Consider the following 71,200-nt stretch of genomic DNA (forward strand, 5'->3'; position numbering starts at 1 on the left):
CGGGGGGGGGGACACCGCGGGGAGGGGCAGGGGAGGGGCAGGGAGGGGTCAGGGAGGGACCTCCAGCAGAGCCAGAGGCCACAGTCAGGAGGAACAGGGGAGGGGGCTGTGGCACCGACCCTCCCCAGGGCGCAGGCGACGTCAGGCATGGAGGGAAACGGTGAGGGGCACGAGCCCCGAGGGGCAGGACAGCCAGCTCCAGGCGAGTGGGACAGTCAGAACAGCCCACGGAAGTGGGTGTTCGGGGGCGAGCACCGCCCCCTCCCACCTCACCAAGGGTCCGTCTTCAGGGACCTCATGCGGCAAAGCACGGACCTTGCCCTCCCATCGTCCACACAACTGACATATGCGCACAGACCAGGGAGCCAGCTCCGTGCTACCACCAGGGCCATCACCCCCTGCCAGCCCCCACCCAGCCCCTCCCCCACCAGCCCCCGCGCTGCTTCCACAGCCGCCCCTGAGGGACAACATCTCCGCAGAAAACCCCCCTCAGCTCGGCCACTCGAGGCCAGACACCACCTGTGAAAGGGAGGGAAGTGTCCACGCAAATACCTTTGGGGGAGCCCAACCCTGCCACACCCAAAGTCAGGCCTGCCCCTTAGCGGGGACAGAGAGCGCAGGCGCGGACCCAGCCTCTGTGGGCCTCTAGGGTCCTCGCTGCTGATGGACGCTTCGAACGGCTTCATTGGCTTCCTCTGGCCCAGAGTCAGGCTGCTCCTGCCCCAGTGCTCTCTCGCTCAGCCTAAGGGACCTTCCAGCCCCCACTGAAGCGCATCTCACTCCCACCCTCAACCATGAAGCCACCAATGACTCCCCCACGCTGCGTGTCCACTCGGAGGCCACAATCTTGTGTGTCGTACCTTGGGTGATGTGATGGGTTGTGTGCTGGCCTCAAAAGATGTGTCCACACCCTGGTGCCCAGAACCTAGGAATGTGACCTCATCTGGAAATAGGGTCCTCAGAGATGTAAGGTAAGGACCTCGTCCTGGATTATCCAGGTGGTCCTTAAATCCAGTAAAAGTGTCCTTTGCAGGGACGGAAAGGAAGACACGGAGAGGACGTCCACGTGAGGTTGGAGGCAGAGACTGAGGGGAAGAGGCAGGAAGGACCCCCAGAGCCTCCAGAGGGAGTGCGGCCCTGCCCCACCTTGATGTCAGACTTCTGGCCTCCAGAACGCGTGAGGATCAGTCCCAGTTGGCCAGTGTGGGTCACTCGCTGCAGCCGCCCCGGGACAGCTCATACAGTTAGCACGCGGTGTGCCCGTGGGGGAGCGAAGAGCTGATGTCCTACTCCGCCCTGACAAGCACGTCTGGGGAAGGAGATACACAGGAGACAGTAGGGGAAACTCTCTGTACGGAGCCACCAGGGAAATATTAGCGGTTCCTAGAGCAGCCCTCGGGCAAGTCAGGGAAAAGAAGGGATCCCGGTAAAAGCAAAGGAATCTAAACACTCAGCCCCTGGAGGGCAAGGACCGGAGCCTCGTTCGGAAATTCCGGCACCGAGAATTCAGAACTGCTTGTCCTGGAGTGGGGGTTTCCGTAGCACCAGGACGGGGTGTGCAGAGCAGCAAGCATCTGGCAGACAACCCGAAATCACCAAGTGTGGCCGAGGCCTGTTCTGGGGACTCCAAAAGGGGCAAGGGGAGGAGACATAGGGGTCCTACGGCGCACGGGCTGTGGTCCCTGGAGCGGCCACTCGCCGGCCAGAGACCGGGGTTCAGCTCAACATCTGTGACGCTGGGCGGCACCTGGACCTGAACGCTCCCCCGGGAAACACGAGGTCTGGGACTCCGGCTGGTCTCCGGTTCTTTTGCCTTTTCACAGCAACACGCTTCTGTTTTCGTTTTTGTTTTTGTTTTTAACTTTGAGTGATTTCAAACAAAAGCAGTGATGAAATATACATGAACTTACCACGCGTGGCTTTTTAGCTAGAAACATTTCCTCACGGTTAGAGAACCTGCTTCGGAGGGTGCAGAGCTCGGAGCCATTTGATTAGGTTAACACGGGAGAAACAACATTTGCAGGAAGCACAAAGCCGATAACCACGTCTGGACCAGGAAAAGCAAAGTATTAATCAACACGAATGAGACACTGAGCTCCTGGACGCCTACCTGAGCTCACAGAAGCGTCCGCAAGATGCGGGCGCCACAGCCGCGGGTGCCGAGAAGCACGGCCAGAGCCAGGCCCTGGGCCCCGGGCCCGGTTGACCACAGCTGCCCTGCCCCGGGGGACATAGGTCGCCTGCCTCCCTGAAGACAATTCTGAGGGCCATCAGAGCTCCAGGGCTCCCTGGGGCTGCTCTGTCGGCCGCCCCGCTGTGCTCAGCGCCTCTCTTTGCTCTGTCCTGCCCTCAGGCCCCTGCAGACGTAGCTCCAAGAGCCCTTGGGGAAATTCCTCGCACGAAAGCCTTTGCCTCAGAGTCCGCTTCCCGGGAACTGGACCTGTCCCGGTTGAACACCCTCCTGTCCCCACTTCAAGAACCCTGTCCCCTCTTCAATCTCCTGGAGGGCCCGAACCCCCCGTGCCCCAGCTGTTTTCCTCGGGTCTGCATTTTCCCTTGTGGGTTCTTCTCTCTTTCTCGGGGCCGTGAGTTTTGTTTTGTGTTGTTTAAAAGATTTCATTTCTAAGTAATTCCTATGCCCAACGTGGGGCTCGATCCCACAACCTGGAGATCAAGAGTCACGCGCGGCACCGACTGAGCCCGCCAGGCGCCCCTGGGCTACATGTTTCTTACTGTGCTTTGTCGTTCTGTTTGCAACTTTTCCCGTGGATATTTTCCCTTTTATCTGATTTTTAAATTGCCTCAGCCTGGCCCTACAGCCTGTAGGGCTAAAGCAGATTTTACAACAAGCATTTGGGGCTGGACAAGCCTGGTTTTCTCCACTCCTCTGGCCCCCACCTTTTCCGGACCCACTTCGGTCTCTGTTCACCCCGTCCTTTCCTCCAGTCCTGGGCCTGGGGGTTTTCCTCCTGAATGTGGTTTCTTCTAGTTATGTACTTACGCATTTCAGTTTGCTTATCGCTGGCGCCAGGACCCGGGGAGGGAGGCCCCACTCCCACCCCGGCTTCGCGGTCCCGCCGGGCTCTTCAGACAAATGTGCGTGCTCCAAGGCCTTTCTGCATCCTGAGCCTCGATCTGCCCCTCCCTGCTGTCTTTACGGGTCTGTATCCACCCTGGGAAGCCACCCAGGAAAGGCAGCTTCTTCTGACGTCCTGCCAATAGGTGCCTGACGGTGGTTCCAACACCTTTTCCGGCTAAGCATCCCTGTGCTGCCTAAAACACAGTTCTGGGGACTTTTACTCCCTAGAAATCCTCCCCTGGATACATTCCCATGTGTCCACTAATATTTAATTCTCTTAATAAAATTTTAACATAATTCTCACCATTTCATTTTGCCACTGACAAGTCTACTTAGACTCCTACTTTCACTGCTGGAATCCTTCTGCGTGCACAGAAGTGTGCACCCACGGCTCAGCGATCCCCCCAGGACACCCCGATAGGCGGCCAGCCTCCCCCCCTGGGATATTCTGGACACAGAGAACACAAGAGTCACCAGCCAGTTCTCAGACCACTGGGCAGACACTGGACATGCTGGTTCTTTCACTGAGTCCACATCTTCCTTCAAAAAGATGAAAGCGCGAGGACACCAGCTGCAGCAGCCCTTCTCACGGAAAGCTGGGGTGGGGGGGTGCAGGCCAGACACCCAAGCACCCGTGAAGTAAGGGAGGGATTAAGCAAACTGAGGTAAACCATGCCCAGGGAGAGACGACATCTGTAAATGCTGACATCGTGTTTCTAAAGCCACCAACTGTCCAGCACACACCGTTGTGGTGGGTGTGGGGGAGGGGTCCGGTCTGCGCCAACGGTTCCAGCAGAGCTGCTAGGCCAGGGGGGTTCTATCTAGAAGCTTCCTCTTGTTCCTAAACACCTGCCATGTCTGCTCTGCCCGTCCACCTCCCCCGGGGGAGCCCCCGCCTCCGTGCCGCAGCCCCAGGGCCCTCCGGAGGGCCAGGCGCAGGCAGCGGACATGGGGCCCTTCAGAGCCGCCTCGCAAAGCCAGTCGCACGCCGCCCGGCTCCCAGGGAGGCCCCCCTCAGGGGAACGGGTTTCTGCAGAATATTCCAGAGGACGCTCACAAACGCTGGCCAGCTGAGCTAATTAACAGAAGGAACATCATGGTGAGAACAGCGGGAGCTCCTGCCGCCCCCCACGGCAGCGGCAAGAGGCAAACACAGGCCGCACGAACCCCAAGAGCAAGCAGGCTACTTCTCAGCGCCCGACTAACACCCCCTTCCATTGGGAGATAAGTTCCCACAATTCTTTCCTCGACTAAACCAATAAGCTGCTACTTAAGTGTTTTTGTTTGCTTGTTTTTTGCTTAAAAGCTTTCTTCATCCCTCACCTCAGCTCTGAAACCAAACGCCCACGTCTAGAAGCTTCGAGAGCCCGGGAGGAAGGTTTTAACTCCTTGGTCCTCTGCCCTTCCCGGTCTCTCTCCATCCGGCGCCTCGCCCCGTCCTCTGTCCTTGGTGCTGGACGAGGAAACCCGACGGCGCAAGTCCTGGGGTGAGGCCACGCTCCCCCTCTGACCAGCTGGTGGCCAGAGGCAGCCCTGGAACGTGAGGGAGTCCCCCCTGGGAAGACGGGGCTGCCTTCTCACCAGCACACGTGCTGCCTCCCCGCCAACCAGCGGGCCCCCCAGATTCACGGAGACCCACGGTTGAGGGGGAAAAGTTGGGGCTTTGGGCTCAGACCCACAGACCTGGGCTCAAATCCTGCCCTGCACCCTGTCCCCATCCTCACCTCTCTGGACCTGTTTCCGGCCTCCAAAATGGAGTCTCAGTCACTGTTCGGCTCTGCTGCGAGGCTCCAGTGTGAGTAGGGCACCGGCTCACTAGGCACTAAACACCCCAGCCTGACGCGGTCCCTCTACCTCGTCTGTGTGCAGCCCGGCGCTGCAGAAGAGGCAGGGTCCCCCATGCAGACCTGAGCCCCATCCGGGATGCTCGCAACAGAGAGAAATGCGTTAACCTGTGTTTGATGAGGAAGCTTTCTAGCTTGCCAACCGTGATGCATCTTCTCAATATACTAACGGCCCTAACGAAGATGTGTACAAGATTAACACGCGCAATTAGAAAGAGGGCCTTTCTGTCTCATTCGATACAGAATCAGCTTTTTATTGCACAATTTATAATATCTCCACATTTTCAAAGTCAAGGAACACGGAAAGGGGAACTCGGCGTGCCAGAGTGTATCACGTACAATGACCTTTGGAGGAAAATGTGAACAAGCGCATGAGATAAATCTCAGTGCTCACTGAATAGTGAAAACCCACAAGAAACAGTTTGTGTGCACAACAAGCACCCTTTAAATTGGCTGGATACACCCTTTGTGACCTTCAAGAATGTGGTGAAGTGACCTGGCCAGCATTTTTGACCTGAAATAAAAGCATTTAAGAATCACAATATCAGATTCTCAGTGGGTTTTCATAGCCTTGCCTGCCAAGGTCAGGAAGACCGGCGCCAGGAGCACTGTGCTGGGCCACACTCACCTGCAGGCAGGGTGGGAGCAGGTCCTGGTGCGTGTCTACCTGGGGGCTAGAAGGCACAGGGCACTGGCCAAGAGCCCCGAGCTACCCAACAGGCTCTGCCCATGGCCACCCAGCTTCACAGAAAGGACACCTCCTCCCCTGTGCCTTGCCCACGGTGGTCGGAGGCGAGGAGGGCACTGCCTCCCTGAACATGAAGGAGGCAATCATCCAGAAAATCACCTGACCCACGGGCCGTGCCAGCAACACTGGGCTTTCTGGCCCCCACGGTTAGACAGAGATCCTCTTCCAGCCAGTGCCTCTGAGATGGCAAGCTGAGAGTGGCCGCCAAGGCACAGGTGTGCCCCTGGGCATTGTGGGGGGCACAGAAGGCAGAGCACCCACCAGCCAACTCGAGGATCACAGTGGGCATTTACTGACCCTCTGCCCCTCAGAGCTCCAGGCACAGGACACAGGACCACACCTGGAAGAGTTACCGTGTTGTCACCTGACACCTGCAAGCCCCCCAGCCACCTAACAGGGAAGGGGGGTGGCACGGGGAGGGAAGTGGGGAGGGGACATGAGAGGAGGGAGGGTGTGAGGGGGAGACGTGAAGGAAGAGGGTGTGGGGGGGGAAGAGGGCAGGAGAGGGTAGAGGAGAGGGAGGAGGGATGGGAGGAAGGGGAGAGGGAGGGGAGGAAAAGAATGGGAGAGGAGGGAGAGGGAGAGAGGCTTGAGGAGGGAGGGAGGAGGAGGGAGAGGAGGGAAGAAGGCAAGGGAGGGAAGAAGGGAGAGGGAGGGAGGGGGGAAGAGGGGAGGGAGGGAGCCAGAGGGAAGTCTGAGGAGGGAGGCCTCAGGAGGAAGGCGGGAGGGAGGGCAGGCAGGGCCTCCGCAGATCCACGGCAGCCAAAGCTCGTGGAAAGAAACTACTTCTTGTGCAATCGTATAACAAGAGCATTAAAAATGCCCTGTGGGAACTACTTTGACTTTCAAGAATCGCTCTTAAAAGGCTACTTCCTCTCTGGAGGGTAAGGCGCTTTCTGATGTTACAGACCCAGGAAGACAGGAAAGAGCAGTCTGGGGGCTCCCGGGGGGAAAGCGGGTTGTAGAGACGCAGAGACGCCAGGAGGTCGGGCTGTTCTCCGGACCATCAGCCACCCGCCAAGTGGGATCATCTGTTCGTTCCCAGGAAAAACCGGCTCTGGGGGCTGCAGGGGCTGCCGGCAGGGGCAGGGCCCCCGACAATGGGGACGCACGTAGCACCAGCCGACTGGACACTTAAAACGGAGACAGGGGTGAGTCTCACGTTGTGTTGACTTTGCATAATCATGTAGACGAACAGGTTTTCGAAAGCTTTAGGAATAGGCACTGGGGACCCGGACCTCCTGGCCGTCCTGGGCGCTCCCTGGTGGGGACCCCTCCTGACTCACCAGAACTTTCCGGGTCTCTGCTCCCTCGGGCTGGGCCCTGGCACCTCCACGGTCCTCTCCCGGCTCCCAGGGCCCCCAGCTAGAAGGCAAAGCTGGCCGGTCCTCTCCCCAGGGACTGCACGTGGCCTACAGCCAGACACAGCTCCGGGACGCTAGCACCGCAGCTCAGCACGGGGGCTCGGGGCTCCATCCTGCGGGTGGCAGCCCTTTGTCAGGGAGACCTGCCCCCACCCCCCCAGACCTGCATGTGCTGAGGCCACATGGTGCCAGCCTCCCCCACCCCATCCTTCCTCCAGGACACCAGGCTTCCCTCAGTCAGGGGTTGGGGGGTGGGGGGGAGTGACTCAGGCCCTGGCAATGTGGCCAGGCTGTGCCCTGCCCCGGGCGGCCCCCCAGCCTCTAGACCCCCCTCTCCGGCTGTCCCTGCTGACAGCCTCCTGCATCGGACACCTCCACAGCGCTCCAGGGCGGCGCCCCTCCAGCTGCTCACTGCCGGACCGGGCCTCCCTCTGCAACAACCCCCCGGCCCCTGCTGTGTGGGGACCCCTCCTGCCCCTGGGAGGGAGGCCCCCGGGGAGCTCCTCAGGAGTGCCGGAGCCCTGCACGGCTGTGCTCCCCGACCTGCAGGCTCTCCCAAGGGACACACCCCGGGAGGACGGGGGCTTCCAGCATGGCTCCCCCAGAGTCTGCCTCTAGGGGCCACCACTCCCCGGGGTCCTGCTAGCTCGTCCATATCCCAGGCCACACGTCCCCTTCTCTACCCTGCTGTGCTACAGCTGAGGGTCAGCCCTGACGTGGGAAACAAAGGCAGAAGGAAATGGGAGGTCAATCAAAGTTCCTTCCACCTGAGGGGCCCCGTCGGTGAAGGGCCCGCTCAGGTCGGGACCCCGGGACCCGCATCATCGCGCCCCCTGCTCAGCGGGGCGTCTGCTTCTCCCTCTCCCTCCACCCCAGGTCATGCTCTTGATCTCAAATAAAATCTTTTATAAAGAATTAAGTGTCCTTATAACCTGCAGCCCACAGACAAGTACTGGAGGCGGGCAGAGAGTAAGGCTCTGTCCAGGAAGCTCCCAGAGTCCTGATGTCAGGGCCTCGCTGGGGGGAAACCCGCCTCCTTTGACAACAGCCAGGCCTCGGCTGGCCCGAGAGTCTCCCTCAGCAGATGAAGGTCCTTTGGGAGTTTCCCTTCGCTTTACTTCCCCAACCGCAGCCGGAGACAAGGATCTCGATAGGGCTGAGCCACGGGCAGGCCCAAACTGGGCCGAGGTAGTGTCCTGGGGCCCGCAGGGGAGGCTTGGGCCAGCGTGGCAGAGGTCTGCACTGTCGTCAAGCTCGGGGGAGCAGGGAGCTCCAGTTCAGCGGGAGGACAGGCCCCTTCTGATCCCAGACCCTCGCGGACCCCATCCCACATCTCAGGTCCTTTTGCTTCCCCTGCCAAGGCTGAGCTCTGCTCGGGTGAAGCTTCGGCTGCCCCCATGGCCGGGGTGGGGGCTCTAGCTGCTGCCAAGGGCCCTCCCTCTGGAACATCCACTGTCCCGGAGTGCCGTCCCCCTGCCCTCCTTGCCATGACGAGCCCCACGTTCCCCCAGCGCCACGGGCTGCCCCTTCCCCAGCCACCAGGCCAGCTCCCCACTGCAGCTCACAGTTCTCAGAAGTGACCCTGGGTCAGGCCGGCCCCCCCACCCGCCCCCCCGCCCTCCCACCCCCCCCCAGGCCGGTCCTCACTACCCACTCCCAAATCTCACTGCAGTGTCTGCTCTCAGAGCCCCCCACCCCCTGGAGGGGACCCGCCCTGCCCCGGAGGCCAGTGTGCAGGAGGTTTCCCAGGGGCCCTCTGAGCAGGACCCTCCAGGCGAGGGGCGCCGCAGGGGGTGGGGGGCGAGGTGGGCTTCCTTTGGTCCCCACAAGGGCTTCAGCCCACCCCCAGGGAGCTCTGCCACTGGGACGCCCTCCAGAGGGCTGACACCCCGGGAAGGGGCAGGACCTCGGGCCTGCGGACGGCAGCCCCCCCGCAGCTGGGGGCAGGACGCTTTCCACCAGAACAGCAGCTGGGCATGTGGCACAGCGTCTTCCACGAACGAGGGCCCTACGAGGAGACGCCATGGAGAATGGACAGAGCGCCCGGGGAATGGTGCCGGGCATGAAATGCGGGAGCGGCCGCGCAAGGACACGCGGGCACCCTAGGTGTGGAGAACTCACCCTGGGCCTCAGAACAACCACCCTCTCTTGAAGCCACCACACTTGCCGCTCAGAGCCGTTCCTCAGGACCCATCGCGGTCCTCTGGCTGCCTCAGCTGCTACGATGCTGAGGGCGCCGTCCCCACTCACGGAAAGAGGAACAAGGGGCAAAGGGTCACGGACAGCCAAATTCACAGACAGCCAGCACCCAGGATGCGTCTGCCCCGTGCGCCCCCCCACCGCCCTGCGCACATGGCCGGCAGCCCGACCCTGTCTCCGGCCCTGGCGATCCGGGTTCACAGAGGAGTCAAGGGTCTTGGTTAATGCAAAGCTGACCGGGGCCCCCGAATTATGGTAAAACACACAGAACATAGACGTCACCATTTTCTAAGTGCACAGTCGAGCAGCACAAAATCCATCACCCTGTGGTAGGGCCGTCCCCACCGTCCATCTCCAGGACGGTCTCGTCTTCCCGACGGAAGCTCTGTCCCCATGACACATGAACTCCCCTCATGCCCCGGACCCTCGGACACCACCGTCTGCTTCCCGTCTACACTGGCTGTTTCAGCCACTTGGGAGTGGAACCCTGCCGCACGCACCCGGTGACCAGCTGAGCTCCGCAGGGTCCCAGGTGCACCTGCGGCCGGTGTCCGCACTCCCCTCCTTCTAAGGTTAATTAATACCTCACCGCGGGTGGGCACAGGGGGGTCAAAACCGGGGGGTCAAAACCGGAAAGCAGTCCTCAGCCCCCGGGGTAGCCCCGAGGCCAGCCGTCGATGGGAGAGGCTGGTCTGTGCGCTGGGCCGCAGGTCATGGTGGCGGGTCACTGCCATGACCCTTGAGAAGAGTCTCCTCCTCCTGCCTCGCGAGCCCGTCCTCCAGGCCACTCCGTGAGCAGCTTCCAGATTAATAAAAGCGAATGGGGTCTTAGAGGGCTTCGAGTGAGATTATGGGACTTCTGACATTCGCTTGAAGGAAAACTTAACTCTGAGATGCAGCGCTGATCTATGGTTCTCCTTTCACGGGGAAGGGCATCGCCTGAGGGGCCTGGCAGGGCTGTCACTGCCCTGAGGACCATGCTGACATGCAGGGCAGGGGACTGGACGCTGGGCTCTCACGGGGGGCCTCCTGCAGAGTGAGCAGCCCAGCAGGAGGGGGAAGGAGCCCCCCCGTTGTGTGCCTGGACCCCAGCCACAGGAAGAGAGCGAGCCCCAGTACCACCGTCATCCTGCGAACTCCTGGTGCGGCTGGCAGCACCGGGAGGGCCCAGTCCCAGGGACACAGGAGGCTGGAGGGCCACCGACCCCAGGGACACCCTGCTCCTTGCGGCCCAGAGCATCCTGTCTGCGTGTCATTTGCTCAGCACACTCCGCACTTTGGGCTCATCCCCCTAACACATTTTTAGGGCACCCCACACAGACCGCCCTCCTCTGTGCGGGCCCGAGCAGCCCCTCTGGACTCAACACGCGCAGCGGCCCTGAAGAGTGAGGCTGGCCCCGTCCCTCCGACCCCTGCCCGCACCCCTCACCAGCTCCTGCTGCTGGAGCCCTCGTTCCCTGCTCGGACCCTCCACCCAAGCACACGCCACAGCCGCTCTCAGGGACCGGTGCACCCCACCACTGCCCCCCCACCGTGGACTCCGCTGGGGAGCACCCCCACCCTTCCCGCCAGGGCCTTTCTGCCTCCCTCCAGCACACAGCCGTCCCTCCAGGGCCCGACTCACTGCTGGCACACTGCCACCCAGGAGGGACCCCCAGGGGCCTCCACCACACCCTTCCCACCAGCCCCACCTAAAGAGCAAACCGAGGCAGAGCGCTGTCGGGGACCGGGGGCTGCCCAGGGAGGACCAGCCCAGCACATCCAGCTTCACAGATGGGGGTGGGGTGGGCAATGTCTCAGCCAGCAGGGGTGGGGGCGGTCTGCCAGAGCTCCAGAAGCAGCCCTTGCTGCCTTCTCTTCCAATCAGAGGGACGGGGCTCCGGGGCTGCCTCTGTCACTCCCAGGGCCTCCCTGTGGCCTGTTGCCCAGACATGGAGGCTGAGGAGGGCAGGGCCACAGCCCCTCGGGGTCATCTCCACCCTACCCCAGGGGAGCTTCAAGTCCCAGGTCCAGTGGGATCGCCTCCCTCCCCCCCATCCCAGTGCTGGCCCCTCCTGCTGTCCCACCACCACCTGGGGAGACCTTGCGGCTCTCTGTGCTCCCACAGCCAGGGAGGAACCCATGGGGGGGCAGTTGTCTCCTCTCCCACTCCCGGTCGGCCTTCCTCACCGCCCCACGCCCCATCCCCCGAACCCGGCTCCTTCCTCCCCCAACCCCATCCACTCAGAGCGTGGGGGAACAGAGGAGGCATCCCTCCCCAGCACAGGATTCCCCAGGACACAGTCACTAAAGGCAGACACGTGCTGGGATGGGGGGAGGGGGGCGGGGGGGTGTACACAGAGGATTAACACAGCAAAAAAGCCAGCAGAGCTGATATGCAAATATCTCATAATCTGACATCCCTCTAGGCACACAGCAACTGAAACCTGAGAAAAGCCCGGTGTCCCTGATTTCCACCCTCCAGCCACTCCGTGTAAATCTTCGGAGCCAGGCCTATGGCTTTTACCGAGCTCTGCGATCTCCTTTCTAAGCGAACTCCACAGCAAAGGGCAGCGCGTTTTAGAAAGCGAGCTTCGGGGACCCAGCCACTGTAGCTCCCGACAAGCCTTCGGACCGGGGGAGGGGCGGCCGGGACCGGCTGGACGCTGGCCCTGGGGCGGGGATGCGGCGGGGTCCTCTGGGCTTCCAGAAACAATGAGCAGTGAAGGTTCGAGGGTGTTTTTAGCAGTAACTGGACATTCACACTACTGTTCACAAGTTGGTTTCTCCATATTCTGCAACCCAGACCTCGCTGAGCCGGAGAGCTGCCGGGCGGGTGGGCTGCGAGGCCCCCACCCAGGCGGGGTGCTGTTACCTACAGCCAGGAGCCAGGAGAGCTCCAGGGGGGGGCTCCCCGCCCCTTCTCCAGCCGAGGGTGGGAGAGGACACACTTGTCACAGAGATCCAAGGCCTGTGACGAAGCACAAATTTCAACCGGCCAGACATCTGGTGTCTTTTTCACAATTTCTATCTCCAACTATGTTTGGAATCAATCATCCACACTTTGCACAGGTAGCCAGACATGTTCCCCGCAAAACCGTCCACGAGCAGCTTGCCTCCACCGCATGCTCATGCAGAGGAGAGAAGGCTGGGCTCGGGGGGTAGGGGGCGGGGGGGGGTCCACTCACCTGGCCCTTCTCCACGGGGTCGGCCCAGCACCCTCACACACAACGGTTAGGTCACTTGGGTTTGTGGAGAAACTGGCAGCATCACTATCCCTTTCCCGAAAGCATCATCTTCTGGGCCGAGGGTCTCAGCCAGAAGCACTGAAAGAAATCAGTCCCCAGTTTTTTATCTGCTAACAGAAGAAAGAGTCTCTTGGTTCACCCTGCCCCATGCCTCGAGAAGAAAGCTGCAACGAATCTGACAGGGTCCGGCCAACGTAGAGGATTTGGAGCAGACAGGAATGTGGGGGGCTGGGGCATGTCCCCTCCACTTCAGAACCCATGGGACCAGTCCGCCTGGGGAGGAGCAGCCTGGTGGGCATCAGCCAGAGCCGCTGCCCCCAGGAGGGCAGTCCGGATGCCCTGCAGGCCTCCCTCAGTCCGGAGCCTCTGGTGGGGTGGACAGGACCAGCCAGTCATTGACCTTGGCCGTATCTAAGGAGTAGGGACTGGGTGCCCCATGGTGGCCCACTGTGCCCACGGCTCCCCACAGGATCCTGTCACTGAGAACAGTCCCTCCAAGGCAGGGACTGAACCCAACGTGCTTCCAGCACCGCTCCGCAGGGCCACGTGCGGACATCTCGGGGTCTCTCCTGGACAGCATACTGGGTCACTCACCCTGCTGAGGGCAGGCGTCTCGGGGTCTCTCCTGGACAGCACACTGGGCCACTCACACTGCTGAGGGCCGCAGCTCGGCCGGCGCTCCCGCCCCAGCTCCCCTCTGCACTCAGATGCCAACCTTCCGCAAAATATCCCAGGGTTGTGGACAAGAATGCAAACAAGACATGCTGGAGACGGGCTGTATGCTCCCACACACATGCACACACATCCACACACCCCGCACAGCAGCCTCCCCTCCCAGACTCAGCCTGGGACCCCGGCACCAGCCACTGTCCCGGCAGCTCAGCTGCACCAGGTCAGGCGCACAGATGCCACCTCTCCCTCCCCACACGCTGGCCCCTCTAGTGCACCCCTGTAGCCCCAGTGTGCGCCTGGACCTGGGGTGGCTTTGCAGCTGCCGAGGAAAGGCCAGGGACCAGCTCTCCCCTGGGGATCCGGAGGCACTGAACTTGCCCACTGCCTTTCCCGGACACCGTGCTACCGTGAGAACAAGCCCAGGCTGGCCGGCGGATGCGGGGAGGATGAGAGAGCCCACAGAGCCTGGCCCACATGTCCCGTGTGTGTGTCCCCCGCACCCCAGCTGGTAGCAGACCCACGAGGGTGCAGACAGGCCAGAGACAGGACATGAAGGGACAGAGTGCTCTTACTGGGGCCACAGACAGCTGGTACAGGCGCGACAAAACCCTGTCCTGCTCACAGGAAAGCGTCATTAACACAGAGCACTCCCAAGACGCGTCTCATTAAGTCGCCAGGTGGCGCACCAAGAGCTCTGACCCTGCTCCCCCACCCCGGACACCGGACTCCTGCTGGGATAATCAGGTAGGTGCCACCTGTCCGGGCACAGCTTTGAAACAGAGCTGGTGTCATCTGATCAACGTCGACGGCTTGCGCTGATATCGACACGGTGCTGGTAAACCGCCATGATGCTCTTACAGGGACCAGGGTGAGCGCACCCGCATTTCTGTTATTTCCTACAAGTGCATGCCAACCGGCTATTACCCCGAGTTTTCTCCAAGTCCCACTGGCCAGCGTGTACGGAGCAGGCTGGAGCAGCCCAAAAGCTCGCAGGGCCCGGGCAGCTCCTGCGGGAGGCCACAGCCCGGGGAAGCAGAGACCCAGGAAGAGAGCGCACGTCTGGACCTACTGGGGGTTCTGAGGGGTGGCAGGTGGGGACAGCCTGAGGAAGCAAGGACGGGAGGGCTGCTGGGCTTCTGCAGCAGGGAAGAAAGAGAAAAAATGTTTCCCCCAGGACGCCCAGCCTCTCCCCCAGGCTCCAGAGTGAATTCCCCCCAAAACTGCAAAGTCTCATATGGAAATAAACCAAACTTATAACTTTCTTAGGTCATTTGAGTTTGGGAACAAGTCTACCTCTTCAAAACGATTCTTCCTTCTTTAATTAAAATCCTTTATTAACTGCCAAGCCAATACCGTTCCCCAAGACAGACAAGATAATGAGCCCACATCCAACGGCCCAGGCGGGATGCAGTCCAAGCAGGTGGGGGGTGGAGGCTGGGGGGGCACAGGATAGGGGGCTAGGCCCCCACAGACACACCTCCCTCGGGCTATGAGCGTGACCCAAAACCGGGCACAAACTGCAGGTGTGCCTGAAGCTCCCTGTGGGACACAGCAGGCATAGGCACACTCCAGCCCAGAACTTTGCAAAGTCACCTTTCCTCTGTGGTGCCCACACTGCTGGCCAGGAAAAGACAGGGTGCCTGCCCAATGGAGGAGGCCGTCTGGGAACACAGGGCCCTGATCCAGCAAGTCTGAGGCTTGCTCTCTGTCTGTGTCAGTCGAGCAAGGGCACTGGATATGGCAGGTGTTGGATGCCAGCAGAAGCTGGGCCCGTGCCCCAGGAGCGTGGGATGTGACCCCAGACAGGGAGGTGGGTCAGAGATAGGCCAGAAACACCCAGAGCAGCCGCCATCCCCACCACAGGGTGCCATGGGGATGGTGACTGTCCACCTGCTTGGTTCAATCCCCCAGTGATGGCCCTGACTCCGTTTTTTTTTCACTTCATTTGAAATACTCCAAACACAGACCAAAATAGAGACCCCTACAACAAAAGCCATGCACCTACCACCAGCCTTACCCAAGTTTAAAATCATTCTCTCTCCTACCTTGAAGTCTAAAATAAGTACCCATGAGTCCCCACGGGCACACGCAAGTGATCAGATAAATGGACAAATGGGAAGAAAAGAAAAATCTGCCAACGTTTCCATGGAGAAGAACTCCAAGCCGTGTCATCAGATACTCCCACCAAGGATGGCCCCGCAGTGTGGGCTGCGCATGGCGACCTCCTTGCAAAGAAGCAGTCCCTATGGACAGCAGTCCGTAGACACAGGGTAAACTCTGGGTGGACAGGGTGTAGACAGAGTGTAGACACGGGGTAGACCCCGGGTAGACACAGGGTAAACTCTGGGTAGACAGAATGTAGACATGGTATAGACTCTGGGTAGACACGGTGTAGACACCGGGTAGGCACACAGTAAACTGGGTACACAGGGTGTAGACAGAGTGCAGACACAGCGTAGACGTGGTGTAGACATGGTATAGACACAGGGTAGACTCTGCGTAGACGCGGTGTAGACACGCACTAGACCGCGGGTACTCAGGGTCTACACGGGGTAGACTCGGCGCCCTCCGGTGTACCTGCTCCGTGTTTCTGTAACTAGTCGAGTCTGACGCCAGTGTAGAAAACACGCGCGGACTCTGAAGATCTACTCAAGTGGTCCGCGGTGTCCCCCAGGGCCCTGGGCTCCGGGCTGTGAGGGGACACCAGGGAGCCCCCCGCGGGGAGCCGCCCCCACGCAGGCCTCAGGCCCGAGGCCGATCGGCTGCGGCCCTGGGGCGGCCTGCTGAGCGCTGTCCCCTCCGCAGGACAGTGAGGGGCGGGCTGGGCCGTCGGGGGCGGTGGCGGTCCCCCCGAGGCCGAGGCGCGGACGGAGCTGCCGGCAGGCCCCGGTCCAGGGCGCCCGCCCTGCGAGGGTCCCCTGCCGCCCGGAGCCGCGGCGGCCTCCAGGGCCCGAAGCGCACGTGAGCCCCGGCGGACCTCCGCACAGGTGGGCGGGGCGCGCTCCCGGGAAGCCAGGGGGGCGCGGGCCTCCTCGCCCTCAGGCGCGCTCCCGGCCGGGCTCGGCGCGCTCCCCGCCCGGCTCTCGGCGCGCTCACAGCAAGGCGCGCGTGCCCGGCTCCGGCGCGCTCCTCGGACCTCGCACGCCCCCTGGTGCCCGGCAGCCTCCCTGCAGGCGGCGCGGGCCCGTTCGGAGCGCGGTGCGCAGCGCCCCCGCGTGGACACGTGCGGCCTCGGCCCGCACGGAGGTGGGCGGCCGGCGTGGAGGCCCCTCCGGGGCTGACCTCGCGCCCGCAGCTCCGACCCAGCGGCGGCCAGGGAGCGGGAGCCCTGGCCGGGCCGGTCTGCCCTCGCGGGAGCCGAGGCTTGAGAGGTTCTGGATCTTTCCGGACGCGGCAGCTCGCGGCCCGTCCCTCCGGGGTCACCCTGGGCCCCCGCCCCGCCGCGCTGGGGCTGCAGGCGGACCGGGCGCACCTGGACACCCCGCGACCGCGGCGCTCTGGGGGCCGGGACCCCGCGTGCGCAGGGCTCCGACCCGCGCCGACCCGCGCCGACCCGCACGCCCGGCTCCAGGCACCGGCGGCGCCTTCCCCGCGAGAGCCCGCGGCCCGGCCGCACGCACGGCCCCACAGGCGGGGGCGTCCCGGCTCGGAGCTCGCGGGGGGCGGGGGCGCCCTCGGGCCGAGCTTAGGGAGGGGGCGCGATGGGACTTACCTCCCCCGGAGTGCTCGCCCTGGACCGGGCCCTCCGGAAAGTTGGCGCGCGCGGGCCGAGGCGGGGGGCGCGGGGTCGGCGGGGGGCGCGGGGGCGGGGGGCGCGGGGGCGGGGGCGGCGGGGGGCGCGGGGCCGGCGGGGGCGGCGGGGGCGGCGGGGGCGGGGCCTGCGCGCGCCCTCCCCGCGGGCCGAGCCTGCGCACAGAGCGCGGGGGGCGGCCGGGCGCGCCCGGGTGCCCTGGAGGCGCCGGCGGAAGCCCGGGGTGGGCGGCGCGATGATTCCCCGCGCAGACGGGCGGCTCCGGACCCCCGCCCGCACGTGCCCAGGTAGGAGGGCAGCGCACGCGGCAACGTTTCCGTCCCTGGATGTCGAACTTCGGTGTGTGCGCCCAGGACTGGAGGCCGGCGCCCCAGCCTGCGCCCGGGCGCGACGACCCAGGAGGCCTTGCCCGAGCGGAGGGGCTCCCCCGACCACGCGCTCGGCCCGAGCACCCTTCGGAGGAGGAGCGCGCGCCGCGTCCCGGAGCGGCGGGGATGGGGCCTGGCGCAGTCACTGCCGAGCGACTTGGGCGAACGGGGCACCTGCTCCCCGCGCGCAGAGCCGGACCCTCGGCTCCCGCCCTGCTGGGCCCTCGGCGGTTCCTCCGTGCCAGGCACCGTGCGCCCGGCCGCGCGGGGCCTTCTGCGAGAGCCGCCCCTGGGGCCATCAGCTCTCCCTCCTGGCGGGCGCGGGGGAGGCTCGACCTTGCCCGACCTCCTGCCCGGCTCAGGGCGCGTTGCGACCGGCCGTGGCCCGCGCAGGCCGGCCCCGCGCCCTGCCCAGCGCCCTCGGCCCCCCTGACTCAGGGAGGTCGGCGCCTGTTCAGTGTCTCCGCGAGCGGGAGGCGGACTCTGGAAGCAGGGGACCCCGGGCCACATCGCGGGTCCAGCAGCCACCAGGTGACCTGGACGAGTCCTTGCAGCGCCGGTTCCCGGCTGTGGAGCGGGGCTGGCGTCCGTGAGTTCTGCGGGGCGGCGGTACCTGACCCTTCCTCACGGAATGTCGTCATCGCAGGCCTTCCCACGGACGACGGGGCCACCGTGTTGGGTAGTGGGGACGTTTCTCGAGCGAACAGTTTTGATCAAGTTCAGAGAGAAGCGGCCTTAGCCAGGCAGTGGTTACGCTAAGCGGTTCTTGAGCAGAATCTCTAGGAAAGAGCGGGGGTCAGGGGGTCAGGGATGGGTCCCCAGCCCCGCACTCCTCGGGCCACTTGCTCTGACGCACGGCGGTCTTCGCGGGCCTTACCCAGCCCTGCACGCAGAAGGGCCCACGCTGTTTTCATACTGTGTCACCTGGAGATTCTGATTGCACCTTTGCACTCGGGTTTTGTATCCGAGGTGTAGCGGGATGATGGAGCGCGCCCGTGGGAGGAGACGGTGTGATAGGCAGGTCCCCCTGTGCTCCCCCCCCCCACCCGCACGCAGCATGCCTAATGCCCGGTGGGCTCGGGATCCCAGTGGCCGCGGCGCGCGGAGGTCATTGGGACTCAGATCAAGGACAGGTGACTCGTGACACCTATGACAGAGCAGTGGGGACCCCGCAGCCCCAAGCAACCATGCCTTCCATTCAAACCAGAACTCGCCTCCTTCACAAAAAGAAAACAGCAGTCTTAGACACAGACGACCAAGGAACCCTGTCCCCTGAGTTGTCAACCCTGTGCCAGCCAGTCTGGTACAGTGAGCCTCACGGGGTCGGAGAGGGAGCACCGCTGTCCTCCTCCGCCCTGGTCACACGCTGAAGGCGCCGTATTGAGAGACCGTGCGCCGACCAAGAACTGAAACAGGAAGTCTGGTGCGTGCCGCCGTCCGGCGTTCTTAACAACCCGCAGCTCTGCACGAGCTGTGGCAAACCCGATGTCAGGCGTGTTCCAGGGACACGTCAAATGCTCCTAGATCTGCATTTACAACCACCATTGCATGATACAAAGATGGACCCGTGCTAATAATTTTTAGCTTAACTTGAAACGTCAAATTGCAAATTTTAAAAACTTTGAAAACTAAAAAAGCTTTGTTTTAGCACCTCTAAGGGCACTTTTTTCCTGCTTTTTGGTTTTTGTTTTGTTTTGTTTTAACGATTTTATTTGACAGAGAGAGATCACAAGCCGGCAGAGAGAGAGGAGGGAGCAGGCTCCCCGCTGAGCAGAGAGCCCGATGCAGGGCTCGATCCCAGGACCCTGAGATCATGACCTGAGCCGAGGGCAGCCATTTAACCCATGGAGCCACCCAGGCGCCCCTTTCCTGCGTTTTGAACGAGGGGCCCAAGTTTTCGTTCTGCACTGGGCTCTGGGAGTTACACAGCGGGCCCGGCGCTCAGGCCCCACCCAAGTGAAACCGAAGGCTCCTTCCCAGCGGCAGGACACGCCTTGGAGAGCATTCTCTTACGCATCGGGAATGTGTTCTCTTGGGTAATGGAGGGCCAGGTTGTTTGGCACAGAGGCTGACCGGGAAGCCCCAGCACTGTGCCCAGAGGCCACCCCCTCCAGCTCTCCCTCAGGAGGGAGGGGCTCTTTGAAGATATGCAACCTCCTTCCCTGTTTCATTATGTCATGGTCCTTCTTGTAAAACACAACACACAGAAAAATACTATAAAACATTAAATTTAACTCCTGTTAAAATACTACGGGTCCCTTCTTCCTGAACGGATGTCCCCATTCAGGTCCAAGGCCTTGTTGAGAGGCTAGACTGTGTCTGACGGGGAACACTTGCTCCTAGAGAGGAATCCTTACCAGGACCACAAGGCAGGCATCCCCCAGGCGACCCCCAGAAAGGACAGGCTCTCCCTGTAGGAGTTGCTGTGGGAGACTTGTAACTTCCCCAGATAAAACTTGGTGTTTCAAGGGAAGATTAAATAATATGATCTACAAATGATAACCATTTAGATAAAGGTGTGAGGGCATAGAAGCTTTTTATGGTCACAATTTGCTGAGGCCTAACACTTGACACTTAATTTTTAAAAAGCCACAATACTCCTAAAATGGATGTAAAACTGCTGTCATTTCAGAAGCCAGCCTTCTGCAAGGAGACTCCCAGGCATGGCCTCCTGGGGCGTGTGGCCTGCTCGAGCACAGCCTTGGGGCTGGGATCAGGGTCCTGGCTCAATTTCTAGTTCCTGGCCCTGGAAACTTGGAGTAACATAAATGCACCAGGAGTCCTTTCCCAAAGGATGCTCAGTCCAAGATAAGCCAGGACATGTGGAGCCCAGGCACACACCCAGCACACAGGCAGCCCGGTCACCCTCCCGGTTGGGCACCTCCCTGTCCTCGAGGTCAACTGAAGTCCTGTCCTTCGAATCTGAACATCTCTAGGTAGCAGACAAAATTCCAGGGCGGGGAAGGGGGAAGGCGAGATTCTGAAACCAGGGTGGGGACACCAGTTATGAAACCTTGTCTTGGGAACTACCCATTCCAGGGAATGATGCATCCACAAGTCCTTTCAAGTTCTGTCCATTCCCAGAGCCCAACATCTGAAACATGTATAAAAAAGAACCAAATTACTTTTCTTTAGAGAAAAAAAAAGGTTTGGATTTTGGTAATAAGTACCAATTGTCCAATTTAAGAAAACGGATTTTAATTAAAAATTAAATCAGAAATCGTGTTTCGTATTTCAGTCTTAAGCTTTTAGCTCTCCTCTGACCACAAGACAGGTCTGTTCTACATGATGCTTTCCAAGGAGACAAGGGAGGATAACCTAAGTCAGGCGCTTCAAATGTTCAGCCGTGGTTTTCCTGATCAGTTAAACTTTTCAGGACTACGATGTAGTTTTAAGTTATTAAAGTGAGATTTTCTATTTATAAAAACATGCGATTTTTAAAAGCCAATCTCAGAGAAATAAAAAATACAGATTACAAAAATCCATCTCAATTTCCCAGCTCCTTAGTTAGATTTTTGGAGACTGAAAATGGAAAACCACTGTTTTCATCCTTCTTGAGCAAGTCGTCCATCAGTCAAGTTGGACAGGCCCGGAGTTCCTGACTCCGCGAGGCTCAGCTGTCCCACAAGGTGACACGGAAACGTCTGTGCTGCCACATGGGCAGAGCCAGCCCTCCTTCTTGTTCTCTTGTTCAAGAGGGACATTTACATCAACTTAGCAACTTCTAACACATTTGCCTACCAGGCCTCTTTCAAGTCAATCCTCGAGTCCCTTGGTGCAGCCGGCAGGAGGGATTATCTGCTCTGACGCCCAACAGAGGGGCAGCTCCAGTGAGAGCAGCCCCCATTCCTCCCATGTGCATGAAGGCAATTTAACTGCACAGCCTCACTGGGGTTGGCCTCGTGGCAGCAGTGGGCCTCAGCTTTAGGGAGACACATAATCCCGGAGGGGGACCCCTGCTCCAGCCCCACAGGTGTGCCCTTGAGCAAGTTCTGACCTTCCTGCACAGAATGCCCAACTCCTCTCATTGGTTTTGTTTTTTCAATTTTTGGTTATGAACCAAAATCAGAGCTTAAAGAGGGGGGTGGTCCATTCCTACAGGCTTATCACCCCAGGTGGGTACCAAGTCCCTAAGAATGCTTCCCTTGAAAAGAAGTTCCTTCCAGTCCTGGACAGAGAAGTCAAGAGGAGTTACCTGCCCTTCCCCCAGGCCTTTCTGGAAGGACGATCCTGAGGGTGGGGATAACAGGCCAGTCACAATGCCAGCTGCCCCTTGTGCCCTGCAGACTTAACCGCCTGCCACAGCCCCTCAGGGTCCCCCCATGAGCTCCATTTCACAAGGAAACTCAAGCACTTGGCAGCTTACTGAGCACAGCTGGGGTGTGCAGAGGGCCCTGCAACCCCGACGCACACCCCGACTCCTCCAAAACATCCAAACTCACTAAAACCCTCCCACAGCACCTCCCTGGAGTCCCTCCCACCACAAGCTCCCAGCAAAGCTTGGACGAGGCAACATCCCAGTGACACGGTCACCTTATCTAGAGGGCTCCACAGTCTCTCGAGCATTGGGAACAGCTTTCTCTAGGATTTGTAGATTGGAGACGGAGAAGATTTCAATTTTGACAAAACATTACAAGGGTAGGCTCCATTTTTATTAGAAAATTGGATCTGGGACTGCCCAGAGAAACTGAAGTTCAGTTGGGCCCAAGAATCGCTTGCCTTGCTCCTAAAATACACCTAATAATCAGGTTAAGAATAGCTAAATCCGTTCGCATGGTTGAGATCTCTGACCTTCTCAATGGCTAGCTGAAAACACCTGTTAAGCAGAAATGCGTGCCACTGCCACTGTGACACTCCTGGAGCCAATGGAGCCGACCATTTACAGAACCCAACCAATGGCCAACTCCCCGAAAACTCTGAACACTCACCCTAACTCAACCTGTGATGCTCAAGGACGACACCACCAGTTTTGCACCATGCAAGGCACCCACAGGGAGGGAAGGCCGTCCTGCCACGTGCAAGCTTAGACGCTATCAGAACCACCACCCTAGGCCCGAACACTGTTTCCCAAATTGGAGATGGGCGCTTGTTAAAACATATGCGTTGTGTTTATTTAAATGTGCATTAGGAAAAAAAAAGTAGCTTATCAACTCTGCAGTGATATATTCTTGCTTAGGATAAGGTGAAGCTAAAAGCTGGCTTGTTGACAGGTGGCACTTGCAGACCGAGCAAAAATCACGAAAGCCCAACACAATACTTTCAGTGTGGGACCTAGGATAGGAGAAAATTATGCACTTCTCCCCCGTGGTTCACAGCATCCCTGAAGCCAATGGCTTAATAGAGTTTGTTACGATTCATTTCCATCTACATTTTAAAGGTTTCATTTATGCAATGATTTGTTTTAAATGGAAAAAAGAAATTCACGGACCAGTGCCCAAAGGAGACCCATCTAATTACACACACTGGCGAGGAAAGCCACCATGACAGATGCAGTCCTCCGACAGGAAGCCCGGGGCCATGTCCGCCTTTCGGGTCTTGTGCAGACTGCCCTTGGTCACACACACACTTCAGAAGGCGGCACTCTCCTACACACAATCGAATGGAGCAAGGGGACGGCCGGGTGCTCGAGCCCCGGCGAGAGGCTAACTTCCCTCTGGTTTCTCATGAAAACTGCTGACTTCTGCACCCCTTTCCTTACTCTACCAGCAGACGCTTCCGTGGAGCCTCAGCCACCCGGGCTGACAAGCTGGGAGAATCTGACGAAGGGACACGGTCATGGCCACTGAAGTCGAAGAACCGTGGAGGCGAACTCAGCCACTGGCTTAAAGTGAACCCGACAAAGGCCTAATGGGGCAACTATTTTTTTTTAAAAAGATGTTATTTATTTATTTGACAGAGAGAGAGATCACAAGTAGGCAGAGAGGCAGGCAGTGGGGGTGGGGGAGCAGGCTCCCTGCTGAGCAGAGAGCCTGATGTGGGACTCGATCCCAGGATCCTGAGATCATGACCTGAGCCGAAGGCAGAGGCTTAACCCACTGAGCCACCCAGGGGCCCGGGACAACTATTTTTTAAACATGTGAGATTCAGGATCAAAACTACTGTTGAAATTTTCATGGACGTCAGGATGTTCTCAGCCTATGTAAGGGCTAAATCAATGCTTTCGATAGAATGATTAAAATAAATTGTGGGACGCCTGGGTGGCTCGGTCAGTGGGACATCTGCCTTTGGCTCGGGTCATGATCCCGGGGTGCTGGGATCGAGTCCCGCGTCGGGCTCCCTGCTCAGCGAGGGGTCTGTTGCTCCCCCTGCTTGTGCTCACGCTCTCTCTCTGACAAATAAATTAATAAAATCATAAAAAAAAAGATTAAAATAAATCGTGATGCATAACACACCCTCATGTCCAGCTCTTCTCCCTGTTGTGAAGAGCGTGAGGGCAGGGACACAGTCACGAGCTCCTCTCATCCTCTGCTAACACGTGCCCTCGTGCCTTCTGAAGCGCGTCTCCGAATCAGCTGAGCCCTTCATCGCCTCTGCAGTCTCACTGGGGCCACATGCAGGGATGCTGTCAGAAACGCATTTTCAGCTGAATTTTTCCAAGCTGTAAAGAGATCTTTGGCCATTGAGGGGAGCCACTGGTTTGGTCTATGAGCTATTCTAAATATGACTGTGGATTTCAGACGCCATCACTGTTCCGCATCTTCTGCAGCCTGCCTGCTTCTCAGCTCCTATCAGGTACCCATAGAGTATGAAAAAGAAATTTAAAGTTGGCTAATTACTATATATTTAATATCTATAAAAAATACAGCTTTTTTACACAAGTATTTTTAATCGGATTTGAAGATGTTTATTGCATCCTGTTTGGTGAAAAACAAACAAAACATACATGTATTTAGCACAAGCTGGTGGGATACACCGAGCCTAAGAGGTGAGCAGCGGTCTGAGAACAGAGTCGTGCGCGGCCCGGCTGTGACGAAGGTTTCCCACAGCAGTCGGGCACCGAGTGGACACTCCCTAGTTCTCTCCTTTCAGCACCGGCAGCAGCTCACCATTGTCTCTCAGTTCCTAACAACAAAAACAGAAAGCAAAAATAGTATGTATGCACAGAGATGAAAAACAGAAACCTCCGAACCATCCCAGACTGTACCCAAATTCGAGAACAAGAAGAAACACCGGACTGGAATAAAACTCCAGCCCACCAGCACGCCGAAACCAGGTACCACGCCATAAAACTGAGCGCACCATCAGGTTATAAAAGGTATTCAAAACCCAAGAGCTTGTTCAGCATTAACGCAGACAACAATCAGAGCAACACAATGATGCCTCCTATTTGAACAACAACAATAAATACGGGGGACAACTGTGAGTGACGTGCAAGCACGAATGTGGAAGAAAGCAGCAACGTGCTGGTCACGGCCACTCCAGTGTGATGTACGTGACACCCGCAGCCGCACGGGGTCACGAGTTCAAGCCAGCCCGGAAAGACCACAGTACTCGTACAAAGTGTACACATAAAGGCCAAAAACCACTAAAAAGACATAAACATCCAGAAATATTTTCTGCTTTCAGATTTAAAATTTGGAACACAGCTATCAAATTTAAAATGTGACAATAAATGGTAATTGAGACTTTATAGTTTGAGATAAACACTTAATTGGATGTCAATATTCAGGTTATTACTAAGCAACATGAACATCAATCAGTAAAACCACTAAAATCCCTTTGACCTCCTCGCTGGTTAAACCCTAACAGGTGTGATCCCGTCATGCAAACTCAGACAGCACTCGGTGATGTCCTGAGATCTCCTACCACAGCCCGCTAACAAGCAGGCGACCTACCGCACTGAAGGAGGAGGCAGCACTTTCCGGAGCGCCAGACCTGGGCCGGAGCGGGGGGAAGCAGGGGGCACGCAGCTCATGGCGAGGCCCGGCAGCCACAGCTTTCCTGGCTGCCCGAACTTCTGTGTGTCCGTGTCCCCTCATCTCAGGGCACTGTGAGGACGGCCTGGCACGGAGGCAGCGTGGCCGGCACGGGGTGGGACCCTCTTCACCAGCACCGCTGCTACCGGGAGCCGAGCTGGTCCCAACAGTCTCACCGTCTGAGCAAACATTCTGCAGCAGGGCACCGAGCACGGACCCGTTAACTGGCGGCCGTTTTTCGCAGGACACCAGACTGAGCGAGTCGTGGAATCACCGGGTAACTCCTTTATCCAGCCCTTCAACAACAAAGGCTCTCAGTGCCCTGAAGGCCAGCCAGAACGAACGCGAGTGGACCACCACCGACGTCCCAGGCACTAGAGGTGAAGGACTGGGCTCTGTAGGAAACCACCACGTGGCAACCTAACCGTCCCCAGCTGTCTTCCCGGGGTGCACGTTCCCAGCATCACACACTGCCAAATGCGTGTTTTTAGCAGGTGAACAAGAGTCCTCTAACGTCCTGATACACACCTACAGAGAAGTCACCCATAAAGCTCAGCTTTAGAATTAAATGAGATTTATTGAGCATTATCTTCCCAAGCGTTAACAGTGGCTCAGGCAGAGGCTACAAAACACTCAGACGATACAGGCTCAAGAGTATTTGGGGTTTGAAGACCGTCTGTGTCTTAAACAAATAAAAGTACATATAACACAACAGATGCACATGTATTTTTGGTGCTTCTGGGCTACTCAAGAGCTACTATGTTAAACTTTTTCTTCTCCTCCAGGAACGAGACACTTTACTAGGAAAACCGCCTCACTCAGTGCCCTAAGAAGCGTGAAGTCAAACGAGGACCGCTGCGGCAGAGGGGCTGCGCGGGGAGCCCGGCAGGAGGAGGGGCCTCCGCAGCGAACGGCTCCTGTGCCGGGGCGGACAAGACGTCCCGGCCCACGGAGCTGACGTCACTGAGCGCTGGGCTGGGTCCTCTTAGCTCCTTTTAGGAGCTAAAACTGATTTTAAAACAGTGCTACTTATCACTTGCTTTGCCCTTACAAAGTCAGACATCTGCCCTCAGAGAGACTCTTCTGACCGGCAAGGCCAGCAGAAGGCCGGCCGGAGCACTGGACACAGGAGCAGCCACTCCCGCCGTGGAGGTCTGTGCTCCCGGAGAGCCTGGCATTCCTCCTCAGGCCCCGTCCTGGGCACCCCCACCCCCGCCCACCGCTACCCTCCCCCAAGACCACGATGCCCGGCTGGGGTGGGGGTTTAGAGGAAGCAGAGCCGCAGCTCCCCTGTGCCAGTGGGGAAACTGAGCCGGGGAGCACACAGGTGCCGTCGGGCGGGCGTGCCCGGAGGAGAGCCAGGCCCGCTGAAATATATGGAGAGTTTACGTAAAGCAAACTAAAGGAGTAAGTTAATCATCAAAGATGTTTCTCCAAACATGCTTACAACCTGACAGACCCAACCAGGTTTAAAACATCTGAGACCAGAGGTGGACAGGAGATGGGCCACCGCGGTTTCGCCCTGTGCTCTGGGAAACCGGGGCCCGGGCTCTCAGATCTGTCACACAGCCGGCGGGCCAGGCAGCACTGGGAGTCCGGCCTCCGCCCATGGCCTGGTGCGCTCCTCTCCATCCCCCGGAGTGCACACAAGGCAAAATGAAAGAACACGAGAAAATAGTACAATATAAATATAAAAGGAAAGAACTTAAGGAGGAGGAGCAAAACATCCCTGTAGACAAGAGGGGCCCTGAGGGACACAGAAAACATGCAAGTATGGAACGTGCCAGTGATCCAAAGCAGAGGAGATAAGGAAAGAAAAGCTAAAAACATGGACGACTTAGCAGAGTGGGAGTAAAAATCAGATTTTGAGCTTGGCCACAATTAGAACATCTCAGAATGCCAAGTGACAGTTTGGCCCTGAGCGGGCAGTCCCTCGGGAGACGACGGCGGTTGTACAGAAGGCCCCACGGCAGGGGGATGATCTGACTGGCTCAGGGGAGGGTGAGAATGGTCTGATCCAGCAGGGGCAGTGAAAGAACACAGTACTACGGACACAGAAATGGTAACACGGGGTCAGAGATGACCGGAGAGGAGGCCAGGAAGGAAAGCACCCAAGGAAGCCCCACAGTTACCTTTCAGTATGAAAGGATAATTTTCAAACACGCCAACATTTCCGTCTTTAGGATACCAGATGAACTCCGACCTTACCTTAACAATATCCAGACCTCCAACAAGCTCCCCTTTCACATACAGCTGAGGGTACGTGGGCCAATTCGAGTAAGTTTTTAACCCCTGCCGAACCTACGGAAACAACAGCAGCTCTGAAACCTTACTGTAAGACCCTAATGGGTAAAACTGAGGCAAAGGTCAAGAAACATAAAACACAGAACTTACTTCTTCATCCTCCAATATATCAAATGTCTCATATTCAACACTATAAAAAGGAGAAAACATTTTAAAAGGAAATAGTTTCATTAAACAAAAATTATAAAACCTATTTGATGTTTTAGAAACAGTCAAGAAAAGGAAACAGTTTTGTTGCTCCTGACATTTATAGTGGAAAATGGAAATGACTTTACTTTTCAATCCGTCAGGTACCCCACAGAACAAGTCAGCCCAAGATACAAATTTATCTGGATTTTTCTCTAGACAGTACTGGGTCAGACAGGCGTCAGCCAACCTCGTCTCAAAAGGCAAGACGGTCAACACACAGGCTCTGTCGGCCAGTCCGGCCAGTAAGCTGCAGCCGCTTACTGGGCTACACCGCACAGGAGCAGCTGGACAGGGCAGACGGGAGTGGGCATGGCTGTGTGCCAGTAAAACTTTATGTGCACAGGTCGGCGACCAGCTGCAGTGTGCCAACCCGCAGGTCAGACTTGTATCCAAAGTTTACCTAAGTCTATTCTTAACACCGCATTTCCACTGCCCACCCCCGGGCTGCTGCTTCTGACCTACTAGCAGGTGCTCAGGGAGCAGGAGGGAGCAGCACTGAGGCCCACGGACACCCATGGACACCCACAGCTGGACCGGAGGCTCACTAGCCGGGACAATGACACTGCCAACAGACGCCACCTTACGGAGCTGTGCTTTCCCACGTGAAAATAATCAGACTTCAGAGCACAGGTGCTGCTCTCGAGAGGCAGACACCAGCGAGAACGGTCTGGCTTTACACCGTGTAACGAACACCACTTGTAGAATGAATGCCAGTCACTGCGTGGAAACCCAAGCACACGTACTCGGAGGGATGTCACTATCAGGTGGTCAAGGAATCAGCATGAGTGTCGCACAAATTCCCACAGGGAGACTGGGAATATGTGCCGTCCCAAAAACTAGCCAAAGACAATGCCACATGTAAAAAATTTCGATTTCCTTAAAACCAAAACCACCCTCATAGGGAAATCTTGTTCACTTGTAAACAAGTTTCCAAGAAAATGGTCCATGGTGCAGAAAACAGTCAAAAACAAATAAATAAGATGCCACAATAAATCAGCACCAAGTATCAAAATAGGAATGTCTGAAAGAGCAAAATAATTAAAAGAAAAAAAAGACCCAGTAGAGGTTGCCCTTTAAGGTGAGCTGAAGGAGGCAGGTGCTAATCTGGACAATGTCATAAAAGCGATGAGTTACAGAACCATCTCCGAGGGTCCTAGGAGGTACTGGGCCCGCGCGTGCATGTGTGTAGTCATAATGGCCAATGCATCTCCTGGAAGTTCTTGTACAGAGATGCGGTGGACACTTGGCACACAGCCCCTCAAGACATGTCGCTGGGCCAGTGGAGGGAAAGCGTCAGAGTGGAGGCGCGGGAACACAAAGCCAGCAGCTCGTTCTCTAGACCGACGGCTCTCAGCGAGATCACTCTGGTCAAGCTAAAGAGCCAGAGAGGCTCCCACCCCGAGCATCACAGGTCCGCAGCTGGGAGGACTCCATCTCCGAAGAAGCCCCTCTGCTCTGGGACAGCCGGGCTTGCAAACCCAAACATCAGAGAGACGGGGGGCGGGGGGCAGAAAGCAACGTTATGGAGGCCCTCCACCAGACACACGGGCCGCCACGGCCCGGCGCTGCGGCGCTCTGGCCTCACAGCTTTGTGGAGGGACACCCTGAGGGGACACACTGTCACAAGGGACAGGTGGACTGAGCGTACCATGCCAGGGAGCTGTGACAGAGAAAGGGGGCCACAAAAACTGATGACCAGAACCCAGCCAGCCTCTCCAATGTCCAAGGGCAGTGAGGAAGGGGCAGGCCGGAGCAAGACAAGACACTAGACTCTCCTCTGCAGACTGTCACAATCTTCTTATGAAGAAATCAGTCATTTTGCTTTTTATGTCCCTAGAGTTGTATTTAACATGTGCTACGCAACTGACTACTTTCAACCCTGCCCATGAATATCTAAGTATTTCAGAGATTACCTTCCCCATAGCTTCATAGGTTTCGTTAATCTGTTTAAAGCTATGGCTAGAATACTTATAATATTAAAAAGAAGCTATAGTGAGAAAAGAAATTTTTAAAAAAGCCAAAACATCTGATAAACTCTATAGAACATGGGTGAAAGTGTTTTTGTTTTTAAGTGGTTTTGTTTTTAAGCAGAAAAATCAATGCAGTTTTCTTAACTGTCAGCATCGCCGCTGAGCAGATCAAAAAGCATGAACACAGCCATTTAACTTCCGCCACTTCTCAGATGCACCTAACGACCTCCGCAGATGCCCCAGCCATTTCATAAACTGTTTAGAAATGAGAGTAATTTTAAGGAAAATTAAAAACCTCTGATACACTTTCCCTAAAATATCTTTACGCATGTTAAGGACTTTCTTCTAGGAAAGTAGACAAATGGTAACTTTAATGATCGCCTTCTAAGAAGCTCCTTTATTTACCAACTGGTTGACACTGGCCAGGAAACCCTATTGTGGTCTCAGTTAGGTCATTCACAAAACACTGTAGCAAAAATAAAGTAAATGGCTACAGATGTAACAACTAAGAGGCATCAGTGGCAGAACTGAAAAGTTGGAATTTCTTTTTTTTTTTTTTTTAAGATCTTATTTATTTATTTGACAGAGAGATCACAAGCAGAGAGGCAGGCAGAGAGAAAGGGGGAGCAGGCTCCCTGCTGAGCAGAGAGCCCAATGCGTGGCTCAACCCCAGGACCAGGACCCTGAGACCATGACCTGAGCTGAAGGCAGAGGCTTAACCCTCAGAGCCACCCAGGCGCCCCGAAAAGTTGGAACTTCTTAAACACACCATTTGAAACCAAGATTTACGTACCCAGTACTATTTAGTATTTCCAGAATCTGTTTGCTGAATCCACACTTTGCTTCCTAAATGCAGAAAAAGAAAAAAAAAGAAATGAGTAAAGATGTATTACATTTTCTACACAGCCCACTGGCGTGGTCCAATGGTACGTCGGTCACCAGGGTGGCATGGACACACCCCAGCGCATACAGGCTCTGACCATTGGGGAGGACATGTGTCCTGGAACCTGACAAGCTCTGTGGTCAAACCTTCCTGAGTGGAGCCTCGACGCTCTACAGTTCGATTCCTTCTCCATTTCACTCTCAAGAGATGACCTCAACTCACCTAACCTTTCTGCAATGATGAGGATCATATCTTCCCATTCCCAACTAGACAGTCACTCCCATTTTTAAAAATTTATCTTTATAGAGTACTGACTTTTTTTTGAGGTTATGGCACTGCGACATGGTTCTTGTCAGGCCCCAAATCCCAGCAATCCCATGGAACAACGAGGCCCCACATAAACTTCTTAACAGCACAAATGATTCTGCTTCCAAAATATATCAACACCAGCCAGGCTTCCAGAAAACACTGGAGAATTTTGAGAATAAAAATCTGCTTTAAATAATCACCAAGAAAATATAAAATGATAACTTTATCCTGAGAAGTATTAACTTCCTCTATTTTGTTTTAATAAAATCAGTGAACCACTCAAAGAATCTAGGTCCTACCCTAGTGACCCCAGGATGCTGAAACCTTTACTACCAGCTTCCCAGTCGTTACCTTCACTGTAACAGTTACACTGACTAGTTACATTAACTAGTTGGTGCCACTGTATGTTAACTCTCACACTAGCTATCACAACCTCACTCTCAATGACCCCTGAGGCACCCCGTCTATTTACACCCAGGGCAGTGAAGCCCAGAGAGGTTAAGCGGGCAGCCCACACATCTGGGCAGTGCCAGCGCCACAGAGAACATAAATGCACGTTTCTCTGTTCCATCAGCCTCGCCTCTCAGGGCTTTAGCCTCCCCAGCTCCGAAACAGACCACACTGTCCCCCTCTGCCCACCTCTGCAATTGGTTGAGAATAAAGGAAGGTAGCAGAGCCCAGTGTCTGGAGATCTCCGTTCCAGTCCAAATACAAATGATCATCAGTTCTGCTCAAGCTGTTGGTGGGAGTGATCTATCAAACTTGATATTCAAAATGATGCCCAGCCAACATGTATCTTCATCCAAAAAGCTACGGGAACCAACCCATTGTAAACAAGAACTGCCAAACTGTTTCACTCATTCACCAAATGGTGCTGACCACGCACGATGCCACGGGGCTTATTTCTCCAGTGCTCACTTCTTCAAGGGTGATCTAGGGCTGTGCGCCCCAAGAGTTACGAGGCTCCCCGTGCTCCGGAAGTATTGGGACCAAAGAGCCCACTACATGAGGCCACTGCCTACAAGGGTGCCGGGACAGCAGCTAACCGAACCAGGACAGAGTGAACAGTGTTGACCAAGTTTGGCAGCAGAAAGAAATGCACCCCACTGAGATGTTGATGATGAAGTCAGGCAAAATGTAGATTACTTTATTTGATCTCCATAAGCACCAATTAAGGCCTGGTAACTTCCTGATGCCACTACAGCTTCATTAGCCACAGCTAGGAAAAAAGATTTAAGTGTCCCCTTGTTGCAAATGTTAACATCAAAAGAAATTACAAATAAAACCATTTTTTAGTTCTTTACCTGTTTGTTTCCTTTCATAAAGAGCATCACAGAAGCTTTATTTGTCAGTACTTTGAGCCTAAAGAGAGAAAATTGATATAAAATGGCTCAGCTCAATTATTAAACACCACTTTTGCTCCGCTTCAGGAGTAACATGCATATTTGAGGGATGGCAGGATGATAGTTCACAGCTCTGAGTGGCATTAAACAAGCAAATGCATTGACATTTTCCTTTATTTCATTCTCTCCCTGAGCCACCATAAAGCACAATATGGCTTTTAAGGCAATGAATGTTCCTTCGAGTTGCAATTCAAGCCCATCAACTCACAGCACTAAAAAAATAATAATAACCAACTCAATAAGGAATTGTTCAAGAAGGGGCCGTGCAGGGAGCCCACCCACCACTTCCAAAACCAGATCTTGTGTGCTCCCAGCTCCACTACGAGGCCGCACACAGCTCCATACTCCCCCGTGCCCGCAAGGTCACAGCAGCAGGGGAAGTGCCAAGGGCTGCGACACCCGGCAGCACCAGCTGCTCAAGTCCAGTGCCCCCACCCTAAGTCTGTGTCCCCCTGCCTGCCGGCTTTCATACCCTGTGCCCTCACTTGCTGCCAGGAGCGCCAGCTGTCTGTGTCTAGCCTAAGGTCCAGTCAGCCAGCTCAGGGCAGTCTGTGTCATGAGAAGGGGCTGCTGAAGACCCTCTGAGCCCCGTGGTGGTCAGGTCACTGGCTCCTCCTCCCACTGGTGCTCTGGGTCACTCACAGCTCACCCTCCTCAGAGAACAAAGTTATCACGAACGAAGCACACAACTCACGCTCACAGCTAGGTCACGATCACTTCAGAGAGAGCACTCTGGGCTGACTCTCCGAAAAGAAATAAGGAATATGGTGCTGATCATCATCCGTCACCTACAGTAACACAACAATCTGGATCCAGGAAACCCAAACGTGTCCCTCTGTCCCACACACAGAGACGTCACCGGACTCGGGAGCTCAGGCTCCGGCTCTCTGTACTCTGGCGGCACTTCAAGGGATCACTCCAAGTACAACGAATACACATCCCTGTACAACCTCTCTGTGACTCTGGCTGGTTCAATTTCGGTGTCTGAGCCACAGGAAACAGACACGGCGCGTCAGGAAGAGAAAGCAGGTGTGATGAAGACAGGGACACAAACGACAGCAACAGTGGACCCGACAGGGAAGGACGGGCGGAAAGCAGACACAAGCACACAGCAAGCACAGAGGACATCGGAGGCCGCAGCGCCTCCACGAGCCACCCAGAGGTACGACAAAGAACGCAACTGGGCGTGCACCCGGGCAACTCAGTCGGTTGAGCATCCGACTCTTGATTTCAGCTCAGCTCATGATCTCAGGGTCGTGAGATCGAGCCCCGCATCGGGCTCTGCATTGGGTGTGGAGCCTGCTTGAGATTCTCTCTCCCTATGCCCCTCCCCCGAAAGAACACAATCCACAAAGGGACTAGGAACATCACTGTCCTATCAAAAAGGCAAGAAAGAGTACAAATCATTTGAGAAAATGTGGCACTTAACAGGTCCGTTTGACATATATGGGATACTATTTATTAATCAAGGACAGATAAATGAGGTGCTATTATAAACAATTTTAGAAATTCTCAAAATGCTCAATAGCAAGAAAATTACAAGAGGAAGTTTCACCTAACAGACTCAAGCCCAAACTATGAATGGCTGATACACTGATGTATTTCAAAATAAAATTCTTCTTTAAATCTCTACATTAATTCAAATTTATTACAATAAAAATCCCCTTAAGCCTCCCTACAGGCCGAAGTCCAAAATTTCCATAAGACAAAATCTTTAAAAGCTGATTGAGATCCTTCGTAAAACAAAGACCAATTTTACAGCTCCAAAATCTCCTTGAATTCCAAGTTCTCGTGGTTAGAAAGGCAGCGTGAAACCCTGAAGTGTTTACACACGCACCACACACGAAGCCTGCGTGTCCTCACATCGGCACCTTTCACGCTCAGTGCTCTGACAATGCCATGAGCAGGGACTGCTACCTGAGGACCAGGACTGCTGGATCCCAGCTCCAAAACACAGAGAAAAATTGAGTTGTTCCACTGAAACAGTGATATTTCTATAAAAACAAAGAATATCCTCCACGTAATCATTAATTTCGTGTAAAAATTTCTCCAGTGCAAATGAGACCTTCCCAAGTTTGCATGGCTAATCTGACTGCAAACAACACAATTATGACCTTGGCACACAAAAACAAATCCCTGACTTCTATATGGAAAGAACAATGCAAAAACCAAGAATTAAGAAATATTTTTAAAGTACTAAACAGTAGACTTTTTGAAACTTTTAAAATACTTACCTTTCCTCTAATTTCGGAGCTTTAGGGCAAATTGTATCTAGTTCGTCAGATGCTTCCAGCTCCTGAAATAAACCCACATCTAAATTTAAGAAAACATTCACCACAACATAAATCTCTTTGTTAATACCGAGTATCAGTCAATTCATCAGAAATATTTCATATATATCCCAGATTCATTTTTGCAAATGTAGAAATTAATTTATATTCTAGACTGATTCCTGCACTTAGAAAAGTGAGCTCTAAGTGAAAATTCCTTACGAAGTACAAACTTCTCAGTTCTAACCTTAATTATATCAAGTCCTCCTATGAGCTCTCCGGAAACATAGAGCTGGGGATAGGTGGGCCAGTTGGAATAGGCTTTGAGGCCCTGACGAACTTCTTCATCTGAGAAGATATCGAAACTGCTAAACTGAATATTATGTTTGTTAAGGATTTCCACCATCTGCTTGCTGAAACCTGCATAGGAAAAAGAAAATCAAGAACTTAGCTTCTTTCTCATACCCGTGATCTGATATTCCTTCACAGCACACACTAGCTACTGACCAGAGTCTGCCTGTGTCACCCACGACTTCATCAGCACGCCTATGCAGCATGTAAAGAGAAAAATGAATTCCAAAAACCCCTCATCTGACCTTGAACTGTATCACGTGCTCCGGTGAGGCTTAGTGTAAAGCACACTTTTGAGTTTAAAAGTCTGTGCATATTTATCAGTGTTCCTCTTACTATTAGGCACATTTTTTGTTGTAGGAGAAACAATTCTAGCCAGAAAGCCCTGGCACCTGCTCAGTCCAGCAGGGAGACCAACAGTTGAGCCCTGCACCGGCCCCCTCCCCTCCCTGCACTTCCCCATCAATCAGAGGACGGACCTGGAGGCCCCAGACCATCCCTCCCAGCTCTGCTGCCTGTGAACCTCTACGAATCACCACTGGATGGAGGAAAAGCCCCACAGCAGCCATCATTAGCCACTCATTGTGCACACAGATTGGAAACCCAACTGTTTGGTTTCTAGTGCCTTGTACTAGGTCTGCGTGCCCGGTCCAGCTCTTCTCTGTCTTTTGCCATCTCTAATAGAATAAATTAAAAGTCAAGGAGGAATGTGTTCTTTCAGTTGAAGCTGGTACATTGAATTTCAAACCTGTCTTCTCTGTTGTTATATAGGCACTGTCAACAGACTGACAGTGTTCTTTCTCATCTGGTACCGTAACCTGACAGTCTCTTTTTTAAAACTATTTACATTCCCTAAAGTATGTAATGTGATTTTTTTTTTACTGCACTGTAGTGACAATCTTATGTTCCATGATTTTATTATACTTTTGTGACACATTTTTGTCCTGTACTTTTTTGACATCATTTTCTGATTATGACATTAGCACTGAAGAGTGAGAGTGTGAATATCAGTCTTTTGTAAATCTATTAGTCTTATCTGAAAAGAGGATATTTTTCTTTCCATAAGCTAATTCTTCCCAATTGTTTTCCAATACTTTGTATCCCTCCTCTCACTTTCCATTCTTCTTTTCAAACAGTCCTAATTCACTAGAAAATGACCTGTTCTTCAGGGGCAAAATTTCTGCAGGATTTCACAGCATCAGCCTTTTGAAATAAAATCAAATCATAAAATTCGGTATAAGATTAATTGCAAAAACAGGCATCACCTGCTGTCATGCAAAAACACATTTACTCTTAAAACCTGGATGTTTTACTGAGCTCCAGACATCTTCCAGATCTACAGTTTATTGAGATGAAGCACTGGTATTTATTTGTACAGCATATAAGTTGCTGTTCCTCCAACTCAAGTGTTAAGTTCATGTACAGCCTGAAGTAAAACACTGATTCTGAAATTTTTTTCATTCATCTGGGAGTTCATTAGTAAACAGCTAACGGCTGATTGCTGATGGTTATTCTGTTGCCAATATATTAACTCATTTCTACTGTAACTGGCTGAGGAAAAGCTTCATTTTAGCTTTAGGCAATTACATGCAGACTAGAAAGATTGATGGGTAATGTTTCATTTTTAAGGGTTAAAGTAGCAGACTGGAAATGTTATGCTTAAGGATAAAATAGTGAGAAGGCTTCCTACCAGTAACACAATATTTACACACTTTTTTTTTAAGAAAAATGCACGCATGCCATAGGAATATTTACAAAAGGGAGAACCACGTTTAGCTGCCGCACAACCAGCGCTTCAGTCCGCAGTCGTCTGTACTCCCAACAGGAGGCACGAACAGTGCACCGACCTGGGCCAGGCCAGCACTATGCAGTCCCAGTAAAACCCTAAAACCCACTTCTGAGCCTACGCTGCTTATGTCTGATTGAAAAAGAAAACCCCACTAAGGGAGACTTTTCCTGCAGAAGAAATGTCTGTCCCGTGGTTCAAATATCCTTTGCTTTGCTAAAAGTTTTGTTAACTGAAATGGACACAAGAATTCCCAAATAACTTAATTAACCGGCATGTTCGAGGATGTAACATTCTGTTTAAGAAGATGGACATCTCAGTGCTTCTTGAAAATCTGCCTAAAACCTGAGCGCCCTCTCTCTCCTGTCCTCCCGAGGAGCACAGAATAAGGATAATCTAATTCTTCAACGACAGACACCCTATCGACGCACCAGGCTCGTAACACACGGACACACTTCTGCCGGTAGAGCCCAAAAGGAAAAGCGATGGCAACAGGGTGTAAAGTGTGCAAGGGTCGGGCTGAGAGCCAGCGGGCTCCACGGCAGACCCTGAAATGGCTTTCAGGGCTTCCTTGAGAAAAAATTTAATGTTACTCACTAATGGTTTTTGATTAATTGAAAGCAAGGTGGGGGCCAGCTCATCAAAACTCACCACAGCCCTACTCCACAACAGGACCCAAGGGAGGCCCGGGTGCTACCGATGGCAGGGCCTTCCGTGGGAATCCTGTACGAACCATGGAAATACCAGCCAGGTGCGTTCATGAGCACAAACGGCCGCTGCTTCTATAAAGGAGGCTCTGGCTACCCTCCGTCTCCGATGTGCCAACATAAGAGCAAACCCTTTCTCCCCTAAGCAGCTCCGAAAGGAAGAGGGCGGAAGTGTGCTCCTATGGAAGAGAACAGTTTAAGATGCAGACGGTTGTGTCGCGGGCACAGAGAAGGGGAAAATAGGGCCAGAGGCGCATCAGTGAAGGAAGTGGCAGGGTAGTCACAGCAAAAATCCCTTCTACTTGATCCTTAAGTAGGTATTTTTTTAAAGAATACCTACATTCTAAAATGATGTGTTTACCCTATGTCACATATTTACTACATCTGACAGAAAGACATGCTGTTACAGAAATCAAGACATTAGGAAAGAGAGAATCCTGTTAAAAATGTAATCCTAAAAATGATAAAGAAGAGGAGTGCGGGGGGGGGGGCTTGGTCAGGTTAGTATCCAACTCATGATTTGGGCTCTGGTTATGACCTTGGGGTCGTGGCCTCCGGTCTGGTGTCCGGCTCCGAGCTCAGCAGGGGGTCTCCTTGACAGGCCCTCTGCCCCTCCCCCCACCAATCAATCAATCTCTCTCTCCAAAATAGATAAAATTTTTTTAAGAAATTATAAAGAATAAAACAAGTACTTGTTTGGAATGAAACTGTAACTGGTAAATCATATATATCTAAAAATTTCTTTCAAATTCCCTAATTACATCTTTTATTATCTAAATGTCTACAATACTGTGTTTTTCAGATTGTTCTGACATGTTATAAAGCTTCTTTTTTATCCTACCTTATTTATAGTCTTCTAAATGTCAGGCAGTTAATACACAAACGGCTAGAAAAACATTATACATTAAGTCTAATAAAAAGGTAAGCAGGAAAATGACTACCTCTAAGCGTACTTCTAACTCACTTGAATAATCATACAACATTGGATCTGAAAAGGATCTCCAAGACTGGCTCCAACCCCAACACCAGCGAAGGAAGGACTGAGGGCTCAGGGAGGGTTACTGACCTGTACCTACATTACCAGGGCAGGGGCATAAGGTGGTGTCGGGATGCAGCTCACCTGCAGTGACATCCGGCCACCACGCTTCCCGCCGCACCGCCTCCCCCCTGCTTAGCACCCCTTCCCAAGCTGCACTTTTACCACCCGCCCGTCCTCTCAGGCTCTCATTCAGAAAGGCGTGAGAGATGCTCCTGTGCCAATCCCAAGAAGAGAGTACTCTATGGGTTTTACTGCAGGCTTACAGGGTAGAACCCGTCCCACAGCCTCATCCGCATCTAACAGCAGTCACCCACAGTTCAGGACGCAAGGAAGGCACTGAATAAAACTCATCACACTCGTGTTGTAAGTCCCTGTTCTCAGGTCACCACAGAAAGTATCAGAAATGATTTTCCTGCCTGATGAGAGAAAGTAAACCAGTCGCAACCACTATTAAAAACAAACCAGCACAACAGAGGCCGGCTGTTGCTATCTAGGGTTAATTCTAGTAGAAATGAAGTTTTTCTTTCTCTTATTTTTTTTTTTAAGATTTTATTTATTTATTTGACAGAGATCACAAGTAGGCAGAGAGGCAGGCAAAGAGAGAGGAAGGGAAGCAGGCTCCCCGCTGAGCAGACAGCCCAATGCGGGGCTCGATCCCAGGACCGTGGGATCATGACCTGAGCTGGAGGCAGAGGCTTTAACCCACTGAGCCACCCAGGCACCCCTAGAAATGAGGTTTTTCAACATATAAATAGCAGGCATTACCTGATATGTAAATAGTAGCAAGGACATTTTTCAAGTAGAACTGAGAGAAAAAGGAACCACTTCCTTACCTTTTTAAGACAGACTCAAGATGAAACTTCATTTTTAAAACTAGACTTTCATAATCTAATATGTAATTTGCTAACCATATAGGGAAGAACTTACAATTAAATTTACACTGGAAGCTAGGTTGTTTTTATAAAGTCACACTGGACACGCAGTAATTGGATCAGTAACACATTCTATTTTACTGCTGCGTATCTTAATAAACTCCCTCCTGTACAGTTGAAACAAACACTCTCAGATTCTCAACAGCACCATCAAAGGGCATTAAATGCTCAATTATGAAGCATAATAACGCTGCACCAGGCATAGTAAAAAGAAAATAACATAAACCCAATACCAGAGGGGTCGAATAAACTCTAAAACTCACTTAAGGACAAAATTACAAGCATATATGTACAGAAAATAAGAGTGACGGTAAAAGCCACAGAATTCAGAATCTTTCCATTATTAGCACCTATAAGCAACAGGTGAACACTGCAGTCACATAATTCGACTCTGGGACAAGAAGGAAGGTAAAAGCACAGGGGAGACAGGAATGCCACCAAAATTCTACATATTTTTAAACTGCTGAATCTGGACGACACAAGTCAAGAGAGACTGCTAAGAAAGCCAGGAAACTGTTAATAGCAAAATGAACTGAGCAGACAAAAAGCCCATTCAGGTGACTGACAGCAATGTGGTGGCTGGAACCTAATCCCAACTCCACTCCAAGGTGACCTGAACGGCCTCCCCCTCTTTGGGTATTTATGTAAATAAAACAAAAATCTTCAATCAGATGATTTCTAAGATGCCTCTGGGTTCCAGCATTCTCTGTGTCGGCTACACACTAACTCTCACCACCACACGACAGAATGCCAGTGGGAATTGCAACTCTCCGGATTTTCTAAAGGTATCTCGACACGAGTGTAAGAGCAACGGACAGAACAGAGACGGGCACCTGGCCGCGCCCCACCCTGTAAAGCACCCGTTCGGTGTGTGTCCTTGGGAAAGCAGCTTCTTACCACAGCGCGGCTCCTGTGGAGTTCCTTTCATAAACAACATGCAAGGGGCGGCATGAGTTAATTTCTTCAGGCGAAGGTTGAGATCTTCTTTAGGATGCTCGTTACCACTGGGTGGGAAGGAGCCGCTAGATGCATGTCGCTGAACTTTTTTGGTCAACTCAGGGGCATGTGCACCATCTAATCGGTCAATTTTCTGAGAATTCTGAAGTTAAAAAAGTCGTTTAGAATATGTGTGGCATTCTTTCATCATCCCTTTTAAGATCCAAAATTTTAACAAGTATGAACTCATAGCTCTAGCCAATTTTTAAAGGCGTCAATGCTATTATTAGATATGTTTTTTAAAACCTGATTACCAACTATCAGATGCATCTCAATTTTAGAAATATGTAATTGTCTTCTTTTCTCTCTTTTTGTACACATACTAGGAGAACATCACTATGCCTCAAACTCAAACCACATCAGAGTCTGACCTAAAACAGAAAAGATTTCCCCACCCTCACTGGGACAAATCTATTACTGAGTATAAGTGCGGTATTGGGGGGGAACGTGGTAACACTCCGGGGTGCCCTAAAGCACAGCTTTGCACCTGCTTCCTAAGAGAGTCATTAATCAAACCAGGACCAGCCCGATGTTCCATTACGCCCAGGCACATGCCCTAAGTAACCAACTTTTACGCGACTCAGGGAACATTTTGGGTCTACAGTCAAGTATCTGGATTGTTGTCTAGAACCCCCAACTCTGACTGCCCATGTCACTTCTTCAGGATCCCCAGGCCAAGCTTCTGCGTCAGTGCAAACACACGGAGACTATGAGAAGACAGGGCAAAGCCAGGAACAACCAAGTGCTGAATGTTCAGGGATCGGGGAGAGGGTAAAGGGACCAAGACAGAGCCCCGTGGCCCATGACAGATGCAGGATCTCTTGTGCCATCTTTATCCTTACCTTGAAAAACAGAAAGGTGGGAACAGAACTAATTTCATATTTTTCAGATACTTCAGGAACAGCTTCAGCTTCCAACTTTAAAATAAAAGAATTTAAAGCTTGATTATAAAAAGGTCCTTTTTTTACTACTTCAATATGTAAATCAGCTTCACATGCATCATCCCTTCAAGTAGTTGATGTTTTTAAAGAGTATGGGAGGAAAGTTTATGACACATTTACATTTAAATGAGACTCACTGGGCTGGCGTGTCATCACTGAGTCTGCAGTGTCAAAACAGGTTCAGAGGTTTTTATTTTGTTGCACATTTCAAAAGATGCCTGGAGGCTGTGAATAAAATTTTTGGTGCACTAGTGACCTAGTAAATTCTCAATCATATGCAGCTACTACTATATTGGAATCCATAAATCACTGACCCCAGTTATGTCATGATTACAGCGCTTATTTTCTGCCCACAGCAATTCTTGCTGTTTGCTCTATTGACTAATTTCAAGAGGCAGTACATCACGACTGACAGCTGTAGCCTTCTGCAAATTATGGAGCAAAAAGGAGTATTTCTTCAATAAACTATTGATGTCTGATAAATTTTAGCGTTAACTCCTGCAAGGCTGCTGGATGCTAAGCAGATATCTTGCTAGGCTATTTGCTTCTGGGTCTATTCACACATTTAAATGCATTTTAAATAAGATGACTGCATTCTGCTTGGTAATCTCCTTGAGGCCCCTCAACAAGATATGATGTGCTATCTGACACATGAATTTTAAACATATTTAATAACTCAACTCTAAGTAATTAGAACACAATTCCTGTAAGCTATTTATGTAGGACTTTCTAAACCATACACTTTGAGAAAAACCAAGACATAATATTGTATCCTTCCCTCATAGGACTGTCAATTTAATATAAACTCTTTAAAACCAATAAAAATCTGTATTCACATTATACCTGTAGGAAATAAAATTTATTGATAAATTATATTGTTAAAAGATTTAAAAATATATATCCTGTATTTTTCCAGGAATGAAAGATTTCCACTGGGCTTGAAACACTATTTTTATCTAGCACTTTCCCCGATCCAGTATATATCTATCCAAATGAACCCTGACGGTAAGTGGGAGGCAGAGTCGTTTGTCTTTGCTTCCTACCTTCCATTTCATATATTTCTTGGGTGCTCTTTTCCTACTTTATTTTTTTTTCTTTAAAACACCTTTTTGAAACAATATTTTTAATTACTTTTATTTTTCAAAATGTACTAAGGTGAAAATTATATACATTTTAAATCAATATCCACTGTCCAATAAACCTGAAAAAATGAACAAGCAGAAGACAAAGCACTTGGAGACAGCTATTTAGAACATACTTTCTCAAAGTTTTTAAAACTTCTGTGTTGTTTTCTTTCATACAATTGCACACTCAGACCAAAGAGGAACAGAAAAGGCAATGATTAAGGTGGTTCATTATTTTCTTTCTTTCAAATAATCTCTCGAGAGCCCACCACACTTTGGCATTGGGTTAGGCTCAGTTACTATCCCTACCTTTGGTACTACTGGACTCTAACCGCAAAATAAGACAAATTTTTAAAAGGGGCAATACAAAGAAGAGAAGAAAAAAAAAAAAAAGAAAGAAACCCACAACATAAGTCTTAACCAAACCAGACCAGGAAGCATCTGGACTCAAAAACACAATCCTCTCTGTGGCTAAAAGTTGACCTCTTCTCATGTTCCTGCTGGTTTCCAACAGTCTTCCTTAATGACAATTTTTCCAGAAAGCCAACAATCCTTTTGAAATTCCTAAAGCCAGGAAGATCACCACATGCGCCTCTGGCAAAGCAGCTCCCAGGAAGATGCGATCTTAGTAAGACAGCGGTGACGTCTTAGTAAGGCAGTGGTGACAGACAAGTTCCCCCGAGCACCGGCCAACAGTGCCACTGAAGGCAAAGCCATTCCCCAGAACATCAAGGGGACCTGAAGTTCTAAAACCTTTGCACACCAAAATTCGTTGGGAATATTTTTACTGGATGTAAAACAACATGACAGTTCTATCAATAAAAATAAAGAGTACTGAACACTGACCTGCATTCAGAAAAGACCAAAGGTGATCAGTAACACCAGTCTTTCCTGGAAAGCCTGCCCAACGCCACAAACCATGACAAGCCCTTTGCAGACAATGGCCTAAATGACTAAATTAAAACCTGGAAAGGTGTATAATACGTAATGGTGGCTAGGTAAAGACGTCATTTGTCCAAAGACACACGGTTAATGAGTAGCAGAGCTAAGAAACAAACACAAGTTTGCTTGACTATAAAACCTATGCTTTTTTCACTATATTGTGGTACACTTTTTCTACTGTAGCAATCAAAAAGAAAGATGAAATTTCAAAGACAGGATTTATACACGACTTGAGCGTCCACCAAACATGAACATTTCCAGAACGGAATCTCAGACAGAATGCTTTTGGTGGGAACCACTTGCTTGCTGAACCATGACTCTCAAAGTTGGACCCTTCCCCTGAAGTCTGCTTTATGTCTGTGGAGTAGGGTGAAGAGTGGCAGGGAGGTGTTACCACAGCAAGGGAAATCCAGAGGCAGGGAATTCACTCCCTCCAGGGTCACCAAAGACCACTAAGACAGTAATGGTTAATATCTCTGACTAATTAGGCCAGACACTGTTCTAAGTCCTTTCTGTGTACTCAAGGCACAGTAACAGATGCTGTACTGTTAGGAAGTTATCACACCTAACTTCCACTAACTATCACACCTAACTTGGCACTTAACAAGGTTAGATAAGTCAGCCAAGATTCCAACACTCTTGAGTGGTAGAGCAGGGCAAGTGTGGCTCCAGAGCCAAGTTCTGCTCTACACGGCCATGCTGCCAGTTCAGCAAATCCTCTGTCTTCATTTTACTGACTTTTCAGTATCACCCATGTGACCACACCCACCTTCTCACCCAGCCTTCACTTGGCTTCCCACTGTTTCATTTTCCTGAACTCTGAGACAGTCTCTCTGGCTTCTTCCTTCACATCTGGCCAACCTCTACATGGCTGGCACATCCCAGACTTGGTTCTGAGCGCACTTCTCCTATTTATCCTCATTCTCCCTCAGTGGTCTCCTCCAACCCTGTGGCGCTAAGGAACACCAATACCGCAACAACACCCAAGTTGTATCCAGGCCAGACCTACCCCCATACCTCCGAGCTATACACTCAACATCTGCGCTCAGATCTCTACTAGGTGTCTCCCACTAAACCTGTTCCCCCCACCATGGCATCTTGATCTCTTTAATCCATCCAGATGATCAAATCAAAAAGGAGACAATTTTGATTAATCCATTTCCCCCACCAGACATCCACTCTATCAACAGGTCCTCCGGGTTTCCCCTCCAAAATATAAGCCAAATCAGACCATCACATCATTTCAATGCTCCCTCTCCACAAGAGTCACAGGGTCACTGGCCTGTGAAAACAGCTTCCTAATGAGTGTACTTGCTTCTAGTCTGCATCCTTCCTTCCCCCACTTCAAACCACTCCCCACAAGACAGCTGGAGGAATCAACTTAACAGAAACCCAATTGTGTGTCACTTCCACTGCACTCAAAATAATACCCAAACTCTTCCGGTGCCCACAAGGTCATCTGGCTGTTCCCTACCTCTCCAACCTCTAGCCATAATCTCTCCTCCTTCATTAGCTCCACCAGCCTCCTGTCGGCTCTCCAACAGAGTTCACTCGCTGATGTACAGTCTAGAAGTTCATCCCCAGCTCTTCCAACACTCCTTTTCACGTTCCTGCTTTCCCTTACGAGATACACCTCTCTAGCCCAACCCAAATAAAGTACCCACCAGCCCCCAAGTCCTCCTCTTCAATGGCCTATTTCCTTCTTTTCAGAACTTAGTACTATCTGAAATTACCTTGGTTATATGTGACTCGATGTCCCTACTGTTCCGTACTTCCAGTGACTACCATAATGGTGGCATATATAAGTGTTAGATAAATAAATTCTAACACAATACTGAACAAATGTTGGTCACTACTGCTAAGCCTACAATGGCACTGACCACTAGCCAGGGTGGTCCTGATCCCCAAGGCTGCGAACAATTAAACCTGACCTTCAGAGACAATTTTGTTAAGCTTCATAAAGAGGCTTCTTTCTAACTCTTGTGACATGTGATCTAAAAGGAAATTTTTTCAAAATCAAATTCTTTGTCCAGACAGATATATAAATCAAAGTTTTTGGTAGCTTTTAACCCACTGAGCCACCCAGGTGCCCCTTTTGGTAGCTTTTAAAAGCCCTTTACCAAACTTAGCCCAGGAATAACTAATAAACTTTGTCAATTATTTGTATTTTTTTATTACCCAGATAGGATAAATAAAAATTGGGGTATTTTTAAGATTTAGCAATTCTACTTGAATTATCTGCGAGGCATTTTTAAGAGTTCCCCCAAAATGGAATCCTACACATGTTCTCTAAAATGCCATCATCATCATTATTATCATTATCATTATTATTATTATTATTATACCAGTATTCTCTGGTGCCACAAAACAGGACCTCAGCTAACTGGTACCTAGCTAGACAGCTGGTTAGTGCCCTTCTGGAGACTGCCCGACATTGTCTGTTTACACAAGTTAATTGTACAGACATTTAGAATAAAACATTTCTATAACCATATAGAAATTATCTATACTGATTATATAAACTCTTAGAAATTAAATACTATGAACTATATTTTAAGATGCTTGCACATTCAACGATAAATCAAACTAAAACAAGTCTTAGTTTCTGAAAATAAAAAAATGCTAATTTAAGTATATAACTCCCTCTATACCTCCACCACCATACCTAAAGCAACCATGGACATAATAAAATTCAAGTACGGCAGGTACTGCACAGTGTAACAAGATCATTACTAAATGAAACACAGTAGTACAAACCTCACCAACCAGGCGGACAATAAGCCTGACTTTGAGAATTTATGTACTAAAGTGCATTGTAAAGGAAAATGAATACCATAGCCTAACTAGATCAGAATACCAAGCTGGAAGAGGGGTGTGGGAGGGGGTGGGGTGGGGTGGGGGCCACCTACACAAAGAAAGCAATGGAAACAAGGTAAGGTAAAGGTCTCTATTTCAAGTATCCCACCATCTAGTCAAGAACAAACAAGGGACATCTGGGTAGGTCAGGGGGTTGGGTGTCTCACTTGATTTTCGCTCAGATCATGATCTCGGGGTTGTGAGATCAAGCCCCACGTTGGGCTCTGGGCTGGGGGATGAAGTCTGCTTGGGATTGGGATTCTCTCTCTCCCTTCCTTCCCTCACCCCTCCCCCGCAAGTGCTCTCTCTTAAAAACAAAAAAAAAAGCCAATTAAAACAGGAAATTAATTGACAGAACAGAAAAAACACAAGAGTCTCTAACTAATAGTTGAACCAATGGCACAGACTAAGTTTGGAGATGAAAGGAAAAAAAAGCCACAGGAGTACACAGGAGACTTCATAGAAAATGGATTTGAATTGAATCATCATGTTGAGTACTTTAACAACATACAACTTTAATTTGGAGAAACAGTAATGATAAATAATTAAAAAATTGAATAAAATTTCAATAACTAAATCATAATAAAATCAAATGTAAAATTAAACATGAATGGCCACGCCTATAAAAAGATGAATTTGATCCAGACCTCCAACAGAACTAGCGGCGCCCAGCTTTCCCATCACAAGGAGCCTTATGCCTCTCTTCCTCCTTCCTACCTCTCCACCAGACACTAGATCTCGAAAGATTCTATCTGCCAAACAAGTGATTAAATGATAAATGTGTTTTCCCATTTTAGTTAAAGATAAAGTGTCAACAAGCTGACTTTACATAATTTGAAAAGCAAAGGCATGTAACGTTTTAATTCGTCATTTAATTCTATTCTGAACAAATGTTAAGTTTTCAGTAAGACTTTCAGCTGTACAAATAACTCGTGTATCTCCTCCAAGCCCTTGGATGTGGGCAACCCTCCGCCCGGGGCCCAGAGCCTCAGGGAGGTCTAGACAGGGTGGCCAGCATAGGAGAGGACACACCGCATGGCGCCGAGGAGCATGGGAGCCCTCCGTCACTGCACCATCAGTACAAGCAAAAGCGTGCTCATTCAGCTCCAGTAAACCCACGGGTCCTGCCTTTCAGGAACCTGTTCCAGTGAGCAGGATACCCAGGCCAAAATGCACGCTCACTTTTCTCAGGTATTGCTTTTCCACCATCCACAAAGTAAGCAACTATTCATGGTCACAAAACTTTACACTCAAACTCTTCAAAACATCATGTTTAAGATCACCTAATACAATGATTTTGTAAACGTCTAAGTTAAGGAATCAATTGATCTCTATAACTCACAAGTCAAAAATGCCAGACTAGGGGAACCTGGGTGGCTCAGTCAGTTAGGCGCCTGCCTTTGGCTCAGATCATGACCTCAGGGTCCTGGGAACAAGTCCCATGTCAGGCTCCCTGCTCAGTGGGGAGTCTGCTTCTCCTTCTCCCTATGCCACCCCCCTCCACCACAGAGCTCGTGCACTCTCTCTCACTCTCTCTCAAACAGTATCTTTAAAAAGAAAAAAAAAAACCTAAGAAATCAAATTAAAAGGCAGAGGTGGCAGAACATGGGTTCCCTACCCGAGATGGCTCAACAGCTCTCACTAACAGAAGTGAACTCTCTTTAAATGAACTGCACCCTCTCTTACTGGGGCATACCAACAGATCTTGCAAATATTTCACTTATTTGCTCAACATTTAAATTACCTACCTTACAAACTCCATGCAAATGATTTTTACCAGTTAAAAGAAACACTACTGGGATGCCTGCATGACTCAGTTGCTTGAGCATCCAACTCTTGGCTTCAGTCCAGGTCACGATCTCAGGGTTGTGAGATGGAGCCCCGTGTCAGGCTCTGCGCTCAGTGCAAAGTCTCTTGAGATTTTGAGATTCTTCCCGAGGGCCCCCCCCCACACCCAATGCAGCTCCCCTCCACTCACGTGCTCTCTTTCTAAAATAAATAAAATCCTAAAAATTAAAAAAAAAAAAAAAAAGGGAAAGGAAGAAAGAAAAGAGAAACTACTCCACAGAGTGAATTTCCAGAAAGCAACGCCTCCTGGGAGAACTACCCACCTCATGCTGTCAGCCTTCCCACGAAGAGCAGGTGCACTCAGGTTCAGGTGTCCCCGACAGATAAGGACTTCCCAACCCCTGGCTTACTCAGACACTTAAGCACTTCAACAACTTAAAATCTCACAGCCAAGTGTGGTACCAATGTGAGAAGTAATTCTATAGTCGCTTTAAATAAATCATTCAGATGGCAACTAAGAACAGTGTGCTACCTAACCAGTAACATTATACACATAAAACCAGACATGCAACAATTACCATCATCTTGATTAATCTTATGATTGAAATGTTTAATCATTCATTTCACTGGTAATCATTATCTTTTATCGCTGACCAAACATGCAGTTTTAATGTCTCCTTCTATTATTTATATTGGACATTTTAGGGTTACATTCTAAGGTTACATTACACATTTCATTGGAATTTTAAATAAGTCCTTAAATTTTAAAAAGCCAACTATTACATCTATATTTGCTCTACCTTCATAAAAAAACGCTGGAAAGATTCATGCAAAATTAATATAAGCAGTCCCTTCTTTGTAGGGTGGGATACCAGGGCTGACAGGGAAGGTAAGGGGGAGCGTTCTCATTGTACACCTTTTGCGCTGTTCTGATTTTGAGACATCTAACTGCAACACCTATTCAAAGCACACTTACCTGTGTAGAAATTGCCTGAAAGTTACATCGCCTAATACACAGAATTCAGAATTCAGAATTCTGTTTTCAGTTTACATAAAAAGCGGAAAATAGAGAAGATATCACTTTCAGCCCCATATATGGGTATAACTGTCAGCGTGTGCTCTCAACTCACTAGTTCTGGTTTTAAAAAATTAGGATTTGGTACTTTTTGTTTCTTTACATCCTAAGGATTCAAGCTCTTGAATACAGGGTGTGCCTCCCTCCCCAGGTGTGCCTGAAAGTTACATCGCCTAATACACAGAATTCAGAATTCAGAATTCTGTTTTCAGTTTACATAAAAAGCGGAAAATAGAGAAGATATCACTTTCAGCCCCATATATGGGTATAACTGTCAGCGTGTGCTCTCAACTCACTAGTTCTGGTTTTAAAAAATTAGGATTTGGTACTTTTTGTTTCTTTACATCCTAAGGATTCAAGCTCTTGAATACAGGGTGTGCCTCCCTCCCCAGGTGTGCCTGAAAGTTACATCGCCTAATACACAGAATTCAGAATTCAGAATTCTGTTTTCAGTTTACATAAAAAGCGGAAAATAGAGAAGATATCACTTTTAGCCCCATATATGGGTATAACTGTCAGCGTGTGCTCTCAACTCACTAGTTCTGGTTTTAAAAAATTAGGATTTGGTACTTTTTGTTTCTTTACATCCTAAGGATTCAAGCTCTTGAATACAGGGTGTGCCTCCCTCCCCAAAATATCATTTCTAAGATTCCTGACTCCTATTTGGGCTTTGTTGCCTCAACCAAGGCTAATGCCATCCTGCATGACGGCATTAAATGTGCTCAGCCAAGTGAGCTGATCTACAGCCTCAACCATCCCCTTCCGAGCGCGCACCCGAGCGCGCACCCCAAGAGACAAACCGGGGACAGAGAGAGCGCGAAGCTGGGAAAACAAGGCTGGGGGTGGGGCGCTGGGTTCTTTTCTCATCTGCTCCCTAAGCCTTCCGCTTCTTCCAGAGGCCTGCACTCACCCGACCGCAGACGGCTGCTGCTTCGTCCTGTTCCCCGCTCCCTGGCGGCCTCCACACACCCTTCCTTCACTGGCTTTCCACATCACACCTGGCGCTTCGGTGAAGCAAGCTTTATTAATAGTTTTACTGTATTCAAACCACGATGCTCCGCAGTGAATGATCTGGCTGCTTCTGCTGGAAAACATCGCACTGCCCGCTCTGCAATTTACTGGTTCTGTCCTCCCATTGCACATGTGTTAGGGAAAGTGTGGTGATGATCACAATACTTGGTACTTGAGAAATGCAAAACAATTTCAAGATTTTTAAGAATAATCTACTGCAGGCAACCCTGTCAAGATCCCCTTGCTCTTAAGAGCTTTTTCTAGCTCTTCACTTAATAAACCTTTAAAATAATAATAATAATGATAATAATCTACTGCAAAAAAAACACTAACGGCAATTATAAACATGTGGAATTTCACATCCCTCCTCCCTTGTGTTGATAAAATGCAGTCTGCCTCATAAAAAACGGGGCGCCACGAACATAATACCTTCACAAATGAAACTCGAGGCTGTTCTTTGGCCAATTCTGCCATCACGTCGTTCATCTGCGCACACTGTGGGGCCCATGGCGCCCAGAAATGGACCACAAGGAGGGACCTGGAAATCAACAAAATACAATGTTTTAAAGTTACACTATCTTTGGAAATAAGAAAATACTGACACAGGTTAAATTCTATTACCAAAACAACCCTTACAAGAAGTCCCTGAGTTGTTTTTCTACTGCTAGAATGCTACTGTATTAAACACAGACTGGAATATAAGGCTTGCAATGTCTTGGCAATCTTTTGGATGAATTTTCAAGTTAATGATATTTCTTGAGTGAAGACTTAGCTCATATGAAGTGGTTCTAAATATTCATCCATCCAAACTAATAGTCAAATAAATCAATTGTGTTTTCAGACCCTTAGGAAAGGTGGAAACTAGACTGAGGCAGCCAAGGCACCCGTCGGTGACAAATGGCCACACGTGCACAGTCACTACACAGCATTCACTTTTTAAGCACAGTACTGTGATGCCAGTGTCTAACTGTGACCATAGGAACAGGAATAAAATGTTGAAAATGCAAGGCACACAGGCAGAAAACAAGGGAAAAAATGGAACTCATTTTCACAAAGACGGGCTTTTTTTATATTCTACCACAAAAGATTTTCTAAAAATTGATGGTATGAACAGACAGAACAGTGGATTAATAAATTATTGACTAAGTTCTTAGGCATCTCAGCGTGTATTTATCAACTATTTTCATATAAAACAGTCTTGGCTAAGCTATCCTTCAAGTCTATCTTCATATTGAACTGAAAACCCTTTCTATAGGATTCTAAGTACAAATTATAACCATCCCAACCAAAAAAATCTGAAAAATCAGCAAGAAAACACATTGAAAAATACGTTATCTAGAGAAAGGAACTAAGGACAACTAAGGACAACCTGTGGGCAAGAAAAGGAGTGGCAAACCGTAAAACCAGGGGAACAATACAGCTGCGAGAAGCAGGAGCCTCCCACCCAGCGCCTGTGAGCAGAAGCAAAGGGAGGTCCTGGGGGAGAGGTAGGAGGGCAGGATCTGGTGACCTGGGAAGCATGTCTAGAGACTCCGAGCTTCTGGCTCAGTGACTGATGACGCCTGGTGGCAGGAGCCACTCATCACGTATAGAAACTGCCAGCCTGAGAGGAAAGGACACCTGCGGGGGAACCTGTTAGCGACGGTCCGGAGCACAGAAAAGAACTCTGTACTTTACCCACAGACGGATTTGGGAATCAAGAATAGAGCTGGCACCGAGCTCTCCTACACTAGAGGATAAAAGACAGAGGTCAGAGCCTCTGGACTTAATCGACAGTAAGTTACGATAGATGGAGGAAAAGAAACCCAGGCAGTAGACCAGAGAATGGAGCCTAAAGGCCTCCCAAAAGTCAAGAAAAGGATGTCGAGAACCAAGGAGTGACAACCATCCAGTCCAGCCGGGCCAGACTGCAGCATGCAGGGACTGAACGAAGAAGAGGCTGTCGGGTGCTAGAAATCTGCACTCGAAGAGAGCTGCCTGTAAACAGAGAGAGTGCTAGGCAGAGGGAAAGAAAGGATCAAGGGATTTTCTTTTTTTTTTTAATGCAAGAAAATCTTCATGTTTGTTTCATAGGGTGTGTCCGAGTGGGGAGGGAAGGACGAAGATGCAAGAGAGGCTGAGGACACAAGCTCTCTGGGGGAGGGGGGGCAGGAGAAGGAAAACAGAAGAGCAGAGAATTCCCCATGAGGGAAGGGACAGCCTCCTCTGGGTCAGGAGGGGAGGAATCAAGAATGGGTAAAGCTACAAATAAATGTTAGATGTTGGGGGGGAGAGCAGGAGGAGAGTGGGGGAGATGCTCCTGAAGTCCAGTTTTCCCAGGCAGGAAGCAAGGTCATTTGCTGAAACAAAGGAAAATGGAGGCCTGTAGTCATAGACAGCAGTGAGGAAGAAGGGAGAGCTGCCCAGGGGCACGCAAGAGGAAAGCACGAAAGACCCGCCCAAGGCTGGAAAGGATGTATTGTGGGTCCCTGATCCATGGGTGCTCACTGGTGTCGAGCAGAACTCAGAAACCTCAGTGTGTGATTAGGTGGGCCTCGGGGTCTATGGCAGAGACTATGCTGTGTCCCTTTCCTCCTGGGCACAGAGCCTGACGACACTGCTCAGTCATCCCTGCCGCTGTCTGGGGCCCTGGAGCTGAGCTATGGCCAGTGAGCCTCTGCAGAGGGCACTGGGGAGGTCCCAAGGCCCAGGGCTCCCACAAAAGGACAAGAACTGCACAAGAATGTTGAAAGCAGGGGCGCCTGGGTGGTTCAACTGGTTAAGTGACTGCCTCGGGCTCAGGTCGTGATCCTGGAGTCCCAGGATCCAGTCCCACATCAGGCTCCCGGCTCAGAGGGGAGTGTGCTTCTCCCTAGGACCCTCCCCCCCCAACTCGCACTTGCTCTCTCTCTCAAATAAATTTTTTAAAAAATTAATAAATAAGTAAATAAAAATGTTCACAGCATCCTCGGACACAACAGCCAAAAACTGGGAATAACCCCAATGACCACAAGCTGGAGAAACCGCTGCATGTTTATAACGACAGAATACTACTCGGCAGTAAAAAGTAACCATCTACAGGTGCACACAACAACGTGCACCTTAAAAACATGATGCAGAAAACATCCCAGAGGGACAAGACCATGAGCTGTGTAACTCCATTCACATCAATTACCAAGAACAGGCAAAACTAACCTATAGTAACAAAGAGCGGGTCGGTGGCAGAAATTATGGGAAAGGAACATTCTGGGGCTCTATGTTGTTTTGAACGGTGGTTACTAGTGTTATACGACTGTCAAAATTCATCGCACCTAGCTATTAAGATCTGTGCATTTCATTATGGTATGTTAAGTAATGCCTCATCTTTTTAAAAAAGCCAGGATACCACTTCTAACTAAATTGAAAAAAGGATTTTTTAAGTAATAATATTCTATGATAAAAAAAAAATGGAAGGAACCAAGCATTTCCATATCCTACTGGTAAAAATTAAATTGGAACCTTTCAGAAGTTTCTTACACACTGTCAAGTATCCTAAGAAGTAATTAAAGACACAAAGATGTATATATATGAGTACCTTCCCATGATCTTACATAACATTTAACAGGAAGAATAAATTCTTCAACAACACTATAGCTTTTTTAATGGTCCTATAACAAAATATTATCAAACCATTAAAAATCATTTCAAAAAACTTTAATGACATGGAAAAATGTTCACAATATGATTATATTTTTTAAAATTTTAAGATGTTACCATTTTTAACAATGTGAACTGACACGCAAAAAAAAGATACCCCTTAAACTAATATACTATTGTGTATCAATTATACTATAATAGTTTAATAAAAAGGAAAAAATGGCATACCCACACAACTTAAATTCCATTACCACTGACATGCTTTTGAAGAGTAATTTAAATCTTAATTTAAATGTGCAATCTTAACTTCCATATTGTAAAATAGCAATAACTAGGGGCACCTGGGTGGCTCAGTCACCTAAGTGTCTGCCTTTGGCTCAGGTCATGATCCCAGAGCCATGGGATGGAGCCCCACACTGGGCTCCCAGCCCAGCGGAAGCCTGCTTCTCCCTCTCCCTCTGCCTGCTGCTCCCCCTGCTTGTGCTCGTGCTCTCTCTGTCAAATAAATAAATAAAATATTTTTTAAATATTCTAAAAATAAGGGGGGGGCGCCTGGGGGACTCAGTGGGTTAAGCCTCTGCCTTCAGCTCAGGTCATGATCTCGGGGTCCTGGGATCAAGCCCCGCTTTGGGCTCTCTGCTCAGCAGAGAACCTGCTTCCCCCTCTCTCTCTGCCTGCCTCTCTGCCTACTTGTGATCTCTCTGTGTCAAATAAATAAATATAACCTTTAAAAATAAATAAATATATATATATATGTATGTGTGTGTGTGTGTGTGTGTGTGTATATATATATTTTGGGGGGGTGGGATATAGAGCACCTAGGTGGCTCAGTCAGTTCAGCATCTCCCTTCCACTCAGGTCCTGATCCTGGGTCCTGGGATAGAGTCCCCACTGGGCTCCCTGCTCAGTGGGGAACCCTGCTCCTCCCTCTCCCTCTGCTGTTCCCCCTGCTTGTGCTCTCTCTGTCAAATAAGTATTTTTTTAAAATATTAAAAAATTAAACAAAATACAATAGAAATACCTGATACCCTGGGATACTGGGAAGATCAAACAAAAATATAAAAACATTTGAAAGATAAAAGCATGATATTAATAGTAATAGTAATTTTACATTATGCACAGTAACCTCCCATTTAGATGCTCAGCTTTCTAATGAAGTATGCACTGCCTAGTAGCACAAAGATATAAATCTGAAACGAACACAAACGCTGTCACCCTCTCTCAGGTTACAGGGAAGAGTGCTCTCTGCCCGCATGAAATAACCCAACTGGCACAGTGCACTGTTTGAGGAAAAACTTTAAAGATCAGGTTCAAATCCCAGCTAATATAATTTTAGACAATGTAATGAACACCAGTTGTACATCAGCAAAACAATTAGTGCTCAATGAACAGCTGCTTCTGTTATTACTAGGTGCTCTGCACCCGCAGGGACTTATCCTGAGAACACCAGCTACCATTTACCAAATACTATCCTACACTAGACTGTTGAGTATTCTACAAATGGGTAAAACCTCTTCCAATTCCTCTGCAGATGGGAATCAAAATCCTCACTGTATAGACGAGCTGAGGTTTCAGTGATACACAAACAGCTAAGGAAAGGTAAAAATACAGGTATTTTTTAAAGATTTTATCCATTTACTTGAGAGAGAGAAGGAGAGCACCAGGACAAGTGGTGGGAGGCAGAGGAAGAAGCAGACTCCCCACTGAGCAGGGAGCCTGACGCAGGGCTTGATCCCAGGACCCCCGGACCCTGACCTGAGCAGAATGCAGACATTTAACCGACTGAGCCACCCAGGTGCCCGGCCAAAATTTCAATTCACATAACATTTTAAAACTGAGAAGTGGTATTCAGGAAGTGGATTTTTTAATGCTTAGGGCGACAAGTACTGTTTAATATTTTTCCGCGCTCCCGTTTTCACAAAAATCCGCGGAGAGGTACTCCCTCCGCCGTCCATCACTTCCAGGGCCTGTTCCAACTCATCACTAAGGAACAAGTATGCGGTTTCCCGCATCACTTCGGGTAAAGGCCACTGGCAAGAGCACATCCAAATCGTACGGACTGTGCTATCTCAAGGATTTTTGTGATTAAAAAAAAAAAAAAGAAACATAAAAACGAAAATGTGCAGCACGAGGTTTCAAAACAGTCTTTCGGACGTTTAGGAGGGGCCGGCGCACACGAGCCCGGCTGCTTTGACCGCCTCCGGCGCCGCCGCCACTGGCGCTGCCCGTATAACACCCACCCTCGGTCAGTGAGGACGGTCACTTCCCTTTTCCTCCCTAAACACTTTTCCAAGGAAACCTGAAATGTCAAATGGGCCGTTCCGGTTAACACCGTGAACTCCGTCAGCTCCAGGACGCGCGGCCGACCAGGAGCAAGGCGGGACCTGCCGCCCCGCTCGGCTTCACGCACAGGCGACCAACTCCCCACCCCACCCGCTCTCCGGACCAGAGCGCTACCGGCCTCCGCTTCAGATCCGGCGGGCAGCACAGGACTGGGGTCCACAAGCATGCCCTGCCCCGGAACCTCGCAGCCCCTCGGCCCCGCACGCCAGGCCAGGTCGCACGGCCCGCGCCGCCCCACTCGGACGGAGCCGCACGCCTCCAGGCCGTGTCGCCTCCGGGGAAACTGAGGCCCGGTCTGAAACCTGCCCAGGGGCTCCAGGGCTAGTTAGAGGCGGGGCTGGGGCAGCCTCGCGGGCAGTCGGGCCCGGGCTCCCACCCGGTCCTCGGAGGGCTCCCGGGCCCGCCGGCCTCCCGGTGCGGAGCCGCCCCGGAACCCCGGCCTGGACGCGCTCCCCGCACTGTCTCCGCGCCCGCCGCAGGTCTCCGTTCCGGGGCGGCCCGACAGCTGGAAGCACGCGCCCCAGACCCGAGCGGACCGCAGCCGCCGGCTCCCGACCCCGGAAAGCCTCGTGCGTCGGCCGGTGAGCTGCACAACCGGAGCACCGCCCGCTCCTCGGCGCCCCGAACGCTGCGCGCCCACCGGGCACGGCCGCCCCAGCAGCCGGGCCTTCCCGAGCCGCCGGCGGCGGACAAAGCGAGCCGGGCCCGGGCCTGGGTCGGGCCGGCGGGGTCCGCGCACCCCCTCCCCCCGGCCGCGGGGCTGAGTCACCGCGTCGCCCGAGGCCCCGGAGGCCGCCAGGCCGGGCGGCGGGGCGGGGCCGGGCCGGGAGGCCGAGCTCGGCCCTTTCTCTCCCGTTCCTCTGCCCGGGCCGGGGGGCCGGGCTCGGCGGCCGGGGGCCCCGCCAGTCCGCCGCCCCACCAGGCCCCACTGGCCGGGCGCGAAGAAGCCGGGCCGCCCGCCGCCGCCCGGGAGGCCGCCCCCCGCGCGCGTCCCCGCAGCCCTGCCGCCCGCCGCCCCGCTCACTTGGCTCTGAGGCGCAGCAGCTCCTCAAAGTGCTGGGCTGAGCCGACCTCCACCACAGCCACGGCCGCCTCGGCCGCCCCCGCCGCCATGCTGCAGCCGCCAGACAGGAGCAATCGAGCGCGGGCGGCCGGCGGGGGCGGGGCCTCTGGGGGCTGCGCGCGGAAGCCCCGCCCCTGGCCCCGCCCCGGGCCGGCACCGGCCGCGCGCGCGGGACCGGGGCGGGGCTTCCGGGGGAGCGTCCGCGTGTTGGACCCGCGCGCTGCCGGCTCCCGCCCCCCACCCGGCTCCGCACGGCCCCCGGGGCCCCGCGCCCTCTAGGCAGCTCTTACGGCCGCTGGGAGAAGGGGTGCGCGCGGGTGACTGAGTGTAGGTGAAGTCACGAGGTCTGGACATTCAACAAGGTGACATTTTAACCTGAAATGAAATTAAGTAAAAGACGGAAATATTATCGAAAATGGGAGATCACATTTAAAATGCAGTAAGAGCCACGAGGAACTGTTTTGTATCCCAACTGCGGTGGTACATATGCAAACCTAAACATGGGATCGCATGGGACAACACACACGCACACGCACGCACGCTTTCCAGTAACACTGGGGAACCCGAAGAAGAGGGGCGGATGGCGGGAATGTGGACGTCCCGGTCGTGATTTCGTACTCCAGCTTTGCGAGATGTCATCTTTGGGGGAGGATATGCACAGGATCTCTCTCTATTATTCCTTACAACTGCACGTGCCACGAAATTATTTTAAAATGTAAAAAAAAAAAAAAAAAGGCTTTTTTTAAAATAAATGAAACCTCGAGGTTACTATGCAAAAATGCAATAGAAGGTGGGGGGAAATAGCCCCTTGCAAAATAGGATGTGTGTACTCCGATGGCCGTTTTAAACAGAATTATAGGTAAGTAAAATAGCATGACTGTATATAAGCTGAACATTACATAGAAAAAAGGTCTTCAGAAGGATATGCCCCAAAGTGTTAGCAGAGCTTGCCCCCAGAAAAGAGGCGAATCAAAGGGAGGACCTTCTCTTTTTACATCCTGTACTTTCTAGTGTCATTTGCATTTTTTCAAAGGACATGGACCGGCTTTGTCATTTAAAAAATAATGAAACTGTAATGCACTAGGGAAATGTGCTATAGTCATTCTTTTTCAAAAAGCAGCAGTAATCACTCCCTCTAATGTGGCTGTTTTAAAAAGCCTGATTTTCCCTTTAAATGTAATTTGCTGAGAGCAGCACACACCAGCTACAGAGCACCTCTCTACTTTCAGGAAAGAATGTTGGGGAGACTCCCGGATTACACTTCCACTTCTGCCTCGGGCTCTCTCTGCAGCTCTCACTGTTGACATCAACAGGCCTCAGGGTTAGAAGCTGACCTCTGAGCTTTAAAATGCTCTGACTTTGGCAACAGAGACGGCTCTGCCCGGCCCTGAGCCCAAGCAGCATGCGGCTGTTGCAGGTGAGCTGCGGGTCTGTAGGCATGTATACCTGCCCCTGCCAAAGCCTTCACATGCGTCTGTATTTATCACTCAATGCTCTGTCCAGCTGTTGACGTAAAGACATCACCGCCTACCTACACATCGTAGCTAAGGAAACGCCCAGACCCACAGCAGGGAAGGGGCAGCATCAAGACTTGCCCTAGGTTTTCTGTTACCACCTCAAGCCCATCTGATGGCCCACCATAGCACCCCATCCCACCCACATGCTGTTAATACCCTGTCCTCTCTCTAACCACATCGCACCCAAAGGGAAAAACTCCTCCTCATCATTTTAAACTGGTTTGGCCTGTTACAAAGTATTCTGGACTTGGCTTTCCCATACACCCCTGTTAGGGCTCAAAAGCTTAAAAACACAGGAAAGCAAGATACTGCGGCTGATTTTGACCTCTGTCCCCAGTGTGTGTTCATACCAGACACTGACCTTCTGCTGACCCCATATTTAAGCACCATGTAGCCATGTCCTATTCCCTCAGGGCGTCCCCTTTGGGAACCCAGTGATATTTTACCTGAAGTGTCCCTGGGGCAGGGGCCTCTCCTGGGCTTCCATACTCTCCTCAGTCAGGAACAGCTGTCCCAGGACAGCAGCACAGTCCTGAAATGGATGTTAGGTCTCCCCAAGGGTGCTGTGTGGCACCTCAGGGACCTGGAACGTGGGGACCGGGAAGCTTGGGTGATGGGTCTTGAAGACAGAAATCCTGGCCTAGGAGAGCCAGAGCTCCAGACAGAGCTGCAGGGGGCCTTCCTGGGAGCAAGGCAGGTCCACCGATGCTGGTGAATTGACCCCATTTTAAAGAAGGGTGTGTGCGGCAGAGACGGAGGTGTGATCATTTTTTCTGGTAAAGACAGCTGACATTTACTGCTCCTAAACAGGCAAGGAAATATTTTAGCCGCGCGTGTTTAATGACACATCCTTCCTTCCCGGGGCCAAGTGTCACTCCCTGGCAGGGCACAGGGCCAAGGGCAATGCAGACACCAATGAGCCATGGTGGGGAGGAGTGCCTGGTCACCACAGAGGAGGACGGGAATAAAACCCCAGCCTGGCAGGGGGGCAGGTGGGGGGGTGCCTCGGAGGGGGTCAGGTTGTAAATTTCACCGGAAGGTGCTGAGAGACACAGGAGTTCTGAGAGGGAGAGAATGAGCCAGCGTTTTTAATGGGCAAAGCATGGCATTAAAAAGTGTTGTTATTCAAGTAAAATGGCCAATGTTTCCTTTCTTTTAAGAGAGACTCTTAAATTCCAATTACTCCGCCCCCGAAGACCCAGTTGAGAATAACCCCAACTGGAGGGAATTAATTTCCTTAGGAATTTCCCTGTTACAAGATTAATGGAGCCCCCCTGCAGAGAAACAGTAAAACTGTAAGTACAGTAGATTTGCACCTGAAGGATACATATTTTAATTTCTGTTCTCAAGCTGGGATAACATCTTCTCCAGCTACTATAAAAAGCATAAATGAGCACCCGCGTGTCTGCTGAGAACCTGCGAACCTGGAGCTCCCCAGGAGGAGTCCACACCTGGCTGGGGACGACCAGGAGTCCCCCCTCATCCCCCCACTCCCCACGGGCTCACACTCTGTCCACACGCACTGGTGGCCAGGGCTCCTAACCAGGGGCACAGTGACCACCGCTGGGTACAGGGCTGGGAAGGGCCCAAACAGGGCATCTTCTAGAGAACCCTGACAGGTGGGGAATGGAAGTGTCCAAAATCCAGAGCAGAATCCCTGGGCCAGATTCTGTTAAATCCCCCCTAAACCCCGTGCCCCAGCCCTGCACTCACCCTGGCACCGCCCTCTCAAGAGACCACAGCTCTGGACGCAGAATAGGGAGAACCAAAAGGTAGAGGGTCTGTGTCCTGACCTCCAGAGCCCTCCCAGGACCTTCTCACCCCACTGTCCATCAGCTTTGGAGGCCCCTTCAAGATTGGGTCTTGGGGAGGGAGTCTCACAAACCATGTTGAAACATGCCGGCAGGTGGGATGTTCCAGCAGTCCCTGACAGTCAGGGACTATCCTGACGGGGAAGTGGCAACGGGCGGTGAGGTTTTGTCTGTCAACCCTTAGGAGCCCAGTCTTGGATCTCGGCACCAGTCAGCCAATTTTCTGTGTTCCTTTCCTTACTAGAAACTGCTTTTATTGGAAGAACTCTATGTATATGCTGGCTATAAACATTGTTTATGCTGTCATAGCTAGATTTTTATTGGTTGTATTTTTGCTGCACTTGCTTGAAAAATAATTATTTTCAAAGAAAAGAAGAATTATATATCCAGTAAACTAAATAAGACTCATGTTTATTAGGGACCCCTGACAGCTCCTCAAACGTGAAAAAAGATTTCGAAGCAGTGAATGGACAATTTATGTGCAAGTTTATTTGTAAAACAGATTTCAAGACATACTTCATCTTGGCTGTGCCAATAAAAATACATTCCATTTCTTTTCAGACGTGTGTGTTATCTGATGGTTCCATAGCCAACTGGTTTCTCCTAAGATGTGACTACATGGGTAAGCATGTACCTGCTCACCTGATCTGGAATTGGGTTGAATGTTCTGGGCTTGCTACACACACACACACACACACACACACACACGCATATCTCCTAAGGTGCTCTCTAGAGGAAATATATTTATAAGAAATGTATTCACAAATCTTAATCCAATTACTCCGATCTCCAAAAACACTTTAGTCGATAATTTTTAAATTCACGTTTCATTATTTTTAATTTACCAGGAAAAAAAAGTCATCCTGAGAATTGACAGCCCGTTTTCCATCCCCAGTGTAAATTCTAACCTCTCTTCCACACGGGGCCAGACCGGACAGCGGGATCGGCTGCAGACTGTCTGCAGGCTGTAGGTGGCATCAGCTGCCTCCTCAGGCTGGGCAAGGAGCATCCTTTGTTGGGTGGCTTCTTTATGCGACATCGAGAGGCCACCGTTCAGGATTTCCACAAACTGATTCTGTGTCTGTAGGCACTCTGCTGATCCACTAAACACGTGCTTTTCCCTGACCCGCCAACTTCGAGCACCTTCCCGGGCCCTTCTCAGTTCAGTGGCTGACGTACCGGACATCCTGTGACAGTTCCTGAGTCGGTGCTGCACCGGGAAGGCGTGCCTGTGCAGGGCTCGGGGAGAGGGGAGGGTGCTAGCGGGGACCAGGCTGTCACTTGCACGCGCACATGCGTGTTTGTTTGCGGGCGTGACGGGGCAGGTGGGGAGACCGGGACACTCTGTTGATCATGAGTGTTCGTAATCTCTGTGTATGACTATAGGCAGCTGCCTATTGTCTTGGGTCAACTTTCCACATGGGAACAGTACTGCGTGTGCCCATGTGTGTCTGTGTAGGTGTTCTCTAAGTCCCTCTGGTGTTAATTCTCTGCTCCCATTTATAATTCTTGCTTCAGTTTTGAGAAACTAAGGACACAGATGAACTTGATTTGGTGTCACAAACAGCATTGCTTATCAATCAGAAATAATTCTTTTTTTTTAAATTTTATTTATTTATTTGTCAGAGAGAGAGAGGGAGAGAGAGTGAGCGAGCATAGGCAGAGGGAGAAGCAGGCTCCCTGCCAAGCAAGGAGCCCGATGTGGGACTCGATCCCAGGACACCGGGATCATGACCTGAGCTGAAGGCAGCTGCTCAACCAACTGAGCCACCCAGGCATCCCAATCAGAAATAATTCTTAAGGGAGCTAAGTTTTAACCAGGCGAGCTCCTTCGGGCTGTGTGGCTCCCGCACCTGAGGTCCTACCAAGGACCCTTCCAGACACTGGCTCCGCACCCGCGTGTCATCTCATGTGAACACGTGGGCCTCGGGCGCGCCGACCTTGGCATTCTCTCATGGTCTGCTCTGGCACGGAGACGTGTGCGTGGAATGGCCATCTGGAGCATCCAGTGGGCACTGTGCGTGGAAGTGGCCCTTCCCACCTGTGGATGGAATTCAGGGTACAGAGGTCTGGGAAACACTGGGAACACACACGCGCGTTCCTTAAAGACAGATCTCCGCAGCGCACAGCTCGCAGTCCATCTTTGGTTCTCAACACACGGCAGATGCCATCCCCGCCCGAGAAGCGCACCAGACTTTAGTTAAATCCATGACCACAACAGTCTCACCCTTGCCTCAATGCCTTGAAGTGCGGCCACACACGCTGCCTGCGCTTTCTATTCTGTGAAAGAGAACCGTGACGTTTCCCCAGGACGAAAGGATACTAGGATTCTGCTTCCAGTCATCTGAAATGCGTATTCTTGGGTCTCTTCCAGGGCTGCTGTGTGAACGTTGGCCCAGCACGACGGCCCTCGCTGGAGTCCAGTGGGCCAGTCAGGGCGAAATGTACGGAGATCAATGCACCCGCCCTTAGCCGGCTCGGGAGCCCCGCTCTTGTCAGCAGCGGTTCTCCAGGAAGTTCAGGGGCGCTCTCAGGGGGTGGCAAAAGAATGACGTAACTCCGGGTGCTGGGGACCAATCCGGATTTGCTTCGAATCCAGAAAGGATTCCCGGTTCCATGGTCTCCAAGCTGGCTTGCCCAGGTCGGATTTCGATGGCTGCGACAGTTTTCCTGCCAGATCGTTGCTGGCTTTGAATTCCTTCCTCAGAACCAAACAAGCAAAAAAGAAAGGAGAAAAAGCAAACCACTGATATTTACACGATGCCCAGGCCCTGCTGCCCTGTAGCGTATAGGTAACATAAATGAGGCAGCATTTCATGTTCTCGTGATGAAGTAGCTGAGTTTACACCTCCAAGCATGTGTCCTTCTTTTTTTTTTTTTTTTAAAGATTTTTATTTATTTATTTATTTGGCAGACAGAAATCACAAGTAGGCAGAGAGGCAGACAGAGGGAGGGCGGAAGCAGGCTCCAGGCTGAGCAGAGAGCCCGATGTGGGGCTCGATTCCAGGTCCCCGGGATCATGACCTGAGCTGAAGGCAGAGGCTTTAACCCACTGAGCCACCCAGGTGCCCCCAAGCATGTGTCCTTCTATCAGAGGACAGCAGACCTTGGTAGTCACTCCATCGTTAGCCTACCTTAAGTTAGCATCAATCACTCGCTCCTTCGTATGAAATATGCTTTATTATTTATTTAATATTTATTTACTGTTACTTATTACTTGTATAATATTTAACTCATTATTTAATCAGAATAAATAGCTCACTTAATCATTTCAGTGCCACCACCCACTTTAGACTGTCAAGGCAAGACACACATTATCTCAGTCCGATTGTGTTGAACCACAAAAGGAGTGACAGGAGGTAGAGGGGAGAGTCTCCTTCCTTTCATAAGAGGAAGGGGTGTGGGGCCCCGGAAAGAGCAGCCCTTGATGCCCCCGGTCTGAGGGAGACGGAGGCGCCAAGCCCCATCTGGCGGGTTCTGCAGACCCTGAGGCCAGCTCTGCCGGGTACCGAGCCTGGCAGAGGTCCGGCCGCAGCCGCCCTAGGGGCTGAGGTGGAAGAGGACAATGCTATCTGGCATCCTTGGCCCCTCCGTGGGGGGACCCCTACCAGTCCCACCTTCTATCCTGCTATGTTTTATGCCTATTGTCCCCGACTCTCCAGTCTTCTCTCAGGACTAGTCCAGACCAGGAGGGATGTTATCTGCCATTTGGATGAAGTCCCAGTTTTCGAGTTTTGCGCACACTTTTTCCCCAAGAATCGCAGCAGAGACAGACGCCTCTTCAGGAGGCACAGCGGGTTTCCGGGCGCCCAGTGTCCTCTCCCCTTGCATCATCATTCCTACCCAGGACCGAGTAATTATTGGCCATAACCATATTTACCCCCAGAAATATGTCCTTTTACGTTGGGACGTAAATATGAAACGACAGTGTTCTAGAACACCCAGTCACGAGCATGGCAGGATGAAGCCGAGTTCCAAAGAACCCCAGGGCCTGGCCATGTCCTTAAAGAGAATGTTCTGAGCGACGGCCGTACAAACCTTTAACGCTATTTAGCAATCTCTTCGGAGGGGCTCTGTCTCTTATTTACTGGGAGATGTAGCATATGAGCTTCCATGCCTTTGCTTTTGTCTTATAATTTCAAATTGTATATAGTCAGGAAATATTGCGTTCGCTGGCAATCAATTTATTTTGATTGATATAAAGGGGTTAATAAAACCCCTTAGAAATAACAAGAAGGGGACAGCAATATATCTTTCTGGTGCCTTCTTTCGTGGCACATAAAGAGAGCAAGCTTCTTTACTTCTCCCTGATAAGTCTTCTCCTTTATTTTCTATACCTAGTGAGTCATTTATAACCCTTATTACTTCCAACCCACACACAGTCATATTTCCACATGCTGCCGGGGACCTCCTTGCTATGTCGTGAGAGCCGAGAGGCCAAAACACCCTATAATTTATATGAAAATACATGCCAAAAATGGATTATCGAACATAACCAATGTGACTTCGTACACTTGCAAATAAAAGAAATTTAGGATGAAATATAAAACATCATGCTAAAATTTCAATCTGTTGTTGAGACATAGCGTAGCAAGGAAAGTACACTGATGTCTGGCGCTTGACAAACATTACCAAGTGATTAGGAACAGAGATAAGTTAAGATGAGATACAATTAATACTTCCATTCAAACAGAAGGCTATTATTGATTTTAGAAGGCACAATTGTAGGTTATTAATATTTTTATTTATTCACAGCACCTGGAAAGAAAATGCAAAACGGCAGACCATGAAATGCTTGCCTTCTGTATGTGGCAAGTGTTTACATTCACACTCCGGGAGGGACTGGGGCACGTACCTTGCACAGCATCATATACATGTCTTATTTGCACTGGTCATAAAGTCTTTCGATATTAAATAAGTATCCACTGCTGGTCATCCCCGAAGAGCACATTTATAGGAGCAGGAAATGATTTGGGAAACTGGCTTGGCTCTCAGAACTCTCCATACAGAGATATTATTTTGAAAGTTGAAATATGGTGGGTCTTTCTTTCTTTCTTTCTTTCTTTCTTTTTTGCCTCCATGAAGTATTCCTGGATCATTATAGAGACGGCATTTAGAGAACTCTTACACCAAGTCTTGCCATAAAAGAAAATAGAGCCCGAGCTAAAATGGCATTGACACAAAACCATGACCCCCCGGAAAAACAAATGTGCGCTGATCTTCCGGACAGAAGTGCATCTCTCAGACCTGAATCCTCTAGGAATAAAGCCACCTGTCCCCAGCGAGAGGCCCTTACGAGTTGCCCGTTCACTGTAGAGCTGAAGACCAAGCCTAACAACAAGGGCCGAGAGACAGGAAAGCTTGTCGTTCCACTTAACAGTCCAGCGACAATAAATGTCGTTTGCTGATAGCAGGCCCAAAGAGGTGAGAGGCCAGGGCACCTCTCTAAGGCCTCCCGGCCTCGGCTGGAGCAGACACGACTCCGATAACTTGTGCACTCACTCATTCACTGTCTTGGCCCTGAATCCCCACCCTGGGCCCTGCCTGTGCTGGGCGCTGGGGACACGGAGATAAACACACTCTTAGAGCTTCCGGCGAACAGAGGGTCAGCCTCTGAGATCACGGATAACAGACCTGCACCTACTCAGAGAACCTTCCACTTTGCGGGCAATGGAATGTTTCCGAGTGAGTGAACAGGTGCGCGCGCCTCAGTCGCCCGCCAGTACTGAGCCTTCGCCTTTGCAGTTCTGACTGTGTGGTGGGTCCGCAGATGGTCTCACCGGTAAGGCGGCTTCTTGTCATGACTGAGAGGACTTCCCTAGGCAGCATGTACTCCCCGTTAAGTCACCAAGAAAGAACGAACGTTGGTCATATGCCCGCTCTATGCAGAAAGCATCCGAGTCCGGAGGGACGCAGTTGGGAAGATAAGGACAGCATGACAGAAAGGGGGTGGCTTCCGTGGAGGACCAGGCCAGTCCCCACAGGTGGAGGGCAGTTCCCATGGGAGAGACTGAGGGCAGCGGGACTGCGAGCAATGAGGAGGGGAGAGGCCTGGCGTGCACAGGGCCCCAGGTCAGGGAAGGGACCTGGCGGCCCCAGGCTGCTCGGGGAGGCGGCACACAGGGAGGCGGAGACCTGCCAGGCTCTCAGGGAGGAGAAGGCCCCTGACCACCCACCCACTCCCGTGCACGAGCCACTTCTGGCACAGAGGCAGAGTGCAGAGTAAAGGCGTACAACAGAGTTGTCCCTTGCAAAGGCCCCTCTGGAGGGCTGCACTTTACAGCAGGGGGCCTAGAAACTGGGCTGCGGAACCAAGGCCCGTGGGGCGAATGGCAGACTAGAGCCCTTGGGTAGGGGTGGGGTGTGTGGCTTGCTGGTTTGATCCAACTCACCTGGCTTTCTGGAAGACCGGCCACTCAGTAAGGAGGCTCTCCACAGGAAGGAAAGGCGGAAACAGTAGGCGATCCAGACAGGGCCGTGTCAGAAGTCAGGGCCGCCCCCCCCCCCCCCCCGGGGCCTTCTGCAGCCCTGGGCACCGCGGGCAAAGCCTCCGAGCCTGGTTCTTTATCTGAGCACGAAGACGGCCCTGCAGCACTGCTCTGGGCTTCCCTGACGTCCGGGGTGCCAAAGGGACTGCTCTAGCCTCCAGTGCCTGCGTCCAGCTGTGGGCCTGTCCCTGGCCCGTGGAGCACGAGCACGCCGGTGGCAGGGGGTGGGTACGGGACCCCAACGGAAGAAGAGAAAACGAACGCCTCGCGCCGAGTGTCCTGGAGGCGGGGAGCCAGGCTGTGGGTGAGCAGCGTGCAGGGCGGCTGCTTCAGGGCAGGGCGTCGGCTGGGCCCCTCTGAGGAGGGACAGATCAGTCGCCGTCTGAGCAACAAGAAACAAGCCCTTGCAGCTTAGGGGGAAATGTTTCCAGGCAAAGAGGGTGACTGTTATTGCTATAATAATATCTAAAAGCTGCGGATTTCAAAGAAAAATTATAAGCCTATACAAGTGTCCGGGGAAGTGCTGGGAATTTCTTTTAATAAGAGGGCAAGAAGGAAAAGAAGGCACCTTTGTTGTTTAGTGAACAGCTACTATGTGCCAGTCTCCGTGCTGGAGCTTTAACATGTAGTGCCTCTTCACATTCCAGCAGCATAAGCAGAGGTAACAATTTTTAGGAGGTCACTGGAGGGATCTTGAAAGGGGGGATGTCTAAGTCAATGGAAAAACAGGCGTAGCTTTGCAACAAAACAGTTACTCACCCCTCCCCCCCACAACATACACACACACACACACACACACACACCCACCCACCCACCCCTCCCTTGGCCAGGCTAAGCTGAGCATGTTCTTCTTTCTTTCTTTTTTTTATACGTATTTTATTTATTTCCTTCTCGAGGGAGAGCATGTGAGTCGGGGGGAAGGACAGAGGGAGAGGGAGAGAGAACCCCGAGCAGGCTCCATGTCCAGCGCAAAGCCAGACGCGGGGCTCGATCTCATGACCCTGAGATCATGACCTGAGCTGAAATCCAGTCAGACACCTAACCAGCGGAGCCACCCAGGCTCCGCACCGCCGCCCCCCCCCCCCCCCGCATGTTTTTCTAACAATCTGCAGCCACTCCTTGAAGCTCCCTCTTTCCCGGAAGGCAGGTGACAGGAGGAAGCTATTTTATTCCTACTGTGCAGATGGAGAAACCAAGGCTCGGAAATGAACAGTTGCCCCAGGGCACGTCACTCGTTAGGTCCTGCAGCCTTCAGCAAACCAAACCACCGGAAACGTCCAGTGCTCAGATGGGGACAGACCCGAGGTGGCCAGACAGCTACAGTGAGCTGTGAGCTGACCATGTACTCCACAATGTGCGTCATGCCCGCCACTCGACAGACAGTATCTCACCAAAAATTCACAGCACCCCAATGAGGTAGGCACCTCTCTTAGCATCCCAATTTTATACCCTGAGAGGGACGGGGAATGAGAGGTTAAAGCACTCTGCCTGGGAGCTGGAGATGAGCAGGGTAGAATCGGAACTCAGGTCACCTTCCTCCTGAGAGCCATTTCCCCAGAAGGCGGTGTACAAGTGATGGTAAGCAGTGCACAGAAAAACACTTTTCTTTTATTATTTAGTATATTTACTTTTATATTGTAGTGAAATATACATAACATAAAATTCACCATTTGAAACATTTTTAAGTGTACAGTTCAGTGGCGGTAAGCGACCATCCACACCATCCGTGTCTGGAACCGTTCCCATCTTTCTAAAGGGAAAGTCTGCACCCATGAACTACTAACACCCCAGTCCCCTCCCCCAGCCCCTGGAAACCACCATCTGTCTCTGCGAGTCTGATTATCCCAGTACTTCATGGAAGTAGGGTTATCCTTTGTCTTTTGTGATGGGCTCATTTCATAGAGCATAACGCCCTCGGGGTTCCATGTCGTAGCTGGTGTTAGAATGTCCTTCCTCGGGCGCCTGGGGGGCTCAGAGGGTTAAAGCCTCTGCCTTTGGCTCAGGTCATGATCTCAGGGTCCTGGGATCGAGCCCCACATGGGGCTCTCTGCACAGTGGGGAGCCTGCTTCCTCCTCTCTCTCTGCCTGCCTCTCTGCCTACTTGTGATCTTTGTCTCTGTCAAGTAAATAAATAAAATTTTAAAAAAAGAAAGAAAAAGAGAGAATGTCCTTCCTTAAGGCTAAACAGTATTCCATTGTACGGGTGGACCGCATTTTATTTATCCGTTCATCTGTCTCTGGACACTTGGGTTCTTTCCACCTTTTGCTACTGTGTCTAGTGCTGCTATGAACATGGGAGCTCGAGCCCCGGCTTTCAGTTATCTTGTGTTATATACCCAGAAGTGGAGCAGAATCTTAATTTCATTCTTCATTTTTTGAGGAAATGTTATACAGGGTTTTTTTTTTTAATATTTTAAGTTTTTATTTAAATTCTAGCTAGTTAACATACAGCGGAATATTGGTTTCAGGACTAGAATTTTGTGATTTATCACTTACATACAACACCCACTGCTCATCATAACAAGTGCCTCCTTAATGCCCATCCCCCATCTAGCCCATCCCCCACTCACCTTCCTCTGTCCAAGGTCAGTCTGTTCTCCAGAGCTAAGAGTCTCTTACATTTGTTTCCCTCTCGGTTTTTCCCCCCTTCCCTCAGAAGAGATGAACAGGGGCACCTGGGTGGCTCAGTGGGTTGAGCCTCTGCCTTCAGCTCAGGTCATGATCTTAGGGTCCTGGGATCGAGCCCCACATCGGGCTCTCTGCTTCCTCCTCTCTCTCTGCCTGCCTCTCTGCCTGCTTGTGATCTCTCTCTCTCTGTGTCGAATGAATAAATAAAATCTTTAAAAAAAAAAAAAAGAAGACATGAACACATCTCTTTTGTTTCTCATATTCCGCGTATCAGCAAAATCATGTGGTATATACCTTTCTCTGACTTGACCACACTGCGTTTAATAGTGTTTGACATTCTCACCAGCAACGCCCAAGGCTTCTAATTTCTCCACATTCTAGCCAACACTTGTGTTTTTATGATGGGCCTCCCAGTGGGCCTGAGGTGGTATCTCATTGTGCTTTGGGTTTCCACTCCCGATGATCAGTTGATGTTGTGCATCTCTGCAAGTGGTTATCGGCCATCGTGTATCCGTGTATCATTTTTGAAGAGTTGTCTATGCAAGCCCTTTGCCCGCTCTTTAATCAGGTTGTTTCTCTGCTGTGGAATTGTAGGTGTTCTTTATGTATTCTAGATATCAACTCCTTATCAGAGACATGATTTGCCAATATTTAATCCATTTCGTGGGTTGCCTTATCACTGTTAATGTTGTCCTTTGATGCACAGAAGTGTTTAATTTTGATATTGTCCAGTTTATGTATTTTTATTGTTGTTGACTCTGGTTTTGGAGTCATATGCAAGAATCCGATGTCATGAGGATTTTCCAGATTTTTTCTAATAGTTAATGTATTTGCTGTAAAATATTAAAATAGTGAGCACTATAAACATCATATAACAGAAGTTTTATATTATTTTTAGTTTAAAAATTTATGATATTAATTTAAACAAATATACTAAGTAAGTAACAGCAGAGTTTTATACACATATTATAATTGATACCCAAATGATTGGTGTTTGGTAGATAGTGTATTACACTAAATTGAGATCTATTAAATATATACCTATTTCTGTACAGTGTTAAAAAATTATTCATGACATTTGACATGAAGGTAAGGCAGACTTTATTCAGGGGGATCATTGTGACAATTTTTTTTCTAACAGTTAATGTATTATGACAGTTATGGGGAGTTTTGCAGCAGGGGAGGAAGAATAGAATCAGTTCCCAGTACAAAGAAGAGTGGGAATTTGTAGCCAAGGAGTGTGATCGGGGCAGGGGAAAGTTGGTGGGTGAAAAGTACCAGGAGGAAACATCTGGGGTGAGGGGTAATTCTTTCTTTTTTCTTTTTCTTTTTTTTTTAAGATTTTATTTATTTATTTATTTGACAGAGATCACAAGTAGGCAGAGAGGCAGGCAGAGAGAGGGAGAGGAGCAGGCTCCCTGCTGAGCAGAGAGCCCGATGCGGAACTCGATCCCAGGACCCTGAGTTCACGACCCAAGCCGAAGCAGCGGCTTAACCCACTGAGCCACCCAGGCGCCCGAGAGGTAATTCTTTCTAAATCAACCTAATGGGATTCTTGCTGAAGGCAGGCCGGGTGATCAGACATCCCCCAGGGGGATGTGGGGAAGGAGGAGCCCCATCAGATACTGAGGCTGATCAGGTATCAAGGATCGGGGATTCTGGCAAACTGACTTAGCAAGATTCTTGCTTAA

The 71,200-nt window shown here is 51.1% G+C and overlaps 2 protein-coding genes across 3 annotated transcripts in view; both read right to left on the reverse strand.

Annotated features, from left to right (window-relative positions):
• Positions 1-24,018: 24,018 nt before the first annotated feature.
• On the reverse strand, positions 24,019-57,158 carry GLRX3 (glutaredoxin 3). The gene is made up of 11 exons (XM_080823360.1): positions 57,027-57,158; positions 50,474-50,582; positions 41,150-41,224; positions 40,209-40,410; positions 34,744-34,916; positions 34,461-34,522; positions 32,128-32,185; positions 30,425-30,477; positions 27,563-27,602; positions 27,377-27,469; positions 24,019-24,314 (listed from the first exon to the last, which is right to left on the reverse strand). The coding sequence occupies exons 1-11, from the start codon at positions 57,113-57,115 to the stop codon at positions 24,264-24,266; spliced, it is 1,005 nt and encodes a 334-aa protein (XP_080679486.1). The 5' UTR covers positions 57,116-57,158; the 3' UTR covers positions 24,019-24,263.
• Positions 57,159-67,773: 10,615 nt separating this feature from the next.
• Positions 67,774-71,200, reverse strand: part of LOC308354747 (uncharacterized protein) — a 5,549-nt gene continuing 2,122 nt past the window's right edge. Inside the window, exon 2 of one of the 2 annotated variants that reach the window (XM_080822401.1) lies at positions 67,774-70,342. The gene's annotated coding sequence lies outside the window, so the exon portion shown is untranslated. Of the gene's footprint in view, positions 70,343-70,496 lie in introns of those variants that run through there. The other variant, XM_080822402.1, reaches the window with a different exon arrangement.

The sequence above is a fragment of the Martes martes genome (assembly GCF_963455335.1).
Source record: "Martes martes genome assembly, chromosome: 14".
Taxonomy (NCBI): domain Eukaryota; kingdom Metazoa; phylum Chordata; class Mammalia; order Carnivora; family Mustelidae; genus Martes; species Martes martes.

Coding starts and splice junctions, on each gene's coding strand:
- GLRX3 (XM_080823360.1), bottom strand. CDS start 57,115: ATGGCGGCGGGGGCGGCCGAGGCGGCCGTGGCTGTGGTGGAGGTCGGC. Junction 32,186..34,460: donor GCTCCGAAATTAGAGGAAAG/GTAAGTATTTTA, acceptor TTCTCTCTTTAG/GCTCAAAGTACTGACAAATA. Junction 24,315..27,376: donor GAGGTCTGGATATTGTTAAG/GTAAGGTCGGAG, acceptor TTTTGTTGTTAG/GAACTGAGAGACAATGGTGA.